General features: G+C 33.4%; 2 protein-coding genes across 4 annotated transcripts; one reads left to right on the top strand and one right to left on the bottom strand.

Annotated features, from left to right (window-relative positions):
- Positions 1 to 16,978: 16,978 nt before the first annotated feature.
- On the top strand, positions 16,979 to 31,125 carry LeuRS (Leucyl-tRNA synthetase). Its single transcript, XM_072527468.1, has 15 exons — positions 16,979 to 17,136; positions 17,195 to 17,446; positions 17,622 to 17,795; positions 18,009 to 18,170; positions 18,304 to 18,548; positions 20,803 to 21,028; positions 21,930 to 22,289; positions 22,540 to 22,961; positions 23,171 to 23,346; positions 26,361 to 26,694; positions 26,871 to 27,144; positions 27,289 to 27,543; positions 29,817 to 30,032; positions 30,279 to 30,510; positions 30,867 to 31,125. Exons 1-15 carry the CDS (start codon positions 17,134 to 17,136, stop codon positions 31,064 to 31,066), a joined length of 3,531 nt encoding a protein of 1,176 aa, XP_072383569.1. The 5' UTR covers positions 16,979 to 17,133; the 3' UTR covers positions 31,067 to 31,125.
- A 3,585-nt stretch (positions 31,126 to 34,710) lies between these two features.
- Positions 34,711 to 60,224, bottom strand: LOC140437758 (uncharacterized). 3 transcript variants are annotated; one of them, XR_011950410.1, is made up of 5 exons: positions 52,590 to 52,683; positions 47,871 to 48,388; positions 42,661 to 42,769; positions 36,698 to 36,852; positions 34,711 to 35,555 (listed from the first exon to the last, which is right to left on the bottom strand). XR_011950410.1 is itself a non-coding variant. In XM_072527466.1 (4 exons), the coding sequence occupies exons 2-4, from the start codon at positions 48,161 to 48,163 to the stop codon at positions 36,802 to 36,804; spliced, it is 453 nt and encodes a 150-aa protein (XP_072383567.1). In that variant the 5' UTR covers positions 48,164 to 48,388; positions 60,010 to 60,224; the 3' UTR covers positions 34,711 to 36,801. The 3 variants fall into 3 exon arrangements, 2 of the variants coding, with proteins under 2 accessions (XP_072383567.1, XP_072383566.1); XM_072527466.1 differs by lacking the exon at positions 52,590 to 52,683 and adding an exon at positions 60,010 to 60,224 and having other exon boundaries at positions 34,711 to 36,852; XM_072527465.1 differs by having other exon boundaries at positions 34,711 to 36,852.
- Between the last annotated feature and the right edge of the window lie 11,865 nt (positions 60,225 to 72,089).

Here is a 72,089-nt window from a genome sequence, read left to right as displayed (position 1 = left end):
AAATATTTCTCACACAACAAATCACCCGCTTTATTCTAGTTCATCTATCCCACCCTAACTCTACGGCATGCATCTCCATCTATTTCCCCATTACTCTTCACTACCGATCTTAGGTAAGTAAAACTATTTTTCACCGTCAACAATTATCATTTTATTTATAGTAACTCCATCTTTAAATGCACATTCCAAATACTCTGTTTTTATCCTGAATTTATTGTCATCTTTCATTCATTATTACTGAATTTATCACGAGCATACACTAAATAAGAATATGCTAAGTCCGCATTTCAACGAATGAAAAAATTCCTAATAAACTCTACGTTATCGTTGGATATCTGATATCAATTTGTAAAAACGTTTATTTATTCCATATTGCTATACGGAGTGGAAACATGGACTCCCGGAATTACAAGTATGAGGCGTATAGAAGCCTTTGAGATGTGGGTTTTTCGAAGGATGCTGAAGATCTCTTGGACAGAGCACGTAACCAACAACTAGGTGCTAAGAAGAATGGGTACTGAGAGAGAACTCCTAAATATTGTAAAAAACAGAAAAACGAGTTATCTAGGACATATTTACAGAGGAGAAAAATACAACTTCCTACGACTTATAATGGAAGGGAAAGTGGAAGGAAGAAGAGGTCCAGGAAGAAGAAAATGCTCCTGGTTGAAGAATGTAAGAGACTGGACAGGCATGGACACACATTCGATACTAAGAACAGCTCAAGATAGAGAGCAATTTGCTGTAGTTATAGCCAACCTTCAGTAATGTAGAAGGCACCTTAAGAAGATACACTAAATACCAGGGAATGATACTATGCAGTTTTCCTCGTAACTGGTCCAACACTAATTACAATAAATGAGGACTAAGCACCGAGTCTTGGCGCAATTCTACTTTCATATAAAATTTATCAGCCCCTCCCCACTTGTCCTAACACTAGTTAGTACCCCCTCATACATGTTTCTCGTAATCTTTACATACTCACCGCGAACACTTTTCTTATTAAGCGCCCACCACAGAATTTCTCGAGGAACTCTATTATATGCTTTCTCAAAGTCAATAATACCACATAAGTGTTTATTTCTTTAGTCCCACATTTTTCCATTAGCTGCCTTATAATGAAAATTATATATACAATGATTTTAGAGTGTCTTTCGACGTTGTCTGATGCCCAATTTCCATTCAGATTTTCTATTGTCCTTGTCAAAGTTCTTTGGAGCTCATTGATCTCACTTTCTTTTGCCTTCCTGTAGGTGTCCACGCGAGTACTTGTTTCGGGTGCCTATTGTTTTCCATTCACTGTACATATGTCGTCCAAGATTGTACTTTTTATTCCCATGCGTTTCTTGATTTCTTCATTTCTTATTTTTTCCGTTCTCGAAATCCTTAGTGTTTGTCTTATTGCATCCAATTCCGTGGCTTCTAACTTTCCTTGGTTTCTTTCTGTTAATTAGTACTTTTCACTACCGTATAATAGCATACTTTTTAGCAGAATTTCATATGGGTATAATAGACACTCATTTTTCTTATATTTTTGTTCCAGAGAATTCAATTAAAGCATGCTATAGCTTTTCTGGCTTGTATTATTTTGGTGTTACTTTTTTAGTCATCAGTTCCTTCTTGATTGAATATTGTTCCTAGATATTTCTATTCATCAACAGTCCCTATTATCTTCTATTCATCAACTATTGCTAGATAATACAATATTTGCTGTGTCTGTTCCAATGGTGAGATATTTGGTTTTTTTTGGTATTAAAAATTTATTTCCCCATTTCTGATATTCTTCAGCCTTCGACTTTCTTATAATGTATTTCATATATTCTTTATTGTTTGCTATGACGGCCTGATCATCTGCAAATCCTACTGTATATAGGTAGGTGTTATTCAATTTTATTCCCATAGCACGTCATTCCCAATGGTACATTTTTTTCCAAGTATGTCATGCTTTTGTTATACCGGGTGTGCCAAAAGAAGCGGGATGGTTGAATGTTTCGCAAAATTTATATCGAATCGAATAACACAAAAAATCGGGTTCAATGGGAGTGGGGCCCAAGGCAACTTTAAAATCTTAAATGGAGACCATTTATTGCAGATTTGGATTCCTCATAAACAAAAATAACTTTTATCTGAAACATTTTTATCAAATTCTTGGTAGATGGCACTTTAATCGAACAAAACATTTTGTCTTGATACCCTTGCAAAACTATAAAAACGGTCTAATATTTCGAGAAATACATTTCTAAATGAAAAACCGAAAAACACGTGTTTATTATTTTTCAGTCTATTTGACATTTCAAAGTTGACCTCGCCCCACCCCCAGGGTAACTCCAGGTAAGGAGTCGTGTTTGGTGCCATTCGATAGACTTTTGAAAAATATTAAACAAACTGTTTTTGGTTTTTAATTTTCAGTGTATTTCTCAAGATATTAGACCGTTTCCATAATTTTCGTAGGGTATCAGGATAAATCGTTTTTTCCGATAATCTATTAACAATTCGACAAAAATGGTTGAAATAAAAGATACTTATTTTTCATGAGGAATCCAAATCTGCAATAAATAATGGGGGTTTTCGTTTAAGATTTTAAAGTTTCCTCCACCACACCCCAGGGGTGTTATGTTTGGTGTCATTCAATAGATTTTTAAAAAATATTGAAAACATCTTTTTCAGTTTTTCGATTTAATTTAAATTTCGCGAAATATTCGACTGTACCGCTTCTTTTGACACACCCGGTATATTTTTTAAATAGTATTGCAGAAATACAGCAATCTTGAAGTAGCCTTTTCGTAACAACAAATCATAGGTGATAATTTTTGTAGTACCTTTACAAGTGTGTGATTTATATTGGTGTCTCGAAGTACTTCCCAAAGTTTTGTTATTGGCACTGCATTTGGCCTTTTGCAGATCAACAAATATTACATGTATTTCTTGATTTTTTCTGTTTTCTTTTCTATGCTCTGCTTCAAGCCAAATACATTATCTGTACAAAATCAAACCCTGAATCCACTTTGTTCCTTCTCCTGGTAATGAAGTATTCTTCTTCCACAAAACCCACCCCGGGTTGTAGTGCTACGAGAAGAAGAAGAAGAAGATATTTGAAGAGTTCGGCATCTATTGCTTTAGGACCACTTGCTTTGTTATTTTTTAATAACCTTACTACTTTCTTTAGGATGTTTTCCGCCACGTCCGCTTCTTTCCCTTGTATGTATGTAGATGTATTCTTCGGGTGCCGTTTTACATTCTTCTCTTTCTTCTGATAGTTAGTTGTTATAGTGTTTCATCCATTGTTTTCCTGTTATTGCCTGTATTGATACTTTCTCTTTTCTCTTTATTTTTGTTGACTTTATAAATTTCCACGCTTCTGTGTTTCTTTGTCTCCCGATTTTTATATCACACAATTTATTTTTCTCCACTGTAACTGTTCTTCTGAATTCTTTACTGTTTGGTATACTTCCGTCTCTCTTCTTCTGATTTTGAGCTGGTTCATTTCAAGTGCAATGTTTTTTTTTTCGACTAGCCTTTCTTTATCGCCTGTCCACCATTCAGTCTTGCTTTTTTGTTTATATTTTTTACCCAGTGCTTCTTCCGCTGTTTCATGAATACTTTTGATGACGTTTTTTGTTTGACGACGTTATGGTTTTGAAGATCTGTGTTAGACCTAATTTCTTACCGCTCTTTATATAGACTTCTCTTCTACTTCATTTATTCTTGGACTTCGTTTGACCACCATTTAACCTTCGTTTGTTTGGTCTCTTTATTCTCAAACTTCTTTTCTGAGGGTTTATCTCTAAAAATACAAAAATACTGGCCAAATTCCTCCAAATTGATTATGATGATGGTGACGATGATGATAATGAGAAAATATGTGCATTGGAGGGATACGGAAAAATTTTATTTTGCTCAGGATAGAAATCGATGGAAGGAGTTGGGAGAGGCCTATGCCTATGTCCAAAAATACACGAGAGAAAGCTAAGAAGAAGAAAAAGAAGAAGAAGAGTTTGACCGGTCCTTACATACAGTGCAGAAAGACTATTTCTGACAAAAGAAAAAATAAATAAAATAAGAGTTACACAACACGCTATGGAAAGATCAACGTTAGGTATTACCATTAACGATAAAGTACCAAACCCAGAAATACAAAGAAGAACAATAGTCACGGATGCAGTTTAAAGAATAGCCCTGGCTAAATGGGCTTCAGCCGAACATGTTGCCAGATTGACGGATGATAGATGGACCAAAAAGATTCTGGAATGTCAACCTAGACAAGATGCATATCGAAGCAGAGGACGACCACCGATTAGATGAGCGGTTGATATAAAGCGCATCATTACAAATTGGATGTAAGAAGCTCAAGATAGAAATAGGTGAAAAATTTTACGGGAGGCTTACGTTAAGCAGCGGACAAATATTGGCTAATTGATGATATAACAATTTCATTACGTTGCTTGTTAAAACATACGAAAATGAATAGATTACTTTTAGATTTTCATAGATTTTGGTTATGGGATATCAATAAATTTGTATAGATATACATTTTTCCTATTATCCTCTTAAATGTTCTCTTGGATGTGTTAATTATTACATTCGAATTCACAAATCTAATGCAGGATTTATAGAAAACGCTGTAAAACCTAATTTTTTCCGAAAAAAATAAAATTCCTGGAAATATTCCGTTGTCTTTGATAATGTCGTGAACTTATACCTTCACACATGGGTACTTTTCTTATCGTATGTTTGTTTTTGATTTACGACAACCTGTCTCGTCTAGGACATAAAATCTGCTGAGATAAAATATGTGTGTGTCGGCTTGTTTCAAAACGAAGTTTACTTAAAATTATCTCGAACTTACTTATCCTTTTATTCGCCAGATATCATTTTTTGACAAACTTAAAAAAATATACACACTCCAAATTATTGCTTTGTGTTTTTTTACTTTCCGTCTCTTGTTGATCAGGATTTAAGGGAACTTGACATAGTAAAACACTATCTCCCTCTTGTCCGTGAATTCTAGGAAATGTTTGATGTCTTTATTGTCGTCATTATAGTTCCCAATCTTTCTTAATCTGCTAGAGAAGATTGTTAAAATCTAAGTGTTGATAATTTCTTTCCCTACTTTTATTTTGGCCATTTTCCACTTATTTCATCATTCATCATTTTAGAATGAAGAAACTAATCTAAAACTTTGTGTATATTAATATTTTTTTTATTTAGAAACATTATCCACATCAACCACGCAGTGTTATTAGTGGAGTAACGTACACAAGAGTTCGATTTATTTACATTACATAGATATAATATATAATGCATATAAACATAAATCTTTCAAATAATTTAATATAATTGTTCGGTGTTTATAGTTAATGGGTTTTTGATGTCATCTGAGATTCCATATTTTCTTCTTTCTTCTTCGTAGTACTGGCAATATGTTTCACCGTCAATGTGAGAGAACAGTTTCTTCAGGTTGGTGAGGATTTTTTTATTATTAAGAATTTATGGGTTAGTGCAGTACATCCAATTCTTAGTCGGTTAATTATTATTTGGTCTCTTCTATTGAATGGATTATTTAAAATGGTCTTGACAAGAAAAGAGATTTCATTTAATTTGGTTCTTGCATCTTCCCAGTAGTACTGCCATACATTTATACAGTGAGCTTTAATTAGGTTTTTAAGATCGGTGTATGGGTAATTTTGTTGTATCATCATCATCATCCAGCCCCATTTTCACATCCATTGTTGGATATAGGCCTCCTCCAAACGTCTCCAGTTCTCTCTATCTCTAGCTGCTGCAATCCAGATTGTTTCTATTCTCCTTAGGTCGTCGGTCCATCGGGTGGGTGGTCTGCCTCGACTTCTCTTGTCGGCTCTTGGTCTCCACTCCAATAATCTCTTCGTCCATCTTCCGTCTTCCATTCTAGCAACATGTCCAGCCCACCTCCACTTTTGTTTATTGATTCGCAGTATAATATCGTCTACGCCAGTTCGTCGGCGTATCTCCTCATTTCTCACGCGATCTTTCAAGGTCAGGCCCAGCATTGACCTCTCCATTCGCCTTTGTGTTACCCTCAGTTTTTCGGCAGTAGCTTTCGTTAAAGTTAGGGTCTCTGCTCCGTAGGTCAAGACTGGTAAGATGCATTGGTTAAATGCCTTCCTTTTCAGGTGAATTGGGGTATTTGTTTTAAAAATGTCTCTCATCCTTCCATATGCCGCCCATCCCAACGTGATTCGTCTATTTAACTCGCAGGTTTGGTTGTCTCTGGTTATTCTAATTTCATGACCCAAGTATGTGTATTTATCGATTAATTCTACCTTGTTGTTATTGATCTGTATCTCTTCGCTGGGAACCATATTGGTCATCATTTTGGTTTTCTCGAAATTTATCTCCAGCCCAGTTTCTTGTAGTATGTCATTCAGTTCTTGGAGCATGTCTTTGATCTCTCCCAGATTATCTGACAGAAGCACGATATCGTCCGCAAAACGTAGATGGTTTAATCTTTCTCCATCGATGGATATTCCTTTCTGTTGCCATGTTAGTTTTTTAAATGCATACTCAAGAATGGTAATGAACAGCTTTGGTTGCAAAGCAATTTTGTTGTATATTGTAAGTTTATTCGACTTGTGTTTGCTAGGTTGTCTACTTTCTCTTTTCCAGCTACACTACATACGACGGTACTCAGATAAATTCTACTTCTTTTCGAGATAATTGAATTGTATTTAACTCATTTTTTATTGCTCGAAACATGGGATTTGTAGGGTATATTTATTTTAGATCTAATAGGGCATTTAATGAGTCTATGATGCTAACACATTAATTTATCCTCACTACGCGTTTTGAAGAAAATTAATACTTCAAAAATGGCTATGGTCTCACCTGTGAGGATGCAGCAGTTTGTAGGTATGGATATAGTGTGAGTAGTGGATTTACAGTAGTATGCAGCAGCATGTATGTCACGAGTTTTAGAGGCAACATTGAAAATTTCGAGATAATCAGGATAATGAGATATAACTTCGGAGTATAAGTGATTGATGATGATCGGATTTGTAGTTGATTTGAAGTATTTTGTGAGGGTTAGGTCAATGGTAAATGGTTGGATTGTCCATGGTGGAAAATTTACACTTACTTAAACATGTACTTAGCTGAATGAGAATATTTTAGTCGTTCTACAAGGGGAGTGCTATTTTTAGTTTGTTTCGTAGAACCAATATTGGGACTGCAAATTTGGGAGAATACTGGATTTTGTTTCTGTACTGACATTTTCACTATATAGTTTAGGGACATTCGTTGGCTTCTTATATCCAAAGCTTATTAGAAATACATTAAGCAGGTTTGCAGTTGCAAGGAAGTCTTTCGTTAAACACGCGTTTAATAGTGATAAAGTGCTACGTCTGGTCAACTTTGGTTCATGGATATGAAACCTGGACAATAAAAATCAACAATCTGAATAGATTGGAAGCATTGGAGTTGTACTAATACCGTTGCATGCTCAAAATCCCGTGGATATCACACATATCCAATGAACATATCCTTCTTGACCTAATGTAAAGAACCTCCATTATATTTGAGACGCCTCTTTTGGACAGAGAGGTTTATTCTTAAATATATAACTAATATATAATATTCCTAAATAAGCCAATAATTGAACCGTTTATTAGAGAAAATTTCTTGCTTTTCTATTTGAAAACAAATATATGGCGGGAAAATAAAAATTCTCCTACTCCATCCGTTATATTCTATATATGTCTCGCTGTAACTTTCTGTAAAATTTATATATGGATCCAAATCAACTGTGGGTATCGCCTGTTCCCTTTACATACAAAATAGTGATGAATATTTTATGTAGGTAATATAAATTAAACTCAGAAGTAAAATTTGTTCCTATTTTCAACGCTTTGGATTGGATACTTAGCTACTTGTCGCATTTCAAAAAGTATACAATTTTGTCCACTCTATTTTCCTGAAGAAATTTCGCCAACACCCTATATACAAATAGATCTATCGCAGGCTAATAAATGTGTTTATTTTATGTGGGTAAATAGCCACGCCCAAATACCAGACAATGAAAGAAGTAGAGTTGTTCGCCAATGATGGCATATCATTGATAGAAATGTTTGTCACAAAATATATAAATGGAATAATAATGAAAATAAAAGACAATTTAAGGCAGAATTGGGAAATTTATTGGCAATCCTTTTTTGATAGTTGCAACCGGAGCACACTAGTTTGCTCTTATCATGTTTGTTCTTATCATAATTCTTTAATTCTAAATCCAAATGCTTGAAACTAAATTGTATTTTTCCTATAGTTTTGTCGCATTTAAATTTAATTCTATTACGAATGATCCTGAAAAACAATTTGAGAGAGTTACTTATGAGACTAATTAGTCTGATGTTCAGACTACCGAAAGTACCCCTAGAAATCTGGGGTTGCAGCTGAATTTTCAGGTTTCAAATCCATTTAAATTGGCAGATACGTCTAATAGGCCACTCATACTTATATGAATTTGCTAAATTTTAATGCAATTTGCTCAAAATAATTTCCGAATTTGAATCTGAGCTGACCAGTTTACGGATTTCCAAAGGATACCGGTGACCAGTTTGCTATATCTAGGAGGGTCTAATAATTTTATTGGGGCTGTAAAGTGATGAATTCATACAAGTCCGTTTTCCCCGTGTACTGGCTTCGTATACTTTTTTTGTTAGTTTTTCGTCATTCATTCTGTGTATACAACCGAGCCATTCTGGTTGCCCCTGATTTATAATTGTTTTTATAGGTTTTACTTCTAAATTTGCCATTAGCGTAGTGTTCTACATCTTCCTTACTTGTGATTTCTTCAATCTTTCATTAAACTCTCATTTCTCTAGCTGTAATTTTTCTTTTGTTGTTATTATTGGTTAGTATTCAAGACTCACTTCCATAAATTATTGAGGGTTTATTACTTTGTGATATATATGGGATTTTACTTTCTTATGTGTATCTTTCTTTCCAAAGAATGTTGTTTTTCATGCCTTGAATAGTTTTATCGCTTTCGCAATTTTCTGGTTTATTTTTCGTTTATCTTTCCATTTTATTTAATACTTGTACCTAGATAGTTATAGTTGCTGATCTGTTCAATTTTTTTGCCTAGTATGCCTTTCTTATACTGTTAATTATATGATTCTTGTTCAAAGTTGCCATTCTCATTGATTTGCTTTTATCGCTGTTTAATTCTTTTTTTAAATCTCTTAATTTGTTTATGTATATATTTATGACTCATAATCTGTCTTCTGATTCAGCTACTAGGACCATATCGTTTGATTTTTCTAACCTCTTCTTTATATCTTCGTTCTCTCCTTTTATTTTTTCGTTTTCCTTTCTTAACCTTTCTTACCTTTACTTCTCTTACCCTTCTTATCTCTTCTCGAGTCTCTTTTTACTCGTTCTTTAATTCTTCAGTTTCTGCTTTAAGTTCTTTAATAATCTCTATTAGTAGGTCCTGTTTCTAATTTCTTATGATAGCTTTGTTTAGTGATGGCACCATTTCTTTTGCGTTTGCATGTACAATACATTAGTCTAAAAATTTATTTTGGGTATAAAAAATTATAGATATTGAGCGAAATACGTCCAGGAATAGCTTACAGTCCATATTTATAATTATTTTATTATAGTAAAAGTATAATAAAATTTTATTCAAACTAAATTTGCAAACTAAGTTATCTTGCTAATTAGGCCTCTTAAGGTTTCTTAATGTTTTGTTAATTATGTCCCATACATTATATTTTGTTTCTGTTTCTTCTTCTTCTTCCTACTTTATAAATAGGCTTAATGCCTGTTTTACTTCGGTTTTTAGCCTCAATTGACGTTATCTGACCATCTTTTCCTCGGTCGTCCCAATGATCTTCTTCCATTTGGCGATTTGTCTCTTGCTATTCGTACTATTCTATTTTCTGTCTTTCTGTTCCGTTTATTTCCTCTATACCATATCTCGCTCGTATTTCCTCACTTCTTACTCTGTCTCTTAGAGTTTGGTTTGTTATTTTTAGTAAGACTTTCATTTCTGTTGTTTCCAGTAGTCTTTATGTTTTCGCCGTATCTTCTCTTGTTTCCGCTGTGTACGTCATTATCGGTCTTATTGTTGATTTATATATCCTGGTTTTCGTTTCCGTTGTGAGGTATTTGTTTCTCCAGATTGTGTTGTTGAGACATCCTGCTGCTCTATTTGCCATGTTCACTTGTTTTTGTACTTCTTCTTCCACTTTTCCGTAGCTTGACAGTTTTATTCCCAAGTATTCAGTTTCCATCACTTGTTCTATTATTTTGTTATTTACGACTAGTTTACATCGTCTCGATTCCGCTGATATCACTATCGTTTTAGTTTTCTCTGTTGAGATCTCCATGTTGTATATGAGCGCCGTATCTTCGAATTCTTTAATTAATCTTTGTAGGTCATCTTCATTTTCGGCTGTTATTATGGTGTCGTCGGCGTAGCATATTATCCTTATTTCCTTTTCTCCCATTCTATATCCTCTTCTTTTTTTAACTTTCTTTATGATTTCATCCATTATCAGATTAAATATTAATGGGCTCAGCGAATCTCATTGTCTAATGTCAGTTTCATATTTGATAGGTTGCGATAGTTTTCCTTTACATCTTACCATAGCTATGTTATCTTTATATATATTCTCAATGGTTTTTACTAAATCCAGTGATATTCCCTTTTCATATAATAAATGTATCGCGTCCCGAATTCTCACTCTATCAAACGCTTTCTTCAAATCTATCAGACACATATATGCTGGTTTGTTGTATTCCAGCGATTTTTCTTTTATTTGTCTTATTACAAAAACTGCATCCGTGCATGATCTTCCCGTCCGAAATCCTTGCTGTTGTTACTGTTTAATTCAATCTATTACATTGAGTATTCTTTTTTTTTAACAATGTATCTATATTATTAAGTTTTACTTTCTTTAAAAGCAAAAACAAAGCTTTAAAGGGGCATAAGAATGAAACAAAATTGTCTTGAAGACGATCTGAATTCAGTGCGACAAATTTGTCGACCGAGATCAGGGAAATAATTTTTTCCATTTAGGATAAATGAGTCCTCTTAAAGATAAAAAATGACAATCATAAAAGTTAACCGCAGGCCAAATCCGACTTCGATTATTATAAACATAAAAATTCAGGGCACGAAAAATCGGTAGGATGGCATGATGTGAAATCCCGGGAGAGGCTGCGAAACCGACAGGGCGGCATAAATCACGGCCACTAAGCGAACCTTAGGGACGCATTCGGGCTGTTCAACCATCGTCGAACTTCTTCATACATCCACCGATATGATTCATGGGCTGGCTAATGCGCTGGCTCTCTACCATAACAATTCAAATTTATTTGTCAACACCAGACACACTGTAAAAAAGTTTCTTTAGTAGAGTATACAGTAGTATAAAAACAATATTAATAAAAAATATAAATGAATTTCATCTTTGGCATTATAAAAGACTTTTATATACTACGTGTCCAACACCAAAAGTTAATGCAGATCCTCAAGAAAGTTGATATAGACCAAAAGACATAAGATGCATTGAAAACTTGTACTGGCATCAAACGGCACAGTTAAAAATAGACAATTCTATATCCAAACCCATACATATAAGAAGGGGCGTTCGACAGGGATGTGTGCTTTCCCCTCTTTTATTTAACATTTATTCGGAAGCCATATTTCAAGAGTCTTTGGAGGATGCAAAGATGGGAATCAAAGTGAATGGAGTATTGATCAATAACATACGATATGCTGATGATGGTGTCTTAATTTGTGACAACATAGTCGATCTTCAATAACTTGTCACTATAATCGGAGAATACAGTAAGCGAATGGGATTAGAGATTAATACCAAAAAAACCAAATTTATGATCATCTCCAGAAACTTGGATGCACTTGAAAACTCCACCATAACACTGAATACTAAGTCCATTGAAAGAGTGAGTAAATTTAAATACCTGGGATCGTGGCTTTTTGAAGACTGGGCATCGGACAGGGAAGTAAAATGTTGCATTGAGCAAGCTCGACAAGATTTCGTAAAATTCAAGAAGGTACTGACTTGTTCAGAGTTCGATCTTCAACTGAGACTAAGGTTTATTAAGTGCTACGTGTGGTCAGTGCTGCTATATGGCGTAGAGGGCTGGACACTCAAAACGAGGGATATAAACAGATTAGAAGCTTTCGAAATGTGGCTCTATCGCCGTATCCTAAAAATACCATGGACAGCGAAAATCACAAATATAGATGTTCTTAAAAGAATAAGCCAAGAACGCCAACTTTTCGAAACCACCAAGAAAAGGAAAACGGCGTATCTAGGTCACATCATGCGAAATGAAAAATACCAGTTCCTCCAACTTATAATCGAGGGTAAAATTGAAGGCAAGAGAGGAATGGGACGCAAGAAAATGTCCTAGCTCCGAAACATAAGGCAATGGACAGGGATTAACGACATACAATCTCTGATACATATTGCAAGAAATAGAGAATTAATGGAAAATGTGATCGCTAACATCCATTAGTGGATTTGCATCTGAAGAAGAAGAAGATATATACTAAAGGAAAGAACGTAAGTTCCAAAAAACTATAAAACGAAGTAGCCAGTAATAGTATATATAAAATTAGTTTGGTCAAATTAAGACGAAGAACTGATGAACAGAAAGAAAGAGCACTACCTGTAGTGGTTATATATAAAATCAATTAAAAGAAAAGAAGCATGCAACAGGGCTAAACAGAAAGCATGAAACAGCATGAAATAATATAAATTACCTAAAAAATGAGATGTGAGCTACAAAATGCCAGGTAATAGATGGATATTTTGACGGAAGAAGGTGCACAAAAGCATGGCGATTCATTAACAGAGTATTTTCAACGGGCAATTGAAACAAATACTACGAGTAACCACTAAGACGATGTAATACTAACACCCCGATAATGAATGCATTCTCTCATATTTAGAATTTATAATATAATGAACGAAAATATTTATTTTTGAAAGAACAGAGACACATTTCAGTGTAGCGCTTGGTGTGACGGCGCTTCAGTAGTTTTCTGAAGATAAGGTGGAACTGCAGCTATGCTGGTATTGGATCAATGTGCAACATTAGTGAAACCGTGACAATTATTATCCCCTCTAGATCTAGCAGTACAATTTCTATCTATTTTTGTCCACGAATTCATATTCAGCATGCAAATATACATCAAGAAAATGTGTCTCTGTTCTTTCAAAACTAAATATTTTCGTTCACTTGACTGTGAATTACTGCCCTTAACGTACGCTGAGCACCTGAATCCAAGAACTGCAGAAGACTTATCTTCAGAATAATAGTTTTCAGAACTACGTCCCATTGACTTTTTTAATCTGTGCACTGAGAACCAACATTGGCCAAACTTTCGTTTAATTTGAACTGGACCGGTTTTCCATAAGGATAGTTGCGGGGTCCCTTCTTAAGCAATTTTACCAAAGATTATTAACCAAAGAAGAGAAACAGATAATGTCATTGTAGTAGGTTTGCTTTTATTTAGACTAGATTGCATTAGTCAGTGATTGACTGAAAAGTTTTGTATTGCCCTCCCATATATGTGGGAAATATTCTTCATTCCTTCTTATCGGCAAGTTCTATCTGAAGTGCTAAAAATAGCGAAATACGTATCATAGAATGACAAGTTTGACGGAATGTAAATATTCCTTTTCGTATATTATTTTCAGTAGTAATATTCCTAGGACATTGATAACAGACGAGATAATTTCATGACAATCGAAAGCTCGTTCCTTGGTAACAGCACGAAGCCGAAGGCTGAGTGCTGTTACTAAGCAACGAGCTTGATAAATTTGTCATGAAATTATGAGGCATTCATCAATGTCCGAGGGATATTCGGCGGATAATTTTTCGAAAAAAAAAATCATAACATAACGAAACATTTATTTATTAAAAGTACAGTTAGTGAAAGTACAATTATTAAAATTTAAGTTAACATTAGATTCGTTGCTGTTCTCTACTATAGAAGATCTATTACCACGCATAATATTTATAATCTTGTTGTGGTGTTCTTGATCGAGATTCAAGTATGGTTTTATAGAATTCTGATTGCCATGACCAGTAATTTTTATGGTCAATCATAATATAGTCATTATAGTACTTTTCTTGCAATAGTTTGCACGAAACGTTTCACATTGTCTTCACCGTTGCCTCTTTGAATTCGTCCCCGTTTTTCTTTCTCATATTGACGGCCCAATCTTTTAGTATCAACGCCAATTCTTCTAAGCTTCTATGTTCATTCAGCTCATATTCTCGTCTGCAGCAAAATTCCATGAATATTCCCCAAATATATTTGTGACTGTAGGTTGTATTTCTGGGAATTTTTTCTTTGATTAGCGCATTTATACTTTGAACATTCTCATTGCCGAAACGTGACATTTTGAAATTTATTTGGATGAAGTTGTCAAACTTTATCGTGTTGTCATAGGGATTGAAAAATCAGTCTAATGTTGACATGATTGGGTGAAATTGTTCCACATGACACAAAATGACGAAATTTGAATGGTTGTTAGAACAGTCGAAAAATTATCACATTAACCAATTTTATTTTCACTTACTGAATAATCTATTGTGAACAATACGAGTAAATACAAATAGTATTTTTATAGTGTAAGATTTCTGACATTCCTTTTGGCATAATTTAAAATTATCAATACGATCCATTCAACTCTCTTCCACAAAATTCATTGTAGAACGACGAAAACAAAGTCGGAATAATTACTGGTTGGATAATTTGGTTTCTGGTTGTAAAACAATTCATTCCTGTTCGAATTTCGACAGGGCAGAAACAAAGAAGTAATTTCTGTTTCAATAACCATAATTTCAGGGAAGTTAATTTTGTAATATTTAAAATATTACAGGAATATAAGTTGGTTCGGGGGAAATTATGGTTTTATTGTAAGCTTTATACATTTATACGGAATTATTTAATTTTTGTGTTCGTCTCAAAAGAGTCTCGTCTATTAAAATATTTGACTACATTCCTTTTTAATTTACTGATTGTTAAGATAATATTTTTATTTATTCGACGAGTGTTTTTTAGATCGTCCAACGTTTCTTCGCCGTATGTCTCGAGATATTCTATCAATATATTTATTCCATTCTATTTTTCTTATTCACGCACAAAAATAGATACTGTAACGTTTGTTCTCAAACTAACCTGAACCGTGACATTGTATGACAATTTGAAACTATTTTGGATTAAGGATGAAAGCTTTGACTTAAGCGGTCCGCTGTGCTGAGAAAGTTAATAGCAAATTCTCTCAACATTAGTGCAAAAATAAAAGAAGATTACAAATTCTATTGTTTCTAAATTGTAGTGGTAAATATTTATTGATAAAATAATAACAGTAACACTCAAAATATTTTTTAATAAGAAAATAAAAACATATTTCCTTATAGGGAATATCCCTACGATGGGATTTTCATGCATCTAATATTCTTCTATTAAATTTTCACATTTCTGTATACTTTTTTCCCAAATTGTAGGAGGAACAGTATGTTCTTGGGTATTCATCAAATATGTTCTTGGGATTGAATTCACAATTATAAAGGATAAAATGTACCTATAATCTCATCTACTATAAATAGTTTTGGTTTTTCATTCCTTTAGAATAACTGTAGTAATTCCAGCTTAAAAGAATCCTGAGGAACTTAAATATTTTTATGCGTTAACCATTCTTTTATTTTATGTACTGTCCAGGAATTTGTTGGTTGTTTATTTAAAATTTAATGGCATGGTACATTATCCACACCTATAACAGATGGTTCATGTAAACTTGGAAACAGTTTTTCTTTTAACCATTTTAGAAACATCTCCATATTGGTGTTATCGTGATAATAAGTTGCTTTTAATTTAGACGAAACAACAATATTCGCTCCATCAATAAAACCATGTCTACCACCTGCATGGAATATATTACATATATTTATCTCTTTCCCTCAGACTCGAGTATTACTAGACTCTCGATCCAATCTTTAGGGATTCTGTTATTTTATAAATATCTATTAAATAGCTCTATTAGTATAGAGATTGTTACTGTCTTGCTTGTTTTTAACAGCTCGGCAATTATTCGTGTCCTGGATATTGTCTAAAGCTCTTTCTCTTTCGAATCCCTCTATATTTGGTATCTTTGATCCCACGTTTTTATTTTTCTTTTGACGTTCTCTTTTGTTGATTCATTAGGCTGGCTTTGCGAACTGTACAAGGTTTTGCAGAAGTTTTCGACTATCTTTGTTATTTTATATTTGTTCTTCCCTTCCTTATTATTAGTGTCTTTAATTTTGATGATTTTTTGGACACCCAGTGTTGGTCTTAAAAATTTTAGGCCTCTGTTGTTTTCAATGACTTGCTCTATTAAGTCTTCTTTTCTTCATTAGTTTTTTATTTTCGTTGCTTATTTTGTCTTCATTAGTTCTTGTTTTCTTTGCGACCTGTAGTCCGGCTTCGAGAAGGTTTTTATTTATGTTTTTGTTAATGTCGTCAATTTGGTCTTGATTATGTGAAAAATCTGATTCGAACTTACCGCTAAAACCTTTCAGAATTCCTCTTCATAAGTTCTTACTTTAAAGGCATCTATCCGCGTTGTTTTTTAAAGATCCTTTTTCTCTCTTCTTTCATGTTAATACTTATTTTCGCTTGTGTCGAATCCAAAATTTCCAATCTTGTTTTGGAGACGTCAATCTTTCTTTCAATTTTGTCGAAATAATAATTACGAGATTGAATAATAAATTTTGTTTTTTCTGTAGTATTTTTTTAGGTGCCCCTGTAACACTAGAATATTTCAACGTTATAGCGCCATCTAGCAATTGATAGAACTGTTATGATGGCTCTTCATAGAAAAAATCATAAAGCGAGTTGGAGCGAGAGCTGAATACTTGTTATAGATAAGACAGGACAGGTGAAAAATCGAAACACGTATAGAAGAATCTAACCTTTTTTAAGTGACGTTCTTTTTAACCTCGAAGTTTGCAACAACTGACGGGCTGTTAGTAATTTTTGCTTACTATCAAAAGTACCGTATGTTTTTAAAATAAAACTAGTTTATCTTTATTCCATGTCCTATTTCGTGACTTCTTGATATAAAAATGGTAAATTCATTAACACTTATAGATATATGCAATAAATGATGAAATCATGTAATTTTAGGCAAACATTGAAAGAAAAGGAACGTTTAAAGTAGAATACCTACAAAAAGTAGAAAAGGAAGTTCAAAACCGCTGGAAAAATGAAAAGATCTTCGAAATTGATGCACCAGATACGCCAAGGCAATCTGAGGATGAAAAGTACTTTTGCAATTTTCCTTATCCTTACATGAATGGACGGTTACATCTTGGACATACGTTTAGTTTATCGAAATGTGAATTTGCTGTACGTTACAACCGTCTAAAAGGGAAAAAGGTAACTTTTTTTTGTTTTAAGTTATTATTTTTCATGCTTACCTTATACTTTATACTATGAACAATATATCTCATATTATTCAGAGTCTATTTTCTTGGCTATTATATATCTTCTGGTATAGTCCCTTTGATCACAATTTATGAAGTTATTAGTTTAATTTAGAAATACTTTTAAGGTCCAATTTCCCTTTGGTTTTCACTGTACTGGAATGCCAATTAAGGCATGTGCTGACAAACTGAAGAGAGAAATGGAATTGTATGGAAATCCTCCAAAGTTTCCAGAGGTAGAAGAGGAAGTTAAAGAAGATGAAAAGGATGGTATTCCTAAAGATAAAAGTAAATCAAAAAAGGTAATTTTATTTAATAAATATAAAAATATTCAATAAATATAAAAATATCCTAAAAAATTAAATACTAAAGAATGTAGCGAAAAATTTTCTAGTATTTACTTTTAAAATCAATAGTAAAGGGACAAAATGCTTTGATTTTTCTATATATCAAGTGTGCTTTAGACCATATTGATCCATACATCCATCCACACATAAATCGTTTATTTCTTTTAGAGCAAAGCTGTAGCTAAAGCTGGTCCAGGAAAATTCCAGTGGCAAATAATGCAAAGTCTTGGTCTCGATGATAAGGACATTCCAAAATTTGCTGATGCTTTGTACTGGTGTGAATTTTTCCCTCCTAAAGCTGTGGAAGACCTTAATAGATTTGGTATACATGTAAGTACTTTATTGAAAACCAAAAATTGCATCAAGTTTTAGAGCTAAAAAAAAATTAAAAATAAAGAGTTAGTTAAAAATTCTTTCTTTTTTTATTGTGGTGCACTATCACACAACAATATTAATGTTATAGACTGACTGGAGAAGAACATTCATTACAACAGATGCGAATCCTTTCTACGATTCATTCGTAAGGTGGCAATTTATCAGATTAAAAGAGCGGAACAAGATTAAGTTTGGTAAAAGAAATACTATCTTTTCTGTAAGAGATGGACAGCCTTGTATGGATCATGACCGTGCTTCAGGGGAAGGTGTGGGACCACAGGAGTATACTCTTATCAAGATGAAACTGTTGGCTCCATATCCTGCAAAATTAAGGTAAGTTAAGTACTGAAAAAAGCATTAATTTGTCTTAAAAGATCAAAATTATTGCATTTTGCTAGGACATTCTCCAGTTTTGCAATATAATTAGTTTTCTGTAGCTTTTGAACTTTTTAATAAAAGCTTACCACTTAGTCCTTTACTTACAAGTTCGTGTTTGTTTTTATCTTCTTATTATGTAGCCCTCTGTAAATAATACAACATATTAATGGTTATAGTAGTCTTTTTATATTCTGTTATACAGATTTACTTCGTGTGGAGACCATATTTTGTTATTTTATTACTGTAATGGATACAGTTTTTACTGAACATATACTTTACTGTTAGAGATACATAGCAGATTGAACATACAAGTGGTGGGTATTAAGTCTCCATGTAATAATTTAATATCTCTGATTCTCAGTCAAGAGATAACTATTTTTTTCTCTTCTGCTCATGTTGGGTAGTTGGAATGTCTCGATATCTCGATGCAGCATACTTAGGTACAGAGGACATGAAACCTTTACAAATTGTGGCATTTTAAACTTTGTTATTTAAGCAGATTAATGATTAGAGTATATCGTGTAGCTCACCTGCATGGGTGAACTCAAATTATTAGAGATGAGGGTTCTGTGTACATAAGTAGAATATATTTATCAGCTCCCCATTGATGAACTTAAACTGTTTGTTCAGGCTGTTAGGCCGTTGTCCTGAGATTAGTTCTCAACGTTTCGCCAATACTAGGGGTTGGCATCTTCAGGAGACTGCTTCGTTTGGAAGCTGAAAATAACGCTGTGTTGTACTACAGAGGTCATATTATTTATATTTTCTACTCGCCTCCCCTCCACTGGTTTCGGCGTGAGAGGGCATGTCGTCGTTTGTAGCTTTTCTTTTTTCGTGATTTGCGGGAAGTGTGTTTGTGGATTTTAATATCGCTATCAATGTTTTGTTGATTTTTAGTCCTTCTTCTATCCGATTAAAATTATTTAGGTGATTATATATCTCCACCGCTTCCCGATACAACCGTGGGTAGTACTGTGATGTTTTATCCAGCATCTGCGTTTCTTCAAACAGTATCCGATGTTCTCCGCTTCCCAAAGCGTGTTCGGCAACGGCAGATTTGTCGATATGTAATAAACGAAATGGCTTTTATGTTCGTTTATCCTTGTATTTGTGTGTGTTTTTGTGGTACCCACATATACTATTCCACATGTATACCTTGGCCGTTGCTAACGGGTCGCGTTTGTCCTTCACCGATCTTAAACAGTCCTTAATTTTCTTTGTTGGCTTGAAAATGGTCTTTACATTGGCTTTTTTAAGTATTCGCCCAATTCTGTCTGTTAGCCCCGATATATAGGGCAAGAATGTTTTGCCTATACATGCTGTTTCTTCATCCTTTCTTCTAGAAACATTGTTAATCGCTTTATGTATTTCTCTTCTGGTTTAACCATTAGAGGTGAGCGCTTTTTCAATATGAAGAAGTTCACTTTGCAGATGCTGTGGTTCACAAATTCTCTTCATCCTCTCCGCCAGAGTTTTGATGATACCTTGTTTTTGGCCTGTATGATGATTTGAGTTCCTGTTTAGGTATCTGTCCGTGTGTGTGTAGGTTTTAGATACACTTTATGTCCTAAGTAACCTTCCTTTCGATTTATTAATACATCTACGAACGCTAGTTGTTGATCTTCCTCTGTTTCCATCATAAATTGAATATTTGGATGTAGTGTGTTTATATAAGACAGGAAATCGTTAATTTTTTCTACTCCGTGACCCCAAATCACAAAAGTGTCATCGACGTATCTAAACCATACCCTTGGTTTGTATAATGACTCCGTTACCCTCTTCTCTAGATGTTCCATGAAAAGGTTGGCTACTACCGGGCTTAGTGGGCTTTGCATTGCTACTACATCTGGTTTTTCCATGAAAAGTAGGTGGTAGTGAGCAAATACGGTATAATTCCACCATATCCTTGGAAACTAGTCCCTCAATTAAATTCAAAGGTATCGTTTTCGCTTTTCGTAAAAGACTCCGCCAATTTCATAGAAACCATGACTATTTTTATCCAGAAATAGTTTATTATTTAGTTCTGCCGTTACTGGCGCAAATTAGTCATCAATGGTAGTTATTATAATAAATTGTACACCTATGGAATGACTACTTAACAGTGATTTAGTACTCACTCTCCCTCTCTCTCAATAGCAAATCAAAAAAATTTCTCAAAATTAGTTACTTATACTCTCTAATAATTATTACATTAACGCTTTTATTTTAGCTCTCTTCAAAACAAACCGGTATTTTTGGTAGCAGCAACATTGAGGCCTGAAACAATGTACGGACAGACAAACTGCTGGTTAAGGCCGGACATGAAATATATTGGCTTTGAAACAAAAAATAATGAAATATTTGTTTGTACGCCAAGGGCTGCAAGAAATATGGCCTTCCAAGAATTTACCAAAGAACAGGGGAAATTTGACATTGTTGTGGAGTTGACAGGGCAGGTAATACTTGACTTACTGTATTAGTTTAATTTAAAACATTATGAATAGTGTTTTAAACTCAAGTATAACAAAAAAGAGAGAGACAAAAAATTGTGTTAACAAATTTCACTTATTAAGAAGATAAACTAAAAGCTCTCTTCACTATTTTTTAATAATATTTTTCACATTTGTGTTACACTTCTATTATTTTTTCACTTTCTACTGGCTTTGAAATTATTTTTAACTGTGTATGTACCTCTTCTTGAAATCATGATAAGTACTTTTATATGCGGCAAGCGCCCAATTTATTAGTATGAGTAGGTTTCCATTTTGTTAGTTTTTTTAACTGTAGGTCAGCCAAGATCATGTTCCTATATTTTGTATTCTTTTTTCAAAACTAAAAAACAATGAAACAGTTATAAAATAGTTTTTATTCCACAATTTTGGATATTTTCTATTACATTCTCTCCAGAATTCGCTAATTTATATTAGGGATGTCTATCTAAGATATTCATTTGTTGTTTTAACAAACTTTCGATTATTGGGTTAATTCTCACTAACTTTGCTCAGCGATCGATACTGTAGGTATGTTTGTGTGGACCAAGTTCTGATGTTGGGTGCCGTTGGTTGGAAGTATATAGCAGAAGGGATAATAATCACACATTTATACTTAATGAAGCCTATATTTATTCGGATTTGTGAATCGAATGTAAAGTGGATTAATAAAATCATCCTATTGCTTACATAGCAGAAGCGTGGACTTAATAATCGTGACACTTTTAATTTAGAAATGTAAACAATATTAACAATAAGTAAATTTTTGCATAATGCACAATATTGACCAATATTACTGACTAATATTATATATAAAAATAATAATTTATTTGTTGAATTATTAACTTTCTGACATATTATTTTCCAGGATCTTCTCGGTTGCGCCTTAACCAGCCCGTTATCAGTCTACCCCAAGATATACGCCCTTCCTATGCTGACAATAAAAGAGGACAAAGGTACTGGTGTCGTCACCAGTGTACCTTCCGATTCTCCCGACGATTACGCAGCTATTGTCGATTTGAAGAAGAAACAACCCTTCAGGGAAAAGTACGGAATCACAGATGAAATGGTACTACCTTTTGAGCCCGTTCCCGTACTTGAAATTCCGGGATTCGGCGAAATGGCTGCGGTGTTTGTATATGACAAGTTGAAAATTCAAAGTCAGAACGATAAAGATAAGTTGTTAGAAGCTAAGGAGATGGTTTATTTAAAGGGTTTCTATGAAGGGGTAAGTCGAACTTATCTATTATTGTTGATTGATTGGATTGATACTTGAGTTAAAATTCCTTCACTAGTAGACACATAGCTTCATTATAAGAGCAATATTATGAAAGTTTGTGGTGTTGGTATCAAGTGACATGAAAATTATTAAACGGTTCCAGATTTTGTGGATGTGCAGATAGCCTTAAAGCATATGAAACAATTTTCTCATTTACAAAGAATGGTTTCGACAGTTAATATTGACATGCACGTTTTAGGTGATGTCCATTGGTGAACACAAAGGTAAAAAGATCCAGGACGTTAAGAAACTTATACAGAACTCCATCATCGACAAATCGGAAGGGGTAATATACTACGAACCTGAGAAAAAAGTAATGTCCCGTTCTGGAGACGAATGTGTCGTGGCTCTTTGCGACCAATGGTTCCTTGATTATGGAAACGAAGAATGGAAAAGCTCGACTTTAAAGGCTTTAGATAATATGAACACCTACTATGATGAAGTTAGGAAGAACTTCATCGGTTGCATCAATTGGCTACGGGAACATGCTTGTTCTAGGACTTACGGACTCGGAACTAAGTTACCGTGGGACACCAAATGGCTGATCGAGTCTCTTTCTGATTCCACTATTTATATGGCGTACTACACTGTGGCACATTTGATTCAAGGAGGCACTTTTAAGTGAGTAGACATTTTGTTCATACACATCCATAATTATTTTATACTGATCGTGCTAAAAAAATATGTGATATTGGATTTCAATGATTATGTAAACAAATGGAGCACAATCCCATTTCTGGATTATTCTATTGTTTATTGCAACATTTTTTGGCGAAGACTAAAAAACGTTTTTTCAATCTGTTCTTTTACATAAATTATGGTATTTTTAGAGGTACTGGTCCTAACGCTCTTGACATCAAAGCAGAACAAATGACTCCAGAAGTTTGGGATTACATATTTTTCAAAGAAACTAAATATCCTTCTAATTGTGGAATCAAAAAAGAAAAATTAGATAAAATGAAGCGGGAATTTGAATATTGGATGCCATTCGATATGAGAGTATCAGGCAAGTACATGTTTTTGAATATTCTTTATTAGTACAAGCAAACTCATTCTTAAAATAATCATTGAGTTATACATATTTTATTCATCATCATCATCATCATTGGCTTTTACAACTTTTCGTGAGTTTTTGCCGCGTTTACTATTGCCTTCCATTGATTCCGATCCTGTGCTATTATTTCCCATGGCCTTACTTCCATCTTCTCCAGGTCTTCCCTGACTGCGTCTTTCCACCTTTTTCTAGGCCTTCCTGTCGATCTTCTACCATCTGGTCTTTCTCAAAACACATTGCTAATCAGTCTGTCGTCATCACTCCGTACCACGTGGTCTGCCCATCTTAATCTATTGGCTTTTATGTATCTTACGATGTTTCCTTTCCCGAAGAGAGTCTCTATTTCATTGTTGTATCTGCTCCTCCATTCATTTGTCACGCTGTCCCTGCAAGGACCATATATAATTCGCAGGATTTTGCGTTCCCATACTAATAGCTTATTGATTTCTTTCTTTCTCAATGTCCATGTTTCACTTCCATATGTCACTGCTGGTCGTATTATGGTTTTGTACATTTGGATTTTGGCACGCCTTGAGAGAAGCTTTGACCTCATTAGATGTTGAATGGCAAAGAATGATTTATTCCCCGCCAGTATTCGTATTTCAACCTCCCGTTCTCCTGTGTTTTCACTGGTAATTGTTGCTCCTAGGTATTTGAATTCTTTGACCACCTCAAAATTATGATCGTTTATGGTAATGTTTTGTCTTATTCGCTGTCGTTCCTTTTTTGATACGACCATGTATTTAGTTTTTTCTTCGTTTATTTTCAGGCCTACGCTTAGTGTTGCTTCTTCAAAGTTCGATACTATATCCTTAACTTCCAGTGCTGTCTGTGCTACTGCATCTACATCATCTGCAAATGCGAGAATAATCTTTGCTCCTCTGGCAGTTATGTCTGGTTTGACTCTGGTATAGATTTTTCGCATTGCATATTCCAATGCTAGGTTAAATAGTAATGGGGACAGCGGGTCTCCCTGTCTGAGTCCGGTGCTTATGCCGAAAGCCTTTGAAGTTTTGCCTCCTATTCTAATTTGTGCAAAGGAATTGTTGACACACATTCGCGCAATCATGGTCAGCTTATTTGGTACGCCTAACTCCATCATTGCACTCCACAGTTTTAAGCGATCTATGGAATCATATGCTTGTTTGAAATCTATGAAGATCTGGTGTACTTCTTTATTATATTCCCAATACTTTTCTAGCATTTGTCTGATAGTAAATATTTGGTCGATTGTTGATCTTCCAGGCCTAAAGCCGCATTGGTAATCGCCAATAATTTCCTCTGTATATGGCAGTAATCGTTTTAGTACAACTGAAGCTAATATCTTATATGTAGTACCGATTAGTGAGATTCCCCTGTAGTTGCCACATGTATCCTTTCTGCCTTTTTTATGTATTGGCACGATAATACAGCCACTCCATTCTTTTGGCATTATTTCTTGTTCCCAGGCTTCTTTCATTAATTGGTGTATTTTAGTTCTAAGTTCATGCCCTCCTTTTTTAATCAGTTCTGCATCAATATTGTCTAGTCCCGGGGATTTGTCATTTTTTAGGGTTTCTATCGCCGTGATAATTTCTTCCAGGCTTGGCGGGGGTACTTCTATCTCGGCCGTTTGGTACTCACAATTTGCTTTATTTCCATCCGCGTCTACCTGGACATTTAGAAGACTTTCAAAGTATTCAGCCCATCTTTCGATTAATTTATTTTCAGCTGTAATCATTTGCTCATTTTTATCTCTCACAAAGTTCGGTGTTCTTATATTATGCACCTTTCTTATGTTGTCTTACTTCTTTGTAGAATTTTTTATTTTGCTTGCTTCTGTGTTCACGTTCTTCTTTTTCAATTTGTTGTTGTAAATGTTGTCTCTTTTTTCTCATATTTTATTGCGGGTTAAAATTTTTTAGATGGTTATTAGTTATATATTAGTTATTTTATACATAATATAAGAATGATTTATATTAACAAATTAAACTTAACCTAAAACCGGACTCGTGTAAGTAAATAGACGTGAAGATAGTCACTATTTTAGTGACGTCAATCCTAAGGAGTAGGAGATTTAACTGTTTGTATGGGAAAATAAAAATTGTTGTTTTTATTATTTTACTCACAATTTCATCATATTTTTTATTTCATTTGAATTTGTTTATCATCATTTATAATATTTAAAATAATAAAAGATATAAAATACTGAAAGCAAAAAATGTGTCAAGAACAGTTAAACTGCGAGTCTACGAGACAGTAATCAGATCCAGAGTGATGCCAGTGAAACGTGGATTATGACCCAACAGGAAGAAAAGAAAGTAGAGATCTGGGAAAGAAAGGTGCTCAGAAAAATCTTCGGAGGAATAAAGACGGCAGAGAATATTTGGAGAAGACGAACGAATAAAGAAATAATGAGGATGTATGGAAAACCAGCAATTACATCAAAAATACGAGCCCAAAGAGCTAGATGGCTTGGTCACGTTATACGAATGCCAGAGAATCGAAATGTTAAAACAATACTGAAGGAGGAAGAAATGGGGAAAAAAGAAGAGGACGTCCAGAAGTGGTTGGAATCAGTAAAGCAAGACTTGTCAGAAATAGGCATGAGAAAATGGAGAGAGAAAGCAAGGGACCGAAAAAAATGGAGGGAAATAATCAAGTTGGAAATAATCAAGTTTTTAGAAGCCAGGTAACTGTCAAACGCGAAATTTAAATAATCGTTTAATCAGAACAGCAAGTTTGTTCGTTGAAATTTGTGCTGTATTTTTAACACTGTAGTTCCATCAGTAAATTTTCCCGAGACTCGGATTTCTTATCTGATTAATCCGAGTCTTCAAAAAGATCCATATACGTGACCACGATCCACGATATGAAGCAGAAGCTAGATAGAAAATACATCAGTTTATTTACGTAAGTGACTAGTATATAGGGAGAAAGTTCCACACATTTTTTAACTGTATATTTCATTTTCAATGATATTTCAGGTAAGGACTTGGTGCAAAACCACTTAACGTACTGCATTTTTAATCACGTCGCCATGTGGGACCAGGACGAGTCTAAATGGCCGAAAAGCATTTGGGCCAACGGACTGCTGATGTTAAACTCAGCTAAAATGTCAAAATCCGACGGTAATTTCCTAACACTAGGAGAAGCTGTCGATAAATTTAGCGCCGATGGTACCAGATTATGTCTCGCGGATTCGGGAGATACTATCGAAGACGCTAACTTTGTTGAGAGCACTGCAGATGCTGGAATTCTGCGTCTTTACACTTTTATTGAATGGGTGAAGGAGGTGTTGGCTAATAAATCATCTTACAGGTAAGATATTTTGCTATTTTTAAATAAATTTCACGAAATATTGCACAACCTGGTTTCACCACAGTTACCGATTTCAATAAAACCTTAGCTCTCAGCCTTCCTGCCATTATTGCCAGATGCAGCCACTGTGTGTATGTGAAGGATTATTAAAATAACAACTTTTGTTTCTGTTTTAGGACGGGACCATTCAATTCCTTTAGCGACGATGTGTTCCAGAACGAAATAAATCAAAAGATCAAGGAAACCGACGAATTCTATAAAAAGATACTGTTTAAAGAAGCACTGCGAACAGGCCTTTTCGAATTCCAGGCTATCAGAGACAAATACAGAGAGATAAGCTTAGACGGAATGCACATTGATCTGGTTATGAAGTTTATTGAAGTCCAAGCCATCATTTTGTCTCCCATTTGTCCTCATGTAGCTGAACATGTTTGGGAACTGATAGGAAATGTAAGTTATGATTGGTTTGGCTCGAACCAACTCTATATACTCTCTGTAATACTCTAATTGAAGTGTATTTACTTCAATTTGATATGATAAATGTATTTAGTCATTTACAGTAAAAACTGTGCTATATGAGCTGTTCTTTTTCAGAAAACCAGTGTCGTGAATGCATCGTGGCCAGTGGTAGGTCCTATTGATGAAATAAAGATCAAAGCGTCCGAATATCTTATGGAGTGCGCTCACTCGTTTAGAGTCTATCTAAAAACGTATCTGCAAGGTGTCAAAACTAAAAATAATCCCAATCCTCCACCCGTAGAGAAGCCTAACGTTATTAATATATGGATAGCTAAGACTTTCCCAGAGTGGCAGAGCTTGGTGTTAACTACACTGAAAAAACATTTCCAGGTAAGTCTATACTACTAAACTACAACAACTAATCTATGCTACTTAATCATAATTAGTTCTTATAAAAGATACATATGAAAACTGGAACTGATGTTCAAGGCAGAAGAGGACATTTTTATATACTTAAGTGACACCTGAACTTTGGCAAGACCCTATATTTGATTTTTCTACATTATTGTACCCCTCACCCTTCCCCGTCTTCTAAGACACCAAGCACGCTACTATGTTATCCCTCGCCTCAGGAAGTAATAAGAAGAAAACCCCTCGCCCATTCCCCTTTCTAACGGCACCATGTCTGTTTTTTTCTGTATTCGTTAAATCCCATCACGCGACACCTCACACGTTACGATCAGATCAATAGAAGCGAAGATAGGTCTATGTATCCTTTGTGCACACTGCCACATTTGATTTTTGTTGAATCCAACATACCCCCTCTCCATTCCCCCTTCCAACGAGTCCTCGTACGTCACGTTAAGACGAGCTGTCCTACCCCCACCACAAAAAGAGTAAAAGATGTGCAGAATCAACAGCTTTTTTGACGTTTTCCTGTAAGAAATGAAATGAGGTGCATTGGCCAATGCGATCGAACTCTTGCTGGCTCTTTGCTGCACTAAGTTATATCATTAGTTAATTAGGAAACAGACCAAAAGTACTACACTATTGTTAAATAAATTGTAACTATAAACTTAGCTAAAATACCGCGTTTTTGCAATCGTTTAAATAATATACCACAATGTGATATTAACTGCTACAAACAATATTCTTGGTGTAAGTAGCTATTCAACCTTGTGCCTGATTTATGGAGCTGTTCTTCGTTTGACTGTCTGTATAATATCTATTTTAACGCTATATTGGATATTGATCCCAATCGGGAACACAAATTTAAAATACATATTCAATAAAAGATATATGTAATATATAAATATATATTCAATAAAAAAATTCTGTCAACATTTTCTGCCTTATTTAAGTATTGTTCCTTTATGGGAGCAAGTATTAAATATCAAATACGACTAGTCTGCAACAGGTCGCTCGATTTGTCGCTTTATAGAAATTAGTTTGCACGCAAAAGGTGAATTGTTAGCTGTTCATGGATTATATTTACAAAGTACTTATTATGTACTGTTTTTGTTGAAAACCAGATAAATTTAGAAGAAACTGATAATCATATTTAGTAAAAAATTGAGAATCGCCAAGATTTTTGTAAACTGAATCTTACATTTTCTCTAACCTGGTTCCCGAAATAAGATATTTAGATCGAAGTATTTTATTTATTTTGTAAGTATTTTAACACTATTGGATGCTGATCACAATGGGGAACACAAAATATACAAACATACGTTCAATAAAAACAATTTTAGAAACATTTTCACCCGTTTCTATGCATCGTTCCCTTATGGGAACCATCATTAGAAGTAAAGTTCAACTATTCTGTTTAACTTTACATCGACATAGTACAAAGTTTTTATATAGCGTTTGTGTAAAAAAGGAGTTTTAAATTTTACAGAAAAATTTATGTTATTTAGAAACAATTAATACTCATATCTAGTAAAAAGGTAGTTCGAATGGCCAAGATTGTATTAAAGTGATACTTTCTGCGTTCCCGTTTGGGAATAATGTGTATTGAGGTAACAATTGTCCTGCTACAAAATAGTTTTTGTTTAAACTACAATTGTGTAATTACGATAGCTTCTAAATCGTTTTATAGTAGAAAGTTAAAAACAATTAAATCTAAACTGCAAGCAATTCCTTCTGGAAATACCAATTCTGAGTCTTCATATGACTGTACTCTTAATAGTAAACATAAGCAAACCAAAGAACCGCCAAAGTTGAAAAAATCTTAAAGTAATTTAAAAGATAAATATTATTAACTGTTCAAATATATGAAATTGAGCTTATTTTTCTTTATTACATTGTTCATGCGTTGTTTCCCAATCGGGAACATTATATTTTTTGTTTTTAAGTAGACATTTAGAAAGAAATTGAGTTAATGTGGCGTCCGTTTTGATCAGTATGGTCAAGTTTAGTCAATGTGATTCAGCCAATCAAATCGTAAACTATTTCTTGTGGGCGTGTAGAGCTCGCTGATTCGTGGCAGATCAGACCTGTATAACTGATTGCATAAATATAATATTCCCGTTATGTGAGATATCTCATATGTCATATGATCTTATATGTGAGATTCCTTCATTATTTATATGAGTTTTTATGAGTCATTAACATTTCATTATAATGCGAATTAAGAAGATTTTATCAAATTTTAAATGTTTTAGGCAAACAAAGGGGTTCTACCTGATAACAAAACCCTTTCTGTGGAATTCGGCAAAATGAACGAGCTCAAAAAGTACATGAAACGAGTTATGCCGTTCGTCCAAGCTACTAGAGATAAAATTGAGCAACTAGGAGTGAAAGCTTTAGCACTAACGCTGGAGTTTGACGAAGCTGCTGTGCTCAAGACCAACAGTGCATACCTAGCGTATACTTTAGATGTAAGTATGTATAACATTCACTATAGTATTGTAATCAATTATGTGTAAAGCAATCACTGTCCTTTTTGGTATTTTTGTCTTTGTCTCAGATTCTCAAATGTAAATAAAGATCGATAAATGATCAACCAAACAGGGCTTCATAGAACACAAGTGTCATATTCTGTTTAATAAAAAAGAAGTCAGTATTCTTTATTGATTTTATTAATACGTCGACTATTAAGCTATTTAAATATTTTCTTTTTACAGCTCGAAGAAGTTATCATTAAGTATACTGATGACCCAGAAGCATCGGAGAAGATGAAAGAGTGCTGTCCAGGCTCTCCTTTCGTACTGTTTTCTGCAAAACCAGGTATTAAATTGGAATTTATAAATCCTGTTCCACAGAATGGGCTGTTTTCAAAAGTGTTGACTGTTAGTGACGGAGATACGTACGAAAAAGTCGTGCAAAGACTCGCCAAAGATAGTAAAGCTATGAAAAGTAAGTTTTTTTTGTATATATTTAAGGTATTTGTTCCTAAAGTTAATGGTTATGGTGGTGGTGAATCTAAATCTAGTGCATGTTCCAGTAGATAACTCAGAAGTATTATTTGTTTATTAACGTCCTCTTAACACCATTCGCGTTTAATATATTTTTGTCATATAATCTTTTTATGTACTTTATTGTAGTATATTATTTATGTGAAACATCTGATGTCGTCTTGAAGATGAAAGACCAATATGGTTATAATCGTGTCTCTCGCGTTATTCTGTACGTCCGTTTACTCCTCCCTGCGGTTTTATATTTTAAGAATCTAGCACTCAATTTGTTGATTTAGTTGTTTTATTTCTTTTCAGAACCAGAATCTATTCAGCTATGGAGGTTTGAAGATCCAGTTCTAGGACCCACAAAAATACCAGCGTTCAATGAACCAACTAAGAATAAGATTCAAGTATCACCTGATAGTGTCTTCAAGATTGACGAATCGAAACTTAAACTGTTATTAGGAAAAGAAACTGTGGATGTAGGAAGCCAAATAACTTATTTAGTTGTATAACAATAAGATTATTTGTTTATTTATTTATAAAGTTTTAATAAATATTGAGTTTCCTAAGAGGTGTCCTATTTTACTTATTCCTTTCGTTTAGTGTTAAATTTTCAGTGTATAATGTCCTCGGCAGATTTACCGGATCGCCATATAATATCGCTTCATTTTGTCGACATTCGGTCTACAGTACCTGGCCAAATTCTCAATCCACTGCTGGACATAGGCCTCCCCTGTTTGTCTCCAAAGTCTATCTTGTGCTTGCTGTATCCAGTTTTTTGTTGTATTTCGTAAGTCGTCTTGCCATCGTGTTGGTGGTCTTCCTCTGCTACGTTTACCGGCTCTTGGTCTCCATTCAACTAGTTTGCGAGTCCATCTTCCGTCCTTTATTCTGGCAACGTGTCCAGCCCATTTCCATTTTAAGTTATTATGAATATATTTGAAAAAAATTACTGTTTTGTTCTTTTTTGTGAATCTTAACTCTTAGTTAACTAAACTACTAAAAAAGTTAACAAAAAACTGTTATTTATTAAAAAAGTATAATTTTTACAAAGTAGGAATAAATGTAATATTTTGTATATCCGCCTTTGGCTGCTAAAGAGCTTGAACACGTCGAGGCATGCTCTCGATACAGACTTGAATAGTTTCCTGAAGGTGAGGATTATGATTCCACTCGTATATGAGCGTTTCAAGTAACTCCCTTTTATTAGTAATGTTTTTTTTTTCGCAATCCCCCTTTTCAGTAGTTTCCACCCATTCTCAATAGCGTTCATATCAGGCGAGTTGCCTGGCCAGTCAAGAACTTTCATTTTTTTTTTGTTTTAAATAAGTTGAAATACTCTTAGCCTTGTGGCAAGGAGCACCATCGTGCATAAATATGGGTTCCTCTTCGCCAGGAAATCATCCCTACAGCTGTGGCTAAAGTCTCGTCTCGAGTACTTTCCGGTACTGGTCTTATCTCATCGTGTTTTCCACCACGTAGAGACGGCCTGTACCTTTGCCGGATTCCACAAACTAGTTTCTTCGTTTTTATCTGTCAAAACTTGAAAAACGGATTCGTCCGAGAAGCAGACCTAAAATCAACAAACTTTTTAGAAATGCTCATGTTTTTTAGTTTTTGATATTGATATTCAAGCAAAACAACACAAATATACCTTTTTCCATTCTTCGACTGTCCAGTTTTTGTAGTTTTGTGCCCATTCGAAACGTTTCTTTATCATAGCCGGAGTAAACCTTAGCTTTCGAGCTGGTCTCCTAGCTACCAGTTTGTTTTCGACAAGTCTTCGACGAACTTATCTTTCTGAAACACAAATTCCTTCATCTCTTATCTCCTGGGTAAGTATTCGCAGTGGTTTCTATCTGTTTACTAGGCAAATATCTCTTATTTTGCAATCAGTCCTAGGAGTAGTCACACGATGTCTTCCGCTATGACCCTTACGCTTTAGATCCAAACTGACTCCAGACGCAATTTTCTGTTTTATATTCCTTACAGAACTTCTTGATACTCCTACCTTTGCTGCTATTTCATTTTGAGTCATTTGTTCAGCTACATGGCCTACTCATTTTGGTGACAGATCAATGTTTATTCCCAATCTAAAAATGTATAATACCCTTAATCATACCAATAACTTCACTGCATATGTTTATAATCTAAAAAATGATAAATTACTCACCTCTGCAATAAAATTTCAGGTCAAAACCGTTCAGAATTCAAATTTTCACAGACAGTAATGGGGACAATAATGTCACCATACTATATTAAATGTTGCTATGCGAAAAACTAACATTTCTGTTGATAAAAATTATTAATTTAAAAAAATGCAAATTTTTAATGCTTGGCCTAATAATTTGGCCAGGTACTGTATATCCGATATATTCGGATAAATATTCCTGGAAATGGTAAGCAGCATTTTCAGTACCAAGTAACAGTGTATGTGAATTGATCCTGGACCGGCGCAATCATCGAGTTAAAATCTATGGAGAAACTATGAGCATATTAACGTGTGTATTAAAAAATGCGTAGGTAGGCGTGGATAACGATGATACCAATATGGCGGTGGGATCATGGCCGGACTCAATAATATTAAAACTACTATAAAAATATGACTAGTTATTCAGAAGATTTACTTAATCATAATCTTAAAAAGTGCAATACATTTTTAATAAACTATGATTTATCCCGCGGTAAACACTAAAAATACGATATAATATACATAAAGATAAATTAATACAGTCAAATACTATTAATTTATTCTCCGAAGTACGGGCCATTACTTTGTTTACATATTTGTATACTAACCTGTAGAACGTTATTCCTGAAGATTTTTGATTAACATTGCTTCTGCTACTGCAACTACGTTGAGAACAAGAAACCATTATTATGCACTATCACAATATATTATTACAGTTTCTATAAAAGTATTATAAAACTAAAAATATTCGAAAAATAACAAACGTAAATAAACATATACGATCTGTCAAAAGTGGCAAAACAATATGGCCGAAGTGAGGTCGTTTTTAGTCACGTGATGCCCTCTCCATAGATTCTAACTCGATGGGCGCAATACTGGATAGTAGGAAACAGTTTTAATGGTTTTGTATACTGTGATGTACTAAGCCGTTAGGCAGCCATGTGGTGTTTAAATTGACAAACATCCTCTAAATGAAATGTTAAGGTTCAAAACTAAACTTCACCAGGCACATAGAATGAACTAAAAAGCTCAAAAACTTGCACCATTGACAACTTGGTCAGTCCCACGGATTCTGGGAGCAGTGCGGAGGTCTAAACGCTGATAGAAATGCTCATAAAAAATCTAGAAAGCTAGACACGAAAAATACCACCAACTTCAATTGATTATCCAGGGCAAAATAGACATCAGGCGAGGGATAGGCAGGAGAAGACACTTCTAGTTCTAATTTCTGCGAAAATGGTACGGGCTCGAACTCTTCAGAAGGGCGTTAGCAAGATCAGAATTGCTCGGTTAATAGCCAACATTCGATGCGCACATAGCACCTGAAGAAGTAGAAGTTTCCCCCAAAGAAGTAAGTTGTTTATTAATACTTGTGTAATTCGATATACCTCCTCAACACGTCTAAAACCGGACCTTTCTGAATAGCTGCAAGCAAAGTACATGTATAGCCTTGTTAATAGGTACCTTGAGAAGAAGGAGATACCTTCTTCGCCTGATAATCTTCTTCTTTAAGTTCCATCTTCTATCGAAGGTTGGAAATCATCATGGCTATGCGGACTCTGTTGACTGCCGCTCTAAAAAGTTCTGCACTACTGCATTCAAACCATTCCCTTAAGTTCTTAAGCCAGGATATTCTTCGTCTTAATAAGTTAATAGTTAATATTATTTCCGCCTCATTTCCCATCCTTCTAGTTACTTCCACGTTTGACATTCTTTGAATCCATGATATTCGTAGGATTCTTCTGTAACACCAAAATTCAAAGGCGGCCAACTTGTTTTAGTGTCCACGCTTCCAAGCCATAAAGAAGAGTAGAAAACACGTAACATTGAAGTATTCTTAGGCGTAGTTCTAACCTTATATCCCGACAACAAAGAAACTTTTTAAGTTTAATACACGCCTGATAATACACTATATTTATGTGGAAAATAAATACACAGTAGCTTTTTTAATAATATAATGCACAACTAATTAATAAAATGACTAGATTTTGTTTACAAAAGTTTGTATAGATAAATAAACCACAACTACAAATAAATGATTCTAAATTAATAAGGAAAAAACATCATATAAGCTAATGAATGTAAGTTAATAATTGAACGGAGGTTTAAATGACTTTTGCAAAGAATACCATTAATATAAGAACAAGAATCTAATTCAAAATAACTAGAAAGTTATTTAACGAAATAACCTCATTCCAAGTTAAAGTTTTGCTTTATTTAGTTGAAAAATCAGATGAGTATACAATGTTTTTCTCGAAACATGTATTAGTTAGACTTTTATGAATTTAAGGCATGATGAAATCTCAGTCTACATTATTATTGATTCAATTTCTTTATTACAACCATCTGACCAACAAGAGTCCTTTATTACTGGATTTAAATGCCTTAGTGCATTTTTTAACTATTCATTATCTTTTTTTTTGTAATATAACACTATATCTTCTTTGAATCATTCCTTGCTTTGCTAGTATATATGCATATACATATTTGTTTTATACCAAAACGTACTTTTACCCAGGTAAATGTTATTTTCTTTTATTAGAGAATAGATAAGAGATATTGTTAAATTCCGTAAGTGTTGTACCAACTATTTCTGATAAAATTTAATTTATGTTTGTAGCTTTGTTCAAATTAGACTTTTTCAGTCTAGGTACTTGTAAACATGTCTAATATTGTAAGTCTAAAATATATTTAAGAGCCTTCAATATTGATATTAATTCTGCAGAGTAAACAGACATCTTATTTAATCGAACTGTAGGTAATATAAATGTTGTCCAGGAATGGTGACCAAACCGCAGAAATAACGCCATCTGTGAAAATGTAAAGACATTTGTGAAAATGTAAAGTATCAGTTCAATAGTTTGTAACAAAGAAATTAAAAAATTGAAGGAAGTACAAAAAGTGTTATGGAAGCTATTGATATACCTATTGGAATCTACTCTAACCAGCTTTGACAAGAAAAAAAAAAGGAAGATAAGAACAGTTCTTATTATTTAACGTAAAATCCATTCTTAAGCTTGGCAGTTTTACTCAACAAGACGAAATGAACTTCTTAATTGAAGTTAATGACTTTTTATAAAAAATGCATAAAGTATCTTGAAAGATGAAGTATACCTAGTGTTGACGCGTTGACGCCTTATTAATTTTACTTAATTTTCATACCCTATTGGTTATGCAACCAATATAACGTAATGTAGTTAGTTTTGCCTATGAAAAAATATAAGTGTGAACGCCGGTTTTCGGCAGATTGAGATGTTAGATTTTAGACACATAAGAAAAAAGAATAAAGAGGCAATTACCGAAATTCTTGTAAATTTTTATTTAAACAAAAAGGTGAATTAAATACAGTCCATTACATCAAGTACGAAACACCTAGTGTGTCTACTTTCTCAGTTTAAATGGATGCTTTTTATAAGCAGATTCCAATTGGAAACTAATTGAAGACATTATTTGTTACTTTAACGAAAAAATCATTGACATACATAAATAATACTTTGCTATTTAATCAACTGGCACCGTTAGTGGATTTTGTAGGTAAAAAAATTAAAGAATGGACTGATAAAGATAAAAAACCACTTCAGCGTCAGGAAAAATTTGGCTTTGTTTTGTTAAAACACATACCAGGCCAGAACAGCACTCTGAATTTTTGAAAATATGCCTGTATGTGTTTGTGATCCCTATCCATAATGGTAATACTGAAAGAATCTTTTCGCTTATGAACATTCAATGGACATACGAAAGGACCAAGATGGGAGGTGTAGACGGTATAGACTTTATAGACGGTAGCTTCTACCGTCCCACAAGTTTGTGCATGGTCCATTATGTACTGTATATTTTAAGAACGAGTTTTCAGCGTCATGCAAAACAAAAATCGTGCAATTAAACTTAATATTAATATCTTATAGTTATAAATAAAACATATTCTTACTTAAACAATTAAAATTACACTTACAATTTTTACGTAGATTAAATAAAATAAATATGGAAAACTATTGGTATATAAAAAATAGTGTGGTAGAAAAATACTGATTGTTCAATTAAAAAGGTACTTCTTGACTAGATTGTTTCATAAAAATCACTGGTATTGGCAAATGCGAAATATTTCTCCTAAAAAAAAAAATAGAAAAATTAGATATTAGATATTAGATATTAATGATGTTTGTTACTATTTTAGATGAGTAATATATAAAGGGATAAAGGGGTAGAATGCGAAAACATTTAGTTGATTCCAGTTTACTCCAGGGGTGTAGAGTTGTGTTATAGAGGTAGCACCTTTTATCGGAACGACCACATCGAGCGTCATAGACGGGAGATGGTTCTTGGTAACTGGTCCTCATAAGACAGCTAACTCTTACTTATGGCTCCACGTGCCACACCCCGGGCAACTGCATTGGTCTGCAGGCTAAACTAAGTAAGGGTAGCCAGATATGGCGAAAATTCCACCGAGCGATTGCCGGTATAAGCAATCCCACACTTGCTGACCAACGGCTTCGGGCGGATGAGTTGGTGAGTGGAAGGGCACTCTTTTGTCCTGGTGCTAAGAAATTGGCACCAAAGGCGAATGAATCAAGTAAATGGTCAACGGCGTAAGGATGCAGAAGGCAAGGAGAAACCACTGCATTAAGGATCCAATTGGATATCTCTAGTACGATCATCATGACTGTACAACAAAAAGCCACGTCAACCACTGATCATGGGAATCGGAGACCAGGATCCGGCATGGGAGGTATATCACACGAAGACCACAGGGCCTCCCGGGTCGTCAACCAGCAAAATCCCTGTGAAGTACTAAATACCACTCCTAAAAAAAATAGAAAAACACCCAAGAGAGTATTAAAAATTGGTACATGGAATGTTAGGAGTATGTATGATCCAGGCAAAATGCATAATATAATACAAGAAATGCAAAGATTAAATGTCGACATTCTAGGCATTAGTGAAGCAAGGTGGCCAAATTCTGGCAGTTTTTCGACAACAAATGGCATGGTATATTACTCCGGAAACAGTAGTACCCAACACAGACACGGCGTAGCAGTTTTCGTATCTAGGTCTATGATGCAGTCGGTCATTAATTTTACTCCAGTATCAGATCGGCTCTTATTTCTTCAATTACAAACAAACACAAGTAAACTAAATATCATACAGATCTATGCACCTACTGCAGATAAATCCGAGGACGAAATTGAACAATTCTACGAAGAAATCAATCAAGTATTAAAATCGACGAAACCACGAGACATTACCGTAATTCTAGGTGATTTTAACTCAAAAATTGGTAAAGGAAAAAGTGGAAAACATGTAGGAGAATACGGACTCGGCAAAAGAAATGAACGAGGTGACAGACTACTTCAATTCTGCCAGGAGAATAACATGATTGCATCTAATACATTCTTCAACTTACCAAAGAGAAGACTTTATACGTGGAAATCACCCCAGGACAATGGCGAAAGAATAATTCGAAACCAGATTGATTTTTTACTGATAAACGAACGATACAGAAACTCCTTAAAATCCGTTAAAGCTTACCCAGGCGCAGATGTCTCTTCAGACCATAACCCTCTAATAGCGCAAATGAGTATTAAACTAAAAAGATTGGAGCAGAAAAGAAGAGCAAATCAGATAGACGTCAGTCATTTATGTAACCTGGAGGTAAAGGAGAAACTGCAAAAATGTATTAATAATAATCTCAAAATACTTCATGAAAAAGAAACATCTCAGCCAACGAACAACATAGATAAAAAATGGCAAAACGTAAAAATGGCGATAACAGGTCCTGTGAAGAAAATTCTGACTAAAGAAAAACCAAAAATAAAGCAAAGGTGGATGACTGATAAGATCCTTCTTCTCATGGACAATCGGAGAATAATGAAAGGAAAAAACGAACAGAGGTATAAACAAATACAGAAAGAAATCAAAATAGAAATCAGAATAGCAAAAGAAGATTTTTATAAAAGAAAATGTGAAGAAATAGAGCAATTGCAGGCAAAACATGATATTTTTAATGTACATAAAAAAGTGAAAGAACTTGCAGGTACACAAAAACGTAAGCAGCCAAATACCCTGTATAATGTCAACGGAAACATAATAACAGAACTAGAAGAACAGTTGAAGACATGGAAAAACTATATTGAAGAACTCTTTGCAGATGATAGACAACAATCTGAGCTAAGTAACATACAAGGAGACGAAGGTCCAGAAATAACGGAAGAAGAAGTAATGTACGCACTAAAAAGAATGAAAAATGGTAAAGCCCCAGGTCCAGATGAAATACCAACGGAAATCCTTAAACTAATAGAAGAAGACTCGATTCACATTTTAGTTAAACTTTTCAATAGCATTTATACATCAGGACAAATACCACAAGAATGGCTTTTATCCACCTTTGTTACTATACCAAAAAAGATAAATGCCAAACAATGCAGTGATTACCGTACAATCAGTCTGATGAGCCATGTACTGAAAATATTTCTGAAAATTATACACTCTAGAGTACACAGAAAACTGGAAATGGACATCAATAATACCCAGTTTGGATTCAGAAATGGACTTGGAACAAGAGAGGCGTTGTTTGCACTGAACGTTATGTCTCAAAGATGTCTTGACATAAATCAAGATGTATTCATGTGTTTCATAGATTACAACAAGGCCTTTGATAAAGTGCGGCATGATCACCTAATCAGACTCCTGACAGAAAAGAATTTAGATAAACGAGACATCCGACTAATAGCAAATATGTACTACAATCAGAAAGCAGTAGTGAGAGTAGAGAATAATACCACTGAAGAAATTGAAATAAAGCGAGGTGTGAGACAAGGGTGTATACTGTCACCAACCCTGTTTAATCTCTATTCCGAAGACGTAATGAATAGAACACTCTCTGAGCAATCTGTAGGTATTAAAATAAATGGTGTTAGATTAAACAATCTGAGATTTGCCGACGACACCGTTCTGATCGCAGAAACACTTGAAGAGCTACAGACATTGGTAAATAAGATAGCAGACTGCAGCGAAGAATATGGACTATCTTTGAACATAAAGAAAACTAAATTTATGGTAATATCGAAATCAACACAAAATGTTCAAAATTTATATTTACACAATGAAATTATCGATCGAGTTAGCAAATACAAATATTTAGGCACTTTTATAAATGAAGACAACGATAGCTCAGCAGAAATCAAAATAAGAATAGAAAAAGCCAGATCCATATTCACTAAAATGAAGAGAGTGTTCTGCGGAAGAGATTTGAGCCTTGAAATGAAACTTCGCCTGATGAGATGTTACGTACTTTCTGTGCTGTTCTACGGAATGGAGTCATGGACGTTGAAGAAGATTGATACCAAAAAATTAGAGGCATTTGAACTGTGGATGTATCGCAGAATCCTGAGAATATCATGGACCGAGAGAGTCACAAATGTCGAGGTCTTGAGAAGAATGAATAAAGAAAAGGAAGTCATATTTACGATCAAAAAACGAAAACTGCAATACTTGGGACACATTACAAGAGGCGAAAGATATGAACTGCTTCGAATAATTATGCAAGGGAAAATAGCAGGAAAAAGGTCCATAGGAAGAAGACGAAACTCCTGGCTAAAGAATCTACGGGAATGGTATAGCTGTAGCAGCAACGAATTGTTTCGGTCAGCAGTTTCGAAAATACGTATAGCCCTGATGATCGCCAACCTTCGGAACGAAGATGGCACTTGAAGAAGAAGAAGTTTACTCCAATTAGCCTTCTCTATTCAAATCCGACTCTCACCTTCACGGTGGTGTCCTCTGTAAACCGAGCAACCCAACTGGAGATCCAGTATTCAACCCGGGTGGAAAGTTGTGTCGGGAACTGACGAGAGCAGGTGAAACGGCCCTCCGAAAAGGGAGTTTGGCGATGGGTTAACTACCCAACCTTATTAAAAACCTTTTGTTATGAGAGCTACAAAGGAAGAAACTGGACTGTCTAACCTACGACGAACTCTCAAACGAAATAAGGATAATGATTTAAAAATTTGCACGTGGAACGTAAGAAGCCGGTCGAAATCGGTTGAAATATTGGACAAAACCAAGTCAGAAAAAAGAAATCATTGGTTTGATCATAAGTGCGAAATGGCCACAAATAGAAAGAACGCAGCATATCAAAAAATCATCGACGCAGTTTGTACACGGAGAAAAAAAGAAGAATATAGACATCTTAGAAGAGAGAAAATACGTATCAATCTACTTAAGAAGAGTGAAGAGAATAATAGCCGTCGCGTCGAAAATTTAAACCACGATTAAAAATTTGTAAAGACACTAACGCTGAAATTCTTCATGATAAAAACTCAGTTTTTAACAGATGGACACAACATTTCAGCGAACATCTAAATATAAACGATACTAAAGGAGGTTACAACATAGAAAATCAATAAAATCTACAACGTGAACTACACAGTGAAGACCCAACAAGAGAATAAGTGCCAAATGCCATTCGTAAACTCAAAGACAATAAAGCCCCAGGAATCGATGAAATGTTCGGAAATGTATAAAAAAGGTGGTGATCAACTTTTTGCAGCAATCTATAAACTAATAATACTTATATGGGAAAATGAATTGGTACCAGAAGAGCGGCTAAAGGGAATAATATGTCCGTTGCATAAAAAGGGTGATCAACTGGAGTGTAAGAACTATAGAGGCATTGCTGTTAGCATCTGCGTATAAAATCTTCGGCAATATCAATCCGGATTTACTGCTGGAAAGTCAACTACACATCAAATTTAAGCACTTAGGCAGATTCTAGAAAAGTCACTAGAATATAACATAGATACACACCATCTCTTTGTCGACTTCAAAGCAGCCTATGACAGTGTGAAAAGAACTGCATTATATAATGCAATGATAGACTTTGGGATCCCACCTAAGTTAGTTAAGTTGACTCAACTAACAATGCAAAAAGTAAGCTCATTCGTTAGAATTAGCTGGAACGTAAAGAAACTGAACAAGATATTTGGACGGAAAAGATAGAAAATTTGAAAATGGAAATAAGTGAAGAGAAATTATTATATATAAGACAAAAAAAAGAAGAAAGACAATTAACATATAGTAGGCAATAAATAGAAGAATATTTGGAAACAAAAAAATTAATATAAGAGTTCAACGTAGAGTTTTGACACAATAGTTGTCCTTCTATTACATATTAGTATTACGAGTAAAGCATTGATATTAAAAAAAACACCAAACACAAATAAAAGCTATAGAAATTAAATAGAAGGATTGCTGGAAAGTAAAAATAGTTAGATACAAAAATGAAGACATTGAGCAACAAAATCAAAAATGTTTAAAAGAAAAATAGAGAGGAAACAACTGAGCTAGTACAATTTGATCAAGAACAATAGAAGCAAAGAATACAAATAAAAAAATGCAGAACAAATAAAAATGGATAGATAAACTAAATGAAATTGAACAAAAAAGGGCAAACACAATCGAAGAAATAACAGAAGTGAGTGCAGACTGGAAAATATTGCAAGAAGTGGATAAGCAATAAACAATCCAATTTTAGCATGTTTATATGAAAGAAGAATAGAGAATGGTTTATAAATCTGTCTTCCGGGAATTAACTTACTCCTAATTTATTAAATTTATATTGGAGAAAAATTCTATGCAAAATAACTTTAAAAATAATTACATTTTGAAATGATTTGCCCTATTTCCCTTTATCGTGTTTTAACTGACTAGCATGTTGTCAAACATTAATAAATAGATTATAATAGTTTGCAAAATTTTGGTATCAAAGTTAAAAAATGTCTTCGAAACCAGTCTTGCTGCCATTCTGATCATTAAAAAGTTATCCTGAATATTTTGTTGTTTTTATTTAATGTTACGATAATACCAAATCTTTTGATTTATAAATAACGTAATAGATATATTTATCACCTAAATACTTACGTTTTTATAGTAGCACTCATTTATCTGGGCATCTTGTAATACAATTTCCAGTTCCTGGATGTATCTAATCGCGTTTTGCAGAGTTTTTACCTTACTTAGTCTCTTTCCTCTAAAAACAAATTCACAATCATAACGACTTCCTTATCTGAGTAACTAGCGATTGCACATTTTTGGCATTTCCTTTTTTTATATCAAAATAGATTTCGCGACCTTCGTTATTTGAATAGATTTTGTACTTGAATTCAAAGTTCATATAAGTACATATATATATATATATATATATATATATATATATATATATATATATATATCTATATATATATATATATATATATATATATATATATATATATATATATATCTTTCCGAACATATATATATATATATATATATATATATATATATATATATATATATATATATATATATATATATATATATATATTTAACGTGATTATTTCGACCAAAAAACAATTTATAAATATGTTGGAAATATCGGGTATGTGGTCTATATTAAATAAAAATCTTTGTTTTTTCTAAAGCTCAATATTTCGCCATTTATTTAATAGCTTCATCGGGAGTAAAGAAATTAAAAGATTATACACATAAATAAAATTGAATATTAAAATAACATTATTGTTGATGAAACTGTACATTTAATAAAATGCATGTTAAAATTTAAAATATCTTTGAGCACGTTCGTTAACAATGATTGCAATGAAGCATAGGAGAATACCACTACGGTTTTAGAAAAGGAATATCCACGATAGAAGTTAAAATACGCACATATACTTGTCCTAGACTTTAAACAGGCGTTTGAAAAACTAAACAAAAGAAAAATCATCCAAGACTTACAAGAGAGTAAAATACCAAATAAAATTATAAGAATGAAAGAAATGACAACGCGAGATTCCCAAACAACAATAGAAAGCGGAAAAGATAAAACAGAAATAATAAAAATAAAAATTGGAGTGAGACAAGGAGGTACGCCCTCAACGGTGCTATTTATCTATCACTAGACACGGTATAGACAGAGTAATAATAAAAAAGCTGTTAAAGGCAGGAACTATAAACAAGAATGCAGTACATATAATAAGATATGCGAACGATTTAACCATAGTCTTCTTCTTTAAGTGCCGTCTCCCGATCGGAGGTTGGATATCATCATCACTATCTTAGTCTCTTAAATTCTTCAACCATGACACTCTTCTTCTTCCTATATTCCTCAGTATAACCATAGTAGCAACAGATAAAAGATCATTAAAGTAAACCTTTCCAGAAAATAAAACGAAGCCAACCTTCAGAGGCCTGAAAATAAATGAAAATAAAACAAAATACATGAACGTAAGCAAGAAAAAGAAGACAGAAACTGACAAAAGACGCACACAGCTTAGAAGAGGTTGAAACGTTCAAATATTTGGGAGTATTAATCAACAGAAGAAATAAAAGTGTAGATATGAACAGTAGAATTCAAACGAGAAATAAAGCATTCTACAGAAATAGTGAAAATCTACAAAACGACCATAAGATCAATAGTTGTATATGCTGCCGAGACATCTATATTAACGACAAGAGAAGAAGAGCAACTGAAAGTTTTTGAGGGGAAGATTATAAAAAAATACTGAGACCAAAGAAGGAAAAGGAAGGGAATACAAGACAATGGATGAATCATGAAATACAAGAATAGATGGAACAAGAGAACATAGAACAATAAAAGCATAGATAATTAGATGGTATGGACACATAATGAGAAGAGAGAAAAGCAATCCTTTAAGAGTTATAACGGAATGGATACCACCAGGTAAATGAACCAGAGGCACACCTAAACTGAGATGGCGACAACGTGGAAGAAGACTTAAGATGTACGGAAATTAGAAATATAATAAGGACAATCAAACAGAGAGAAGAATGGGGAAAAGTAGTGAAAACAGCGAAGTCACACCAGAAACTGTAAAACCAAACCCAGAATGGGATAATCCTTTACACAAAAAGAATCTTCAAGTGAATTCAGCTTCCTCGGGAGCGTAGGTAGGTATAGCTTGTATATATATAATAATTCCTGAATGCATTTTCTATCGGCATTATGTTCAACATGATTTGGTCAACTCACTAGCAATCATGGGCGCCCATATATCAAAATCAAGGTGGGGGGGGAGGGGTGGGCAAGTCAACTCAAATTTTTATTTTGATCCATACAACTTAATAAAAACTAAAATAGCCGATTGCAAAAATGCAAAAATATAAACATGATTTACAAACAGTAAAGAAATACCAGAAAAGTAAAAGTAATCTTAAACAAAAAATTATTAACAACATATTTTATGGTATGACTTTATACATACAAATTTTATTATACAAAATTTTTTATGTAGGAATAAAAAAATCAATTTTAAGCAAGGATGTTAAAAAATAGTAATAAAAAAAACAGGTACTCTGAGATACGAAATGCAACACAAGCAATAGTGTAGTTTAAATAATATGTAAGTAACATAATATCTGAATTGAAAAATTTCTTTTACTAGGAAATTAAAACAAATATTCAAAACTGTACTACGTTGAAAGGGTTAGGGTAGGGTGTACACCCTTCTACTACCATGCTTAGCCGAAATTGCATAAATAGTCAAATGTCTGCAATCTTCAAATACTTCGCTGGGTGCCAACTTATTTATATTTGACATTAAAAATTTGTACTATGTTGTAAACAATTGAAGAAATTTAATTAAAAATTTATTTGTTATAATTTATTATAAAAAAATTAACATTTTTTTTTCAGTTAGTATTGTATGTATTATAATTTATTGAAACGAATAATTTCCTAATAGAATCTAAAATGGTAAAATGTTAAACCCAACAAAACGTAAAAAGTAAACTTGATATTGAAGGCTAGTGCTCTGTATCTTGTGAAAATAAAAACTGAAGGTTTCTGGGCTTTTGTCCAAACTCATCTATTACTTTTTTAATAAAATTATTTCGATTGTTTTCTATTTTATTTCTATGAACGCTCATCATACATAGTCCATCTAATCTTTGTTCACTTATAGTGGACCATATCCAGGTTTTAACCCTTCGAAGAGTTGAAAATGATCTTTCAATCGTGCATGTAGTGGGAGGAAGGCACAGAGAAATTTCTATAGCTTGGGCTATAGCTGGGTAAAATAGGCAATGGTCTAGTAGCTCTATCATTGAAATATCTTCTACATCTAAATTGGTTTGATTTTTCCAATAATAGAGATACAATGATGCCTGTTCTTTTAGATTAGTAATTTTGTATAAATTATTTATGATTTCTATTATTTTGGCGAGGTCTTCTTCAGTTAATTTTATTATGTTTTTGGGATGCAAGTTATACAATAACATACCAGGATTATTGTCTTCTGAAAATCTGACACCAAGAGAACTAATTAAAGAATCTAGGTACGGAATAAATAATGACACTCTAAAAAAGTCTTCAGCGGAATTATCCGCATGGTTTGACCGTTGTGTTTGCTTTCTAGGAGCGATTCGTGGTTTTCCAAGGGTAATACTTAGAGATTCGGCATCATTTGTACTCTTTTCAAAAATTGTTTTAAAAGTTGTTTCCGCTTCTTGTCTGTGCTTTGTTATCATATCAAGAAATAACTGTATATGATTTTTAACTGCCAGCATATCTATTGATTTAGTTTGTAAAATGTTTACTATGGGTTCTAAGAAAGAAGAATATTTGGAAATCAAATTTAGGGAAATTATAAAAGTGGAATCAGATGTGGCACATGAAAGCTGCTGTGCTCTTCATCTTGTTGAGCAATTAAATTTGTTATCTGCTATTATTGTTTCTAAAACATTTTTGATTTCAATAAAATTTTCTGAAAATATTCGAATAGATTTGTATTTTTATGACCAGCGAGTTTCGGATAACAAAGGCATGTTTGGTGCTAATCGCCGTCTCAAAGTACTATCACGAAAAAATTTGATGACATCTTTAATAATTCCCACACAATTCTGAATTTCTCTAACAGTATTTAAATCATTAACAACCAGATTTAATTTGTGTGAGGCACAATAAAAAAATAATGTTTTGGGATGTTTTTCTCTAATTATTTTTTGAACACCACCCTCTTGACCAACCATAGTCGCGCATCCATCAAATCCCAACCCCACCAATTTTTCCACATTTAAATCAATTTTTGAAAGAAATGTTAAAATTTCAAGTGCTATTGATTTAGCATTTAATTCATTTAATGGTACGAAACCCAAAAAATCTTCATGAATTATATTTCCGTTAACTGTTTGATTTTCAACATATCTCACCCCAATAGATAGTTGTTCGACTCCAGATATATCTGCAGTCTCATCGGCAAGCAAGGAAAATGCGATTGTGTTTGGATGGTTTATTTTTTCGATAATTTGCCGTCGAACAACTAGTCGCTCATTTTGAACTCTATGTGAAGTATATTTTTTGGTATATATATATATATATATATATATATATATATATATATATATATATATATATATATATATATATATATATGGTAGGTAGCTACATTCGAGGCATTGTTAAGGAAGTACCTACCGCATTTCTCGGTATTTCGCTAGATTAGTTTCCGGTTGTTTGCTGTTTTGAGGTATTGTTGCAAGTTTGTCGCCACAATATGCGTAAATAATGTATTTTTTTTAAATATACTTACATACATACTGATTTTTTAAATAATATTACTAATGATAGAGGGGGCAACTGCCCCCTCTTGCCCCCCCCCTATGGGCGCCCATGCTAGCAATACAATCAAAGTACGGTATTACTTCGCAGAATGAATTGTATTCCACCATCTTCCGCCAATAAGAGAGTATGCACTTTATATATTAAGGATACAAAGAAAGATACCTACATTTGATATAATAAAATTGATAGAAGTAATAAAGAAATAAACGATAGAACTAACAAAATCGATAAATTTAATTTCATACCCTATCAAAATAATTTTAACAAATGTAACAATATTTTTATATTCGTATTAACACTAATCCAGTAGTCTTTGATTAAAATGAAAACAGTGTGAACATTTATACATCACCCTGTATGTGTCTAGTAAAAATTTAGTGTATTTAAACTGACAAAATATTAAATGCTTCCGACATAATAGATACCCACGAATTCGGTACACAAAAGAAATCTGACCTTTAACATACTTTCGTCGCATTAGACGAATCCAAAAAAAATCATATCAAATTACCTCGAATTCTGATAGGGAATGGCCTTTTTCAATCGCACAAAGGCCATGTTGACAGCTTGGACTCTTCTTCTTTCTCGCGCGTTTCGTCTCTCAACGACTTGCGGGGGCCTCTCTTTGTGCGCCACGTGTTTGACATTTTTTGGATTTTTTTCTCTGAGTGGTCTTTTGATGGTTGAATGTTTTGAATAAGTGGCATCTGCCGTAGATATATGATCTCTGGGAGACGTCCACGGATCGCTTTGTCTAGAATATTGTGAATACATGCAAGATATGGAATGGTGCACGTTCTGCATGGTTTGTCTTTTATTTTTGGTTAAACGCTCATTCAAAAATTGTTCTTTTTTCAACTTGTGTTGGTCCTCTTAATGAACACCTGAAGTATTGAATAGCGCACAATAGGTCTTAAAATAAAAATATAGCAGCTTATCTCGATAAAGACATCTTGCATATAATTTGTGCCATTTGTAGTGATGTAGATGTTCTCTTTGTCACCAAAGTTCCAACACAAACCTCAAGATCTGAAAGATGGCATATGTTTTTAAATATTATATTATATATATGTTAATTTGAAATGTAAATATATCTGACAATATGTTAAACTTTGTAAACTGCCGTAAATTCATAAAAACTGACTTATTAAAAACAAATTCAAGCAGAGAGTACTCTTATTATACAGATGAAGAGGAATTAGAAAAAGATGTTAGCTTGGTAACGCCCAGCTATAAAAGAAAAAAAAAGAATACGTCGTAGAAATCTCCATAGAACTCAACAACCTATATATATATATATATATATATATATATATATATATATATATATATATATATATATATATAAATATAATGTTACCTATATATAAACTACTACTTGATAGAGGGATGGAAGCTACATTAAGACTGTTGGGCTCCAAAGAAATTAAACTTAATTTCATAGATCCTGAAGCATATAGAGTTGCAACAAAAATTTTTAACGAGGAAGGAATTAAAAAGATGGCATTCCTATGAAAATAAACTCAATCGCCAAGAGAGAGTGATTGATAAGGGGGTCGGCTCATCATTCAAAAATGAGCAAATATTTAAAAATCTACAAAACAAGGAAATACAGAATATGAGGCGTAGAAAATATATTAAAAAAACGATAAAGAAAATAAAGATAAGCACGTGAAACTACCAGTGCACATGCTCACATTTAATGCTAAAGAAGACATCAACAGAATATACGAAATTCGTGATATACTAGGAATGAGAGTGACGATTGAAACCATAAGATGTCCCAAACTCATACCCCAGTGTAAAACCTGCCAAGAATACAGGCACACAAACAAACATTGCTAGGAAATACAGCGATACCGAAATACCTAGTGATATAATAAAAATATCAGAAATGAAAACGAAGACGTTCTGACGGACCTCTGCAGCATAAGCGAGATACGTGTTATTAATCGCCGACTCTTTTCAATATATACTCTGAGGAGATTTTTAATGAAGCCCTCACAAACCTAGACATGGGAATCCGAGTGAACGGTGAATACATCAATAATATCCGCTACGCCGATGACACTCTGTTACTAGCAACCAGCCTAAACGATCTGCAGGCCTTACTAGACCGAGTGCGAACTGTGAGCGTAACATACGGACTGAACCTTAATATTAAGAAAACTAAATTCATGGTTGTCAGCCGTACAAATTTAGATCCCGGGGCACTAATGGCAGGTAGCGAAGAGATCCAGAGAGTCGACAGATTCACTTACCTCGGAACTACCCTCAACGTACAATGGGACTACGCTCAAGAGATTAGATCCAGAATTGAAATGGCACGGTCTACATTTATTAAGTTGAGATCCTTGCTGTGCTGCAGTGATCTCAGTTTGGGAACCAAGATGCGAATAGTGAGGTGCTACGTTCTTCCAGTGTTACTATATGGAGTTGAAGCCTGGACACTGACGCAAGCCACTGAAAAACGAATCGAAGCCTTCGAGATGTGGATATACAGAGGGATACTAAAAATATCTTATGTGGACCATGTCACCAACGTTGAGGTCCTACAGCGCATGACAAAAGAAAAAAAAGTGCTTAATTTAATTAAACAACGCAAGCTTGAGTACCTCGGCCACGTGATGCGGAACGAAGAAAAATATCGAATTCTTCAACTTGTTATGCAGGGTAAAGTATTTGGCAGAAGAGGACCGGGACGCCGTCGTATCTCGTGGTTGAAAAATCTCCGACAATGGTTTGAGATGACCTCAGCGGAGCTGTTTCGCAGAGCAGTCAACAAAACCATGATAGCCTTGATGATCGCCAACATCCGGACCGGATAAGGCACTGAAGAAGAAGAAGTGTTATTAATACATTTTTCCCTCACAAAGAACAATACAAATACACTTTTGAAAACAGTAGAGGACAAAGATCTATGATAGACTATATTCTGTCGAATAGAGAGTTACAGCCCTCTCAAATCTTGGATGTAAGAGCACCAGAAATAGGAAGCGATCATAAATTAGCATTGTGCAAAATCCGAATGAAAACACTAGAATGAGCAAACTTAAGAATTAATTTATTAAATACAACACTAAAATTAACAACCATAGTGATAACAAATAAACTGAATGAAATTATAACACTAGCAGAAGAACAACAAGGTTTTAGGTCGGGAAGATCATGCACCGACGCTATATTTATAATAAGGCAAGTGCAAGAGAAATAATTAGAATACAACAAACCAGTTTCGTGGACCTTAAGAAGGCATTTGACCGGCTAAAATTAAAAGATGTTATCCACTTATTAAACTCAAGAGAGATACCTTTAAGAATAATCAAAACGATCGAAAATATCTACCAAAATAACACAATAAAAGTAAAAGTAGAAAAAGAACTAACTGACCCAATTGAAGCTCGGAATGGGATAAGATAGAGAGATTTTCTGAATTCTCTATTGTTCAACCTGATTATGGAGGAAATAATAAAAAAAGTAAGAACTAAAAAAGGATACCAATTGGGAGAAAAACAATTTAAAATAATCTGCTATGCAGATGACACAATACTACTCCCTCACAGTGTAGATGATTTACAACGTATGCTGCACCAATTTAATATAACCGCCAGAAGATGTTAATTTCCCCAAAAAAGACAAAATAATATGTAAATTTGACCTGGAAGGTCAGATAATAGAACAAGTGATGGAGTTTAAATATCTAGGCATCACATTATCTAGCTACGGAAAGCTCGAAACAGAAGTGGAAGATCAAGTGAATAGAGCAAACAGAGCCGCATGTTTCCTGAATGAAACAATATGGAGAAATAAAAATATTGGGAAAGAAATGAAAGGCAGAATTTACAAAATAGTCATCAGACCAATAATGACATACGCGGCAGAAACACCACCTGGCACAGAGAGGACAAAAAGCATGTTAGAAACAGCAGAGATGAAAACACTTAAAAAAATTGATGGTCAAACACTATGGGATAGAGCTAGAAGTACAAATTTACGACGTAGATGCAAGGTGGAGAATATCAAGGACAGGGTAAGAAATAGAAGAGTAGAATGGAACGATTATATATGCCAAATCACAACAAATAGAGTAGTAAAGACGCCTTTCCAATAGGAAGACAATCAGTAGTAAACCACAAAAATGATGGAACGACAACTTACTGGATGCACATTAAAAAACAGATAAAGTCATATCTACATAAATGAAGAAAAAAAAAGAAGAAAATAAAACCAATTGTGAACGATAATATTTCTATATTATTAGCTGATCAATATCTATACAGGCATACATTCAACTAAGTTTAAGACATATTTAGGGATAAAGGGAATACCAACCGCTTTTACATCTATTAATTATCCTGAATCGAACGGATTAAATGAAAGATTAAATCAAACCCTAGATACTCGCTTTAGATGGAAAATAAATGATAATAACCATAAAGCATGGCAAAAACTTGTACAGAAATGTACGAATGAATATAAATACGAAATAGTTCAACTAAATTTGCACTCTCTTATTTGTCAAATAATAGAAGTAAGCAAATAATATCACGTTCTCAAGTATCTCTTGAAGAAGATAGAAAGATAACCTTTTTAAATTCTAATAAAAATTTTAAAAATAACAAAAATCGGATTGATAAAAATAGAATAGAACATACTTTTTCATAAAAGAAATTAAGTCTACATCGAAAATGGTTCAAAATTAAATCGAAATAAATTAGATCCAGTTCGATTCATATACAGTGATTCGTCAAATATCTTCCTCCTTTTGTGAAGTATCGTGTGGAAAGGAGAAAGAAGTTTTAAACTTTTTCCATTTCAGCAAACTACTTCCGTTCTATCCAGAACTACAGTCCTAAAGAGAGTAGGTGTAAAGGTTGTTGAAGCCTTTAGACACTAATATTTCCATCGCCATTAGACTGTGGGAAAAAGGGAAAAGAAAAAACAATATCTGAACAATTTAAAAATTACCACCTAAAAAAAAAAGCACAGCAAAGAACTGATCAGCATGCAGGACAATTCTTACACAGACCTACAAATTGTTGTCAAGTGCTCACATCAAAGTTGATAATATTCAAAACAAAAATGGAAAACTGAATACCTAATAAGCCCTATAACTTCCTCAATAAAAAATTGTACGTACCGCTTGATAAATCACTCTTTCAAAAAAATGTACCTTTAAGAAAAATATAAATTTAAAAATGTACACATAATAGGATATAAATTAATTTACCATAACAATTGGAAAACACAAACCAATAAAAATTTGTACGATTTTTGCACTCCAGTTCTCTTTTACACTACATTTAAAAAAGTGGTAACTTTGTTGATCTTTTTGTTGAAACTGAAGGGAACAATTTGTAAGTATAATATCCATTTAATTTTAAATCACCCGCATACACCTGGTCAAGGCGGGGTTAACACCGATGCTCACCTTTATCCTAAACATTCCACTTTTTAATACGTTTTTTAGTAAATTGCACGTGCCTTTAAGCCTCTAATGCACACATTTTTAGTTTTCGATTAAGAAACTACAACTTTTACGAATATAATCACAAAACAAATCGATTGTTCATTCAAATTGGAATAAGAGAAGTGTAATATAGTCTTATATCTTTTCATCATCTATCGTATAGAGTGTTATCTGATAAAAATCATCAAAATCCCTATCTTGATCATCTCCATTACCAATTAAATCATAATTGATTTCATGTTTGACAGATGATTAACTAATTACTCGAATTCTTTAGCAGTGAGGCTTCGTTTTTTTTTTCATTAGTAATAGACTACAAGTCCATGGGACATTTTTAATCCTTTAATTGGCAAGGGTATAAATACTTACTGAAAAATTAAAATTTGTTCAAATATATAGCATAAAACATTCATCTTGAAATAATTTCTAGTTTTTTTTTGTTTTAATAATTAAATAATTACAATTTAGTTTTATGGTAACTCATAAAACAGTTCCTTTCAGAGACAATAAGTCGTGTACTACATTTCTGACACCGACCTTTGGTTGTTGTTAAGGGAAAATGATCAATGTTATCTAGCCTAGTATCGTCGGTCGGCCTAGTAACTACCGGACTTAGGATTTGTTTGTTAGGAAATGACCAATCAGCTGCGCGACCTATTTTTGCTTTATTTGATTTTAGTAGGCTTTGAATAATGTCGTTGCGGAACGTTCTCAATGGAACGATTTTTTTAATGTTCAGTGCATTGTGTCTTCTATGAAGCAGCCATCCATTATTTACACTTATATCTAGCATTTAAACTAACAACTTCAGGTAGCATCGATGTGACTTTAGACCAGTTCGATATAAAGACAAGCATGTCAGCAAGGTGACGCCTCCCATATGCTTATTATACTCTAAAACTACCTGGGGACTTGGTACGTTAATTTTTTTTGTTCCTTACAGTATCTTTGAACATGTGATATTGTTGTGGTATCAGAAAATAATGAAACTAAACTGACACTCGCTAACACTTTCGAAGCTACCTCGTCCTCTTTTAAATAATATTTTGTCAGAAACCATAGTACATTTCTCATCTATTGTTTTGAACTGTCTCTAGGCTGACTTTGCCTAACTCACTTCTTAGATATGTAACTAATTCAAGTGAAGTAAACCAATTATCAAAATATACAATCTTACATGGTTTCTCATGAATATATATATATATATATATATATATATATATATATATATATATATATATATATACAGATTGAACGAATTTAAAACGGAACATACGAAACATACGAAATCAATGAATTTCGGCTCAACTCCGCTCTAGGTGGTTGGCCAACAAAAGGTTGTCAAATAATTATATTATAATAATCCAATACTTCAGCGGGCTGCTGGATTTTGAATTCTTTCAAGAACAAGTCAAAACTCCACCCACATAGGTTGCCTAGAATCACTGAAAAAACTAGACTACACAAGCAGTTATTATGCTGTCAAACCACTTATCGCTTCCTTATAGTCCAAGAGATAGAGCCGAAATTTTGAACTGATCAGTAATATGATATTTCTCTATTGGAATATATTCATTGTAACTGGGTTAAGACTTTGCCTTACAGGCGGACGCCCCTCGTGGTACAGGGGGTGGCTATACATGGATGAAGTTGTCATTTTTTTTCGGAAAAATTAACGATCGATAATATGGCTGAAAATTTGCCCAGAGGTATATTTAAGAAAAAAATGTGATTTGTAAAGTAAATATGACTTTGGTTTGAAAAAAAAACATTATCATAATATCATTTTAAAACTACAAAATATTCTATAAAAGATTCAGACGATGACGTAGAGTTTTATCAAATGTTTTAGAAAAGTTTTTCTAAATTTTTTTTCTTATCGGAAAAATCGTTTGAAAATTTTTGGAAAAAAATCATGGTATAACTGACAGAAAATCGAAAGGATTCTACAAATTAGATTTTACCTCAAAAAATTACGAAAATTTTCATTTACGGAAATTTTTTTGGAAAATTTTGAGGAAAACTCTACTTGACGTTTTTCAGAATAGTAACAGAAGTGAGCATACAAATTTTCAAATCAATCGGTATAAAAATATCATAATTAAATCAGTTTGAAAATTGTTACCGAGACCTAAAATGCGCAGGCAAGTGGTACATTTGATCCCGTTTTATGGCTCTCTGTACCAACCCAGCTGTCCGCTCTTTTCGATTTAGAGTTTTAAGGGGCTAAATAATGAGCCATGAAAATGGCGGACATATTACTTATCGTTAATTTTTCCCCCAAAAATTGGAATTTCACCCCTGTCCGCCACCCCTTATGTATCCACTCTCGCGTCCGCCCTTTGGGATTTCGTCTAGTTATACCAAGATCTTACTCTGGGCAAATTTTCAGCCATATTATCGATCGTTAATTTTTCCGAAAAAAATTACAACTTCATCCCTGTATAGCCACCCCCTGTACCACGAGGGGCGTCCGCCTGTAAGGCAAAGTCTTAACCCAGTTACAATGAATATATTCCAATAGAGAAATGTCTTATTACTGATCAGTTCAAAATTTCGGCTCTATCTCTCCGACTATTAGGCAAGCTCCTCTTTCCTTTAAAGGAGACAGATAGTTGAACGATATTTTATACAATGTCTATCACCGGGTATGGATTTATTTTTGTCCAAGTTTTATATTGGTCCACTATTTCAAATGCAGTTCAAACAGACATATTATATTAAATTGTATGTTCCGTTTTAAATTCGTTCAATCTGTATAAGGTTCTTGAACTCCTAAGTGGAGCATAGAGCTTCAGTGAAAACGCGCCATCGGGTTCTATTTTGCGCTAAAGCCTTCACCTCATTTCAAGACTTTCCTTGGCCTCTTATCTCGTAAATGATGGATCTTCCCTAAGTTTGTAGTGGGCGACCTCTTTTTCTTTTCCCTTGGGGGAATTCTCATGAATACTTCTACATAAAGTTACTACCACTTTCTGCGCTATTCCAAAGTATTGTTCGTCGCAATATGTAAAAGTGTGATTCAAAAGGTATTTCCACCAGCACAAGGAAAAACCGCTCACGATACCGCTCACTCCACATTGAACAAATAGTTTAAACCCCCATTTCTTCGGCTTGTTTTTTATATATTGCCGTCTAGTTCCTGCTCGTGTTCCCTTATATGGAACCAGCATTTCATCTATCGAAAAACGCTGTTCTTCTGGAATCGCCAAGTTTTGGCGTATATGTTCCAACAATGAACGGACTTTAAAGTACCTGTCGGTGCCATTATCATCTTCATTGTTTGCGAAATGAATGTTTCTTCTGAGACTCTGATAACGTTTTAGGGGCATCACATCAGCTACTTAATCATAACGGAATGATTGAGACCAAAAATCGCAATAGGAAGGCATGCTAACTATCCCCATCAACAGCTCAATTTCAACGAAAGATTTTATTTTCTTAATATCAGTGGCTACGGATTTACCTATCCTCTCGGTTGAATACATATTTGTATTTTCTGCAATTATCGAAAATAGATCGTCCTTGAAAAACATTTGGAAATAAGTCAATGGTGATGAAATATCAGTTACATTACTGCAAATAGGTTCTGGAATTTCAACTCGATAACAAAACTCTGGGGAGAAATTAAAATCCATTTTCTGCCGTTTAAAGTTAACCTTCTTAGGTACAAGTGGTAACGGATCCAGCATATTTAGTTCTAATGGAGTCAAAGAATTTTAAAACTCTTTCTGATCTTCGAATAGATTCTGTGGCAACATCATTTTCACTCTGAATTGACTCTTAATACATATTATTATCAAATATCATTTCAATGTCCATATTATTTTGGTCATCATTTTTTTCCAAAACATGTGCTCTGTATCTGAAATATCGGGATCGTCAATTATTGGTGGTAACATTGCGGTTATATTCATTGATTGTTTGGAATAAATTCCTAATTCGCAATGTGCCATCTGAAAACAAAAAATAACAAGTTAATTTATCCATTTATTTATACCACAATGTTAGGCAATGTATCTTTTAAGATACCACTAAAATCCGTTATAACTGAGAACCCGACAAAGCTTTAAATGAGACTTTATACAAAAATTATAGAATATATTGAACAAACAACTTGATATTATATCTCAGTGGATTTATCTTTACCAATATATACAGGTATCAGCATAAAATCTCTAAAAACTTTTCAATAAACACTGTTTACTAACTGATCAGTTAGTTTACTAACCCAAAAATTGTAGCATACTAGATTTACGTCACCTGCAGAAAGTTTGTAATAGACCCTATAGATGGCGACTCGCAGCGAGTTATAAATGAAGAGTGTATTTAAAGATACATTACCAAAGACTGGCATAATTTTGAAGAAAATACGTTAATACAAATTTTTTATTGATGATTATAATATGTATCTTTAAAGATACATTATAAATTAAAGGGTTAATGAGTCATTTGACCCAGCAAAAATTACATATAATTAACAAAAAATTACATACAATAAAAATATTTATCATCCCTACCTAAGTTTATTAATGACGTACAAAAATGTTTGACCACGAAAAACTTACCTCCTTGAGTTGTTATTACATATTGTAGTATTGTTTTATACGTGATTCATTCTGGGTCACATGACCCATTAAAAATCTCCCATGGGCTTGTTGACTATAAGTGGTCTACGAGGCAAAAAGCTTAAGAAACACTGATATAGACAAAAATCAATTTATTGTATGTTTTCTGTAAATTATACAGGTAACTTTCGGTGGAATAGTCGAGGATAATAAATATGGTTCTTTACTCTTAACTTTTCGATATCCAATTAGGAACTATCTTTTAACACTTTCAGCTGTTCTTTTGTGGCTCTATTAATCATTTTGGCCTTCAATATGCGTGCGTTACCTACATAATAATACCAAAAAATTGCGTGTTGGTTATAAATGCACATTTTTTATCAATTTGTATCAAATCTACCCATCTATAGTTACATTGTAATTGAAAACTTACATTATGTGATTTGTTTAGAGCAGATTAAATGAAGGTTTTAATAAATCATAAAAATAAGCAAATATAGCTCACCAACTGGAAAGCTGTAGGTTAGACACATTTCTAAAACGAATATGAGAAGTCGCTATTAATTTTAAAGGAGAAAAATGAGTTATTTTGAAAAATACCGATCAATTTTATCATTTATTGGGACACTAAGATACACGAACGAGTTTTTAGATGGATTTATTGATATATTTCTTTATAAAATCTATCTATATAAAAGGCTAGGACGACAAGTCACACTGTTTGTCCGGTAGGGTAACTACGCCACCTAGGAAAGGAATCTGAACTACCAATATCTGACATTTCAATCAATTTTTGTTCTTGAAGCGATATGTTTAATTAATAATCCTAATAATATTAATATAATTAATAATACGATTAATTATTTCGCAAAATTGTCGAAAGTATTGTTTCTTCTTCTTCAGGTGCCATCTCCGCTACGGAGGTTGGCAATCATCATAGCTATTTTAACTTTTGAGGCAGTAGCTCTAAATAGTTGTTTTGAGCTGCATCCAAACCATTCTCTCAGGTTCTTAAGCCATGAAATTCGTCTTCTTCCGATGCTTCTTCTGCCATCTATCTTTCCTTGCATTATGAGTCGCAGTATGCCATACTTCTCGCCCCGTATCATATGTCCGAGATACTGTAGCATTCTTTCTTTAATTGTATGTTCAACTTCCTTCTCTTTACCCCAAACATTTTCAACTTTTTAATAGGTAAATAAAGCAAACAATACAGGGAATTTACTCCTCTGCTATCTAAATATTTTAATAAAAACCCTTGGTCGTATTTCTATGTTAAAACCTATAATTATGTAGGCAGTTTATGAAGTTCACTTATGCAAAACACTTTTTTCCTGTAAGCGGTAGATGTAAAATCAAATTATTCTTGTACATGTCGACATCAAATTAATATTATTAAAGTAGGAATTCGATGTTATATGCGGAACAATTTTTATAAACACACAAATGCTGTTTTCTGTCCTTGTAGAATTCTTTTCCTTCTTCGCTCTTACTTAATCGATTAATATTTCAATTTTTTATTACGGAATTACAGATTAAGTTGTTGTTTTCAAAAGATAATAAATATAGTGTTGTTTCTCGCCATTAGAATTATGTCACAAGAATAAATGATAAATATGTAGTTTACTTCCGCTATTTTAAAAAATGGTATACTAAATGGCAGTATACATTGTTGATATATAGCAGCCTATATATATATATATATATATATATATATATATATATATATATATATATATATATATATATATATCTTTTTGAATGGTTATACTTATAATAGTGAAATTTGGAGGGAGCTAATAAACAGATGTATGCTTCTTAACTAGTCATAACAAGTGACGTAATAGTGACAGATGACGTTAAGGCGGCACTGTGACAGATGACGTTACAGCGCCACTGTGACAGATAATTTTAAATAGGACCTTATGGCAAGTGATACCTCGTTTGAAAGGTATGGAAAATATCTATTCAACCATACTAATTTTATTTTAAGTTCTTTTTGATGAATAAATTAAATAAATACTAAAATTGTAGTTCTGCATTTAATTAATAAATATTAAAACCTTCGCCTACCGATCCACCAAGACACCGAGGATGCACGAAATACCCGTCTCCGTTCTAGAAAACCACCAATGAAAACGGCAAGAATGATACATGAGGAGTTCAACGTCACGAATGCATGGTCCCAAGAATGGAACGCATGGCAAAATAACATGCCCTGCATTACCTACAAGCCACCAGGTTTTGATCTTCCACGCAAAACATGGTCCACTCTAAATAGGACCAGACATGGCAGATGTGCATACATGCTACATAAATGGGGAAAGAACCCGTCTCCTCAATGTCACTGTAGGAAGAACCAAACCATCGACCACATTATTGAAGAGTGTCCCTCAAGATCCTACGATGGTAGTCCTGAAGACTTCCTGTTTACAACTTCAGAGTCAATTGATTATATTAATACACCTGATGTTTGTTTGTAACTATTTAAAGTTTGTCATATACCTATATTACTAGTGTTTGTAATTTTGTTCTAAATGTGTTGTAATTGCCATACTTACGATAAATAAATAAATAAATTCATCCTGCATGAAGAATGATGTGTCTTTTACCTTCGCTATCTGTGTGTTTTATTGATTTTATGCTGTCTTCTTGCCAAATTCTTTTAATTCCACCCTTTGCAAATATCTATGTCTCATCTAAGTATACGAATGTTGCATTTTCAAATTTAAGTCTAGCATATTCTCTCAAAAATTTAATTCTTTTGTGAACCACAGTACTCCTTTCGCATAAAAGTAACCTAATATTTTATTTTTTGAATTTAAATCCTAAATCTCTGGTCACTTTCCAAAGGCTAGTCTTCTTAATTTCAGAAACTTTTCTTTCAGAAAGTCTTTCAGTCTTTCTCTTATTTTGGCCAGTAAAGTATCTAAATTGACATTGTTCATTCTGACATTGCCATCATGACATTCGCAATCAACAAATGTTGATTGCGAATTTCAAATTTTTCTACATCAGGTAAGTCAATGCTACTAATAGAATGATTACGGGTTGTTTTCTTGTCTTCGTGATACTCAGTCACAGTAAGATCTTCTTGAGAATCTCTGACAGTCTTCATTACAGTTTTTAGCTTACTTTCACTTATCCCGAGTGCGACACAAACGCGTTGATTTATACATAATAATGAGTTTAAAGGTCTACCATTGTCTCTTTCCGTGATAAAGTATTTATGCACATTTGCAATTAATTCATCAATATCCAACCTACGTCTAGACATGATGGTCACTTGAAACTACACGTTTGAATTACAATATACTGAGTTTAGATTAATATGACAGAAACTTTCTAACTGTTGTGATTGAGAGGTAAAATATAATATAGCCGCTTACAAAGATCCTAAACACATTAAGCAAATTAGCCTAATGATCATTAGGAATGCCGATTGTAATTTAATTATGTTTGATAAAAAGTTTAGAAATGGTTGAAAACCGTAAATAAACAAATTAAAATGTTTCCCACAATTATTTTATTTTTAGTACAAATATTTTCATTTGAAAATAAAAAGTTAAATATATTTACCAAAACCCTAACTTTAACCCGTAATCGCAGACATCTCAAAAACGGTACACTCTAACAGACATATGCTCAATCTAACCACCACTATTTAAATTGACAAAATGTTCTAGTTTACTCCGAAGTATTTTTTAACAAAAATTAAAAGTGATATTTTGGTACTTTTTATAACTACTTTAAATATAAATTATCCTTAGCACGGTAGTATTTGTTTCAGAAAAAAATTATTAAACAAGTAGGTGAAAGAAATTTACGTTTATGCGAAAATAACATTATGCAAGAATACTATTTATTAAAAAAATGTAGCAAAATGGTTTAATGACACATATATTTATTTTATACCTAAAATTTAGCAAAGTGTTAAACATTATGGAGAACACCAGTGCAGTTTACCGTGCCTTTTACTACAACGAAAGTTTTTCTGCGAATTCCGTTAATCGTTTGTAGGTGTAAGTTGGTTGAATGTACTGTAAGTAATAAAATTAATTAAAATATAATAATATGCACAGAGACAAAGAAGCAGTCTACAGAATCAGGAAATATAAATATCCTAAAAGGATATCGAAAAAGAGATCAAGAACAAGAAAGCGCCAGGGTTAGAAATTATCTCATTTGATCTTAAAAAACATGTTCTTCTTTTCCGGTCTTGAGTATATTTTATGAAATATTGATATGTATTTGTTTATTTTTAATTATGATGTTGCCTTAGTTGTCTAATTACTAGTTATTCATCATTAATATTCTGGTGCAGTTTGTTCCTGGAATTTGAAGCACCTTGTACACGATGAATTAATTTCACGAACTATTACGAGTCATAAATCATAGTCGAGTTGTCAACTAATCATGAATTTATTATATTCCTGCGTGATTTTTTAAATGCCATAGAGGGATCAACGTTTCATGCATAATACATAAATAATTCATAAGTTTGCAGTAAACACCACCAACTACAAATGCTCATAACAATTGCCATCCTGACTTGACTGTATCATGTTCATTACAAGAAATACGAGAGTTGTATATTAAATTTTATAAATGGCACCGGTAGTTCGAATATGAGGAACAACGGACTCAACGGTAAGGTGTAGCAGGATTCCACCTTTGGTCGATGATCTGTGACTTACCTCCAGTAGAAAGCCATACAATTAGTCAGATATTTTGTCTATGGTGTAAAATATAATTTTTTAGTTGTAGAATGACAGATCTTTTTAGTTACAATTTCAAGGAAAAAGTACAATCTACCCAATAAATTTTGAGAAAGGGGATGATAAAGAGGAACATACATAGAGGAACATACATAGAGGAACGTATCCAATGAATCGTTAAGGAGATCGCCGAGATGGTGGGAGTAGGCGAACAGGGAGGTAATAGAAGGGGTAATAGAAAAGGTAGAGAAGTATGGTTTGATCGAGAATGTGGGAATTTGAGAAAGAAGGTAACGAGTTTACTAAAAATATTTAGGAAAACGGGTGTAGATTAAGTAAGGGATATGTATTTGCAGAGAAAGAGAGAATATTAACAGACTTGTGAAAGTACAAAGAGCGAGAATTACATGAGAGTGGCAGAGGATCTAAGTAGGGCACGTGGCTTTATAAAGTTTTGGTCTTTGATGGGAGTTTATAAAATTAAAAATAGTTCGAGATATGCATCAATCTCCTTAGAAACATTTGGTCAGCACTTTTTGGATCTCCTAAATCCAGCACTTCAGTCGGACCATCTAAGTTATGCGGAGCCTTATATTGGTGATGGAAGTATGCAAGGGAGTTTTGATATGATGAAATTAGATGTAGCGGTCACAAGCATAAAGAATAATAAATCATCTGGCACCGATAGGATACCGACCGAGTTTTATAAAAATCTTTCTGTTACTAGCAAAGGAAAGTTATTGGTTGCTTTTAACGCAATGTTTAATCGAACATCCGTTCCTGGTTCTTTCCTGGACGTAACCATTTTTCTTTTGCACGAGAATGCATCGACAGATAATGTAATGAATTACAGGGAAATAAGTTACCTAAACGCAGTAGTCAAGCTATTTTCGTCTTTATTACTGGGCAGAATAAAAAAGTGGGCAGAGTGGGGGGTTTACTGGAATACCAGGCAACTTATAGTGAAGGATGTTCTCCTGTGAAAGATGTATAAGAGAGCTTAATCTTTGTTTGTGGACTTCAGTAAAACGTTTGATATGATTGATCGACAAGCGCTGTATTAAAAGCTTAGCTGTATGAGGTTGTCCTCTAAAACGCGGGAAATTTTCAAATGTCTTTTTACAGGAACACAATTTGCAGTTTCTTCTTCTCTTCTTCTTCTTTTTATGTAGACATGCCTTTGTCTGTTTTTCAATGTGCCTCCAGTAAGTTGTCGTTCCATCGTTTTCGTGGTCTTGTTTCTGCCGCGTATGTCATTATTGGTCTAATGACTGTTTTGTAAATTCTGCCTTTCATTTCTTTCCCGATATTTTTATTTCTCCATATTGTTCCATTCAGGCAGCCTGCGGCTCTGTTTGCTTTATTCACTTGATCTTCCACTTCAGTTTCGAGCTTTCCGTAGCTAGATAATGTGATGCCTAGATATTTAAACTCCATCACTTGTTCTATTATTTGACCTTCCAGTTCCAAGATACATCTTAGTAAATTTGCTGTGTAACCATGCATTTTGTCTTTTTTGGGGAAATTAACATGTTAAATTTCCTGGCGGTTATATTAAATTGGTGCAGCATACGCTGTAAATCGTCTTCACATTGAATCATATTGCGTCGTCTGCACAGCAGACAATTTTAAATTGTTTTTCTCCCATTTGGTATCCTTTTTTAGTTCTTTTTTCTAAGGTTTTTTATAAAAAAAATGTTGAATATTTCGGGATACTATCCAAACTACATGTTGGATTTAAAAACTAATATAGAGCATGTGTAACTATTTACGATGAAGTTACATAAAAATTATGTGAGGAGAATGCTAGAGTATGAAAAATAACGTCTGCAAAAACTTCTTTTTCGGAAATGATAAGAACTAACTGTGGTTGGAGATGAGATTGGGAAAACTTGGGAGAGAGATGAGGAGTGAAATTTAACACAAAATAGAAAGATAGATATTTTTGAGTGAATAAGCTGGAACAGATGATTTACTGGAACAGTACATTTGTGCTGGGAGAAGGGAAAGAGCATTGGAGAGAGCAACTGAATCAAATTTCTGCAATGATTATAGAGATTTAATTGGACTCGGCATTGACATGGGTTTCATAATTGATGAAGTATATTTTAATGATGTAAGGTAGATATTTAAGATTAGATGTGGTGTATTGTATCCCAACGATAGACCTGTTAGGGCTAATGATAGGAAAATGTGTGCTTTGTGTAAGGAGAGGGAGGTGTAAGCTATTTTGCATTTCATAGCATGAAATGCTTCGGAAAAAGTAGATTGGAAAGGAAAACATTGTTGAAACTTATGAGTGATTTGGGCTGGAGGGAACTAGTTGGATATGCAAGGGATGGATGTATAGATATAATCTTATGTTGGAATATAACTATTAACCTCATGACATGCTAATATGCAAAATTTGGTAATAATTATATTTGTATGCTAATGAATAAAGGATAAAGAAAATTGAATAAATTAAATTCATTAAATAATATTTCTCGTGTGGTTGGTTGCCTATGTGAGTGGCTATTAGCTAGTTTAAAGATGATATCGTAAATTGGATTTAAATAAATACATCTCTATGTGATAAAAATCAATATACAGTGTAGAAAAAAAATGATACATCTATGATGATATACAGGTTGAAATTTGATTTTAATAAGAGTGAAATTAATTGTGAAACTATTAATTTTAAAAATTGAAACAATTAATATTAATTAAAAACATAATTTATTTACACAAAATTTATTAATTAAAAACACAATTAAATACGTAAAATTTTACACACAATATCCTTATTGGACTAGTGTTTGAGTGGTCGCCAAAAATCCACTCTCCGCTGTCTTCAGGACGTAACAAAAATTTTTATTTCCTCCCCAGCCTAATCAGTTGTTGTTTGTTGAAGATATATGTTTCCTTCATGTTAAATCTTCCATCTCCATAACATCGACCTACTGTTATTAAAATATTAAAATTAACGTTTACGTAGCTACTTTCAATCTGTTTCAACTACTTTTAATGTAAGTATTTTCCACATACTTTATAATTCAATAGTCAAAATTTTACCTTATGTTTTTTGTCATTTTAAAGTGGAAATATACTTTCAGGTTTTTTCACTGATGATGGTCCAACTGGATCTAAAAGATTTTGAAGATTTATAACCCTTTTCGATAATTTTTTAAATTATTTTTTAATAAAAAATATACCATTATGCACAACAAATTCTTACTTCTATGTAAGTTTTATTTAACTTAAATTTTATTAAAAAAAATTATTTTTCCTCTTTAACCAACTTATTCCCTTCTTCCCTAAAGCTGCTCGCAGTTGTCCAAGGATATCAACTTGACCAACTGCTTTACCTTTCTGTATTTTTTGAAGTGATTAAGCAAATTTCGTTTGCAATTTTGGTGACCATCGCTGTTACTGTTTCTGTTACCTCAACAGGCTTCTATTAAATTCTTCATTAATAAACTGTCAAAATAGTTTTTCCACCACTTTTTGATATACTTTACGTGAACTAGAATTTTATTAGTTTCATTTCGGATACATCTAATCTGATTAAAATCTTTATCTATTATATATCTTTGTTTTACTCTCGATTCGTTACTTATCTTCCAATATTCCAAGACCATATCCTGTTTTTTCTAACCTGTAATGGTGTTCCCTCTGAAATAGTCCTCACCCGGAAATCCGAACGGAGGCTCTGTTTGTGTCCGGAACATTTTACGCCAATACTTTTTCTATCAGAATCACATCCAGGAAACTTAAGCCAGTACGATTTATATAGACTACCTATGCAACCAAAATGCATTATTACCTAGCATCCGCTTACATTTTTCTATACAGGATAGCATACTTACTATAAGGACTTTTTAAAGAAATCTTATTCGTAATTCAGGAACTCTTATAAATTAGTATTTTTATTAAAATATTTGATTTCAGTCGCCAAAGAAGCTATAGCTACTAGTAAATCTGGACGCTTCCAATTTTAAAATCGTTTTAGTACAAATTTGAAAGTCCACTTGAATCTTTGACGTGCATAGCTATGCTCCTGAATTTTTCCAAAACTAGTAGGTACTAAAACTAATTTATTGAATAAAAATTATATGTTCAGATGGCAATATGTTTATTCTTAACAATATGAAACATATTTCAACCGGACAAAACTCATACAAGACTTACAGCAATATTAGGCGTATGACGTCGTTTAAGTTTAGGAGTAAGATGAATTGTTACGTTTCTTCGGGAAAATCGAATCACAGGGCATAAATTTAATCTAACCATTACAGAAAAGTACAATAAAATGATCATAATAACTAAACACCCGACATTCCAGTAAGATACCATTTTTATTTGACAATTATATATATTGACAATATGTCAATTCTTTTTTCTTCTAGTTCTATACCATATTTTAAAAGTATCATAGAGTACCACCACCGCTAATTTATTTAGAGCCGCCGTAAACAAAGTTATTATTGCCAATATGATCGCCAACGTTCGATAATCGGACAGGGTTCTGAAAGAAGAAGAAGATCATAGAATAACTTCTCAGAAAAGAAACGAACTTGGTATGCATATTTTAATACCTGTACCTGCCCTACAACGCCAATATTTCAGCTTTAGACTTATTTTGTCATCTATTAAGATAAATAATTGTCACATCATATAGAAGAAATTACATTAATTTGTTGGGATTCGTTTATTATAATCAGAGGAGCTTTGTCCAGTCAATTGTAAGAAAAGAAAGAGATTTGACATTATTATAGTGTGATTTTTGTGATAGTTAATACCGATTTTAACATCGAGTTAGAATCTATGGAGAGGGCATCACGTGACTAAAAACGACCTCACTTCGGCCATATTGTTATGATCGTTTTGCCAGATCGTGTATGATTGTTTACGTTTGTTGTTTTTCGAATATTTTTAGTTTTATAATACTTTTATAAAAACTGTAATATTATATTGTAATAGTCCATAGTAATGGTTTCTTGTTCTCAACGTAGTTGCAGTAGCAGAAGCAATGTTAATAAAAAATCTTCAGGAATAACGTTCTACAGGTTAGTATACAAATATGTAAACAAAGTAATGGCCCGTACTTTAGAGAATAAATTAATAGTATTTGACTGTATTAATTTATCTTTATGTATAATATATCGTGTTTTTAGTGTTTACCGCGGGATAAATAAATCATAGTTTATTAAAAATGTATTGCACTTTTTTAGATTATGATTAAATCTTCTGAATAACTAGTCATATTTGCGACCAATTAAAAAATGAAATATCGACCATTTATCACAATTTAACGAAAAGAGTGTTATGACTAAATGTCCATTTTTCGGCAACATAATCTTTCTAATACTGACTGAGTAAACTGATGCAAAGCAGGTCCTACATATTTTTCTAATGGGCCAAGTTTATCGACCACGTGACCTTCCTATTGGAAATTTAGGTCAAGTGGTCAAAAAATCCGGCCCATTAGAAGAGATGCAGGGGCAGGGACTGCTTTGCGTCAGTCTTCTCTGTCGCACTTTGGGAACGACCCTGTATTGTAATGCTCAGTCTATTTGTATTATATGTCTATGATATTATCAGACTGATAACATAATTTCCCAAAAAGTGACAAGAGAACATCTAGGGCAAACTGGGGCAAACATGCTATTTTAATTTTAATAAATTGTGTTTGTGTTTCCATGGTTGTGATGTCCCTAAATTTTAAATTTTAATTAATTTTTACAACTATCAAACTAGACATTGACAAGTACAACTATAAAAATTAATAAAAAAAGTAAAAAAGTGTTGAAAAATATCTTATTACAAATAGAGCATAATACATAACTGCAATAAAAGATATATACATTCCTCCGTTTGAGTGAATGAATTTCTTGAGGAGGATGGTGATTTGCAAGATTACCTTAGTGAATACACCTTTCCTGTATGTAATATCTTGTGGTTTTTACTAAACAAAGACTAACGTACTAGGGACTGATGATGGGGCATATATTGTAAGCCGGTAGCCCAAAATTTACCATTATTAAAAAATAAAAATATAACATAAGATTGTGAGTATTGACTCATTTTCCATATACTGCAATATATAAAGTGTTAAACGAAGAAAAGTCGGCTGGTATAACTTTACCCAAACCGAGACCAGGAACACCAAAAGTATTAAAAGTCGAGCTGGATAATTGTTTTAAAAATGCCATTTTCATCACTTTAAGTTGGTTAGGGCCTGAATATAAGCAATGAAAGTATGGTTTCTTGTCAATCTACTGATTTTTGTGATACTGATGTGTATATTATATTTTTAATTTACCTCTAGGTGGTAGTACTACCTTGTAGATGTACTATTTTGTTAACAAATTCAAGTAGTCAAATACATTGTCGTGGCAGAATGGATCAAATTATCCAAAGTCATTAATTAAATAAAAAAATGCCATCGTTTTTTTTAACAAGCATCCCAGAACCGGCTATTTTCGTATAAATGACCTGTGTTTTGAGGTAGATGGTTAATATAGATCGTCTTCACTTTTAGTTCTTTTAGTCCCAATCCTCTAACACAGTTATGGATCATTAATGTGATTACCATTTGTTTAAAATCATAAATTAATGTCAATTCTATATTGCTAATTTTGTAATAATAGACGAAAGCAATAATAAAGGCGGTACTTATAGTATCATCCCACCAGAAGTACTGTACTATTATTCTAATTCGTTAGTGTAAAGGCGCGCAACTGGTTTATTACTAATTGATTTTTAAATACTTCCTTTTTGTGTTTAGATTTGATTTGACACATTTTGTAAAAAGTTACAACCTTATGATTCACCAAGAATTTATTGGACGTGAACATTTCGAAGGTTGGGCCTGTACATTTTTTTGCACAATTAAAGAATTCCAGAATGAACTTCAGCTTATAAAGGGTGATAATATTATTAGAGTAACAAGAAAAGACGAAGGACAAGTAAAGTTAAATTTAAAGCATCTGAAGCGTATGTTTTACTATGTAGAAGATGAAGATATGATTGTTTGTAAATAACGTGTTTACATAGCGATCATGAGCTGGATATACTTATACCGAAGATATTGCAAGTGAAAGCAGTAACCCAATACCTTAAAATATAATAGCAGTTGTTGATATTAACTAGAAAATAAGGATAATATAACACAAGAATTTAAACTAGAAATAAAAGGGGCGCATGACTTCTGCAGTTTGCCTTAGAATATATTGTTTACATAATTAACCTACTTCAAAAACGCTCCTAGTACAATGTACAAAATTAATAATACATTTCAATAGAGGAAAGCCAAAATTGTAACAACGAAGAAACTAAGGAGCTTGACATACAAAAACCATCTAAATACCGAAAAAGGCCTTCAAAACCTATAAAGCATAGATCTGTAGGAAAAAGACAACCAAATAATAAATGCCCTAAAGGACGCTGTAATAATATCTAGATAGTATGTATCGGTAGATCTTCTAGTAAATAAAATAAAGCTTCTGACTAGTTAGGTACGTCAATTTTTTAAATTTTTATTTACTTTATTGCTTTTAATAACATAGCAAGAGTAATACCTATAATTAAACACCAAAGGTACAAAAATCGTTAATCCAAAAAAATAAAGAACAAAACTATACAAAAACAATATTTACAATACAGAATAAAGTTCCTATATCATTCATTGCTTTAGCAGAATCAGGTGTTGGATTCTCAAGAGAAAGAACAAAATTATTTGAACTGGATAAACAGTCTGGATAAACTGGATAAACTGGAAAAAATAATGCGAGAAGCGAAAATCAATAGAGAAGGACTCCTATATCATACGAGACACCAAGTTTTGGCAGTTGTGGATGATATAGTGTTGCTGGCAAGAGGAAAAAAAGAGCTACAGGAGATAGTACAGAGAATAGTAAAAGCAGCAAAGAAAATGGGACTTTACATAAATGAAACTAAAACAAAATGTATGCAGTGGACAGATGATCAGTTCAAGGATGGACAAAAGTTTAAAGTAGAAGTAGGAGAAAGATTATCATACGAATTCGAAATGGTAGAAAGATTTACATACCTAGGTACAATAATATCACGTAAACCTAACATTAAAGAAGAAATACAAGCTAGAATTGATTTCACAAGACCAAGACGACCTCAGCTACATGATGAAGAAGGTTGGCCTAGATATTAACCTCGCGAAAACAGAGTACCTATCTACAAGTGAAGAAGACATAGAAGATCTATAGATTGATGACAACGTAACAATCAAAGGAAAGGATAAATTCAAATACCTGGGGTTTATAATCACGAAAAAGGCAACAACAGAGGAAGAAATTACACAAAGATTAGGACAAACAAGAACAGCAATCCGACAACTTAACTCAGTATGGTGGGATAGACACCTAAATATGAAGACAAAAACGCAGATTTATAAAACATTAGTGCGAAGTATTATGACATATGGGGCTGAAAATTGGATCATAAACAAGAAAACCAGCAGTAAGATAGTAGCAACAGAGATGGAATGCCTGCGAAGATGTTGCAGAGTAACAAGAATGGATAGGAGAAGTAATGACGAAATAAAGCAAAGAACATCAATAGAAACAGACATACTAACATATATAGAACAAAAAAGACTAAAGTGGTATGGACATGTAAGAAGAACTAGCGACAGCAGATGGATAAAGAGAATAACCGAATGGAGCCCCATAGGAAGGAGGAAAAGAGGACGACCCCGAAAATCCTGGAGGAACGAAGTAGACGACGCCATGAGTAAGAGAGGACTAAACGATGGAGAATGGAACAACAGAGAGAGATGGAAACGGTTGAGCGAGGGAAGGCAGTGAATACTGTAGAATCCCTAAATATATATATACAAACTAGAATAATGGCAGGCAATAACGTACATGCTCTTAGTGGAATGTTGAAAAGCAAGTTTTTATCAAGAAAGGCAAAAATACAGTTATACAAAACAACTATACAACCAATAGTAACGTACTGCAGTGAGACATGGACAATGACAAAAAATGAACAAAATTTACTGGAGAGATGGGAAAGGAAAATCCTGAGGAAGATGTATGGAGGAATAATAAGGGACGGTTTATGGATAAGAAGATCAAATGATGAGTTAAAGAAATTATATAATCAACCTAACATAATAGGAGTCATAAAGGCACAGAGACTAAGATGGCGAGGTCACCTAGAAAGGATGCCGAACACGAGGACTCCAAAAAGGGTACTAAACTACACTATAACTTTAAAAAAGAGAAAAGGAAGGCCAAATAATAGATGGAATCAGGAGGTAGAAAAAGATATGGAAGAAATTAGACTAGAAGGCCAGAAAAGAAAAATGAATAACAAGATAGAATGAAGAAAAATCACATATCGAGCCAGAGAAGATCTCAGTACATAAAGGAAAGCGAAAATGAAGAAAGAACAAACTTTTTAAGCCATGGGCCTCTAAGGCCTTTAGTGCTATTGTATATATATAAACAGTCCTCAATTTCAGGTTTCAATAATGCATAATTAATATGCAATAATGTTGGACAATTAAATAAAAGATGTTCGATTGTCTCAAATTCTTTACTATTACAAATGGTGCAAATTTCATTTGGACTGATGCTCTGAGTGGCTCCATTAAGAGTAAGTTTTAATTTGTGGTTATTGCAAACTCTTAACTGAGCTATTATTCGGGTTTAATGGATTGGCAAATTTAACAGAAGATAGCTTTTGCCATAAGGGAGAATGGTAAAATTATTGTTAAAAGTTAAAAAGAAGGATCTCTGCTTTAAAGTGCAATCGACTTTTAATCGACCATTTAAATACATTATATACAATTTTAACACGGCCAGTTTCTAATCTAACAACGTAGTCTCCGGTATTCAAAGGTAAAAGTAAAATTCTTTTAAAAAACTGAATTTGGATTTTCTTCACAATGTTATAATACCGAAGTCCCCAAACTGGTATCCAATTAGGAACAATACTTAAAGCTAGGG

This window comes from Diabrotica undecimpunctata, chromosome 3 (assembly GCF_040954645.1).
Source record: "Diabrotica undecimpunctata isolate CICGRU chromosome 3, icDiaUnde3, whole genome shotgun sequence".
NCBI lineage: Eukaryota > Metazoa > Arthropoda > Insecta > Coleoptera > Chrysomelidae > Diabrotica > Diabrotica undecimpunctata.
This window is presented reverse-complemented; position numbering and strand designations above follow the sequence as displayed.

Excerpts from the sequence above, each read along its gene's own strand:
- LeuRS (XM_072527468.1), top strand. Across the intron at positions 21,029-21,929 it reads TTGTGGAGTTGACAGGGCAG|GATCTTCTCGGTTGCGCCTT; the intron begins GTAATACTTGAC and ends ATTATTTTCCAG. Across the intron at positions 22,290-22,539 it reads TAAAGGGTTTCTATGAAGGG|GTGATGTCCATTGGTGAACA; the intron begins GTAAGTCGAACT and ends TGCACGTTTTAG.
- LOC140437758 (XM_072527466.1), bottom strand. The coding sequence starts at position 48,163 with ATGCAGAACGTGCACCATTCCATATCTTGCATGTATTCACAATATTCT. Across the intron at positions 42,770-47,870 it reads ATTCCCTATCAGAATTCGAG|AGGAAAGAGACTAAGTAAGG; the intron begins GTAATTTGATAT and ends ATTTGTTTTTAG. Across the intron at positions 36,853-42,660 it reads ATGAGTGCTACTATAAAAAC|GAGAAATATTTCGCATTTGC; the intron begins GTAAGTATTTAG and ends TTTTTTTTTTAG.